The sequence below is a fragment of the Zingiber officinale genome, chromosome 4A, assembly GCF_018446385.1.
Source record: "Zingiber officinale cultivar Zhangliang chromosome 4A, Zo_v1.1, whole genome shotgun sequence".
In the NCBI taxonomy this organism is placed as follows: domain Eukaryota; kingdom Viridiplantae; phylum Streptophyta; class Magnoliopsida; order Zingiberales; family Zingiberaceae; genus Zingiber; species Zingiber officinale.
The window spans coordinates 107,344,687-107,416,775 of NC_055992.1; the positions used below are offsets into that span (position 1 = coordinate 107,344,687).

A 72,089-nucleotide genomic window follows, 5' to 3' on the forward strand; every position below is an offset into this window, starting at 1 on the left:
TTATAACTCATCTTCTAACTCTAATAAGAGAAAAGAACCTTCGGAAATGAACCAAGCATATCTTTGGCATCTAAGGCTTGGTCATATTAACTTAAGTAGGATTCAGAGGCTTATAGCCGATGGACTTTTGAGTTCATTTAAGTTGGAAAATTTTCCAACTTGTGAATCTTGCTTGGAAGGTAAAATGACCAAGAGGCCGTTCAAGGCCAAGGGGTATAGAGCCAAAGAAGTGTTAGAGTTGGTCCACTCTGATTTGTGTGGTCCTATGTCTGTCCAGGCAAGAGGAGGTTTTGAATATTTTGTCTCTTTCATAGACGATTATTCAAGATATGGATACATTTACCTAATGCGCCGCAAGTCCGAGTGCTTTGATAAGTTCAAAGAATACAAGGCTGATGTGGAGAAACGACTAGGTAAAAGTATCAAGACACTACGGTCAGATCGTGGTGGCGAATACCTCTTAGGAGAGTTTAGGAATTACTTATCAGAGGCCGGGATTCAATCCCAATTGTCTGCACCTGGAACACCCCAACAGAATGGTGTGGCCGAATGAAGGAATAGGACTCTTATGGAGATGGTTAGATCAATGATGAGTTATTCAGAATTACCAAATTCATTTTGGGGATATGCTCTGGAAACAGTAGTATACGTTCTGAACTTAGTACCTTCTAAATCAGTTTCTTCTACTCCCATAGAATTGTGGAATGGGCGAAAGCCCAGTCTAAGACATATTCGGATTTGGGGTAGTCCAGCATATGTGCTGAAACCAGATGCTGATAAGTTAGAATCCCGTACAGAAGTTCGCGTATTTGTAGGATATCCCAAAGGAACAAAAGGTGGTTTATTTTATAGTCCTAAAGACCAGAAGGTCATTGTTAGCACCAATGCCCAGTTTTTAGAAGAAGACTATATAATGGATCACAAGCCCAGTAGCAAAGTTGTTTTAGAAGAACTTAGAGAGGACATGTCTACTTCAGTACCAACAGTACAAGATGAAGTACCACAAGAGACTGCAACACGTGTTACACATGATACACAACCACAGACAGTGCCTCGTCATAGTAGGAGGGTTATGAGGCAGCCTGAAAGATTCATGTTTCTTGGAGAGTCTTCGGACATGATCCCGGGTAAACATGAACCTGATCCACGAACATATGACGAAGCACTCCAAGATATAGATGCAGCATCTTGGCAAAAGGCAATGAATTCTGAAATAGAGTCTATGTACTCTAATAAGGTCTGGGAGCTTGTAGAACCACCTGATGGTGTAAAAGCCGTTGGATGCAAGTGGATCTACAAAAGGAAAAGAGGGATAGACGGGAAGGTAGAAACCTTCAAAGCTAGGCTTGTTGCGAAAGGGTACACTCAGAAAGAGGGAATCGATTATGAGGAGACCTTTTCACCAGTGGCCATGCTTAAGTCTATCCGGATACTCTTATCCATTGCTGCTCATATGGATTATGAGATTTGGCAAATGGATGTCAAGACAGCTTTCCTTAATGGAAGTCTTGAAGAGAACATCCATATGAAGCAACCAGAAGGGTTCATTGAAAAGGGCAAAGAGCATCTAGTGTGTAAGCTCAATCGATCCATTTATGGACTGAAGCAAGCTTCAAGATCTTGGAACATCCGGTTTAATGAAGTAATCCAGTCATATGGATTTATTCAGTGTCCGGATGAGTCTTGTGTATACAAGAAGTGTAACAGAAACGTGGTGGTATTTCATGTACTATACGTAGATGATATTTTGTTAATTGGCAACAATGTCAAGGTATTATCAGACGTAAGGGTATGGTTGTCCAAACAATTTGATATGAAGGACTTAGGAGAGTGTGCACACATTCTTGGGATCAAAGTTATAAGGGATCGTAAGAAAAGAATGTTGTGTCTGTCCCAAGCTTCATATATAGATACAATCCTTGCTCGTTTTAGCATGCAAGATTCCAAGAAAGGTTTCCTACCTTTTAGACATGGAGTAGCTCTATCTAAAGAGATGTCTCCAAAGACGTCAAAAGAGATAGAGGACATGAAAGCAGTTCCTTATGCTTCGACTGTAGGAAGCCTAATGTATGCAATGCTATGTACAAGACCTGATATCTGTTTTGCCGTGGGCATGGTCAGCAGATATCAGAGTAACCCTGGACAAGGACATTGGACTGCGGTAAAGCATATATTAAAGTACCTGAGAAGGACAAGAGATTATATGCTAGTTTACCAAGCAGACGATCTGCTCCCTGTGGGTTATACGGATTCAGATTTCCAATCAGATAGGGATAACAGTAAGTCTACATCAGGCTATGTGTTTACTTTAGGAGGTGGAGCCATTTCATGGAGGAGTGTTAGCAAATGCGTTTCGGACTCAACCATGGAAGCTGAGTATGTAGCAGCCTCGAGGCGGCTAAAGCAGTATGGCTCAGGAACTTTCTAATGGACTTAGATGTGATTCCTGGTTTGCCCAAAATTATCACAATTTATTGTGATAATAGCGGTGCAGTTGCAAACTCGAAGGAACCACGAGCTCATAAGGCAAGTAAACATATAGAGCGCAAGTACCACCTGATACGAGATATCGTGAAGCGAGAAGTTGTCATCGCCAAGATTGCATCAGCAGATAACCTGGCAGATCCTTTCACTAAGGCCCTTCCGGCGAAAGCTTTCGATTGGCATGTGGAGGGAATGGGAATCAGATGTATGGTAGAAGATATGGCAGCTTAGTCATTAGTATAAGTGGGAGATTGTTGGAGTGTATACTGAAAGCCTAAGCTTTTGTAAACATTTGTCTTGAATAAAGAATCACATTTGGTCAAATTATCTACATTTGTTTGTAGTTGTTCAATTAATTTATATTGTAGATAACATAACATGTGGTGTCACATGCAGAAGATAATGTTATCAGTACCTTATAAATTATAAACAGTAGCTCACGACCAAAATGGAAAGGAACAAACCATTAGAAGGTCGTAGTGTAATTAGGTATCAGTTTATCTTGACTGTATAATTACACTAGTACACTTAGAGTGTATTGAGTAGGACCATTTGAGGTCGTTTCTTTTATACTGACTTTATAAAGAAACAAAGACCTCGGTTATTATGGAAGTGTGTGCTCTTAATCCTGATATAATAACAAGCACATATATTTGATATTTATTTCTTTAATTTATCAATGGGTGAGATTTAGTTCGATGAATCAATAAGCCCGATAAGTTGGGAAATGGTATTACTTATAGTGTGTGTTGTTGATTATAGAAGGAAACTGTGTCCTAGAGATACTGGGTTGATAATGTCCCCAAGAGGAGCTCATAAGGATTGTCATGTTAAACCCTGCAGGTGGACTTAGTCCGACATGACGATAAGGTTGAGTGGTACTACTCTTGGACTTAGATATTAATTAAATGAGTTGTCAGTAACTCACTTAATTAGTGGACATTCGATATCTTAAACACAGGGAGACTAACACACTCATAATAAGAAGGAGCCCAAAAATGTAATTTGGGATTGGTGCGGTAGTTCAATGATAGTTCTCTAGTGGAATGAATTATCATTGATAAAATTAAGTTGTGTGTTCGGGGCGAACACGGGATGCTTAATTTTATCGGGAGACTAAAACCAATTCCTCCTCTCGGTCCCTATCGTAGCCTCTTAGTTATAGAGTTCTATACCCACCTATACCCACCTTCTATACCCACCCAATAGGGGCCGGCCAAGCTAGCTTGGGAAACAAGCTAGGGCCGGCCTAGGTATAAGATTGGGTGGCCGACCCTAGCTTGAACCCATGCTAGTAGGGCCGGCCAAAATAAATTAAAAAGAATTTTTAATTTTAATTTTTATTATGTGGAAGAAATAATTTATTAAAGAGAATTTAAATTAAAATTATCTCTCTTGTAAAATTTATAAAAGATTAAAGAAAGAGATTTGATCTCTTTCCTTATTTGTAGATTGGTGAGATATTTTATTTTCTCTTTAAAAATTATTCACATATTGTAAAATTAAAATTATGGAAATTTCTTTTTATTAACCATGTAGAGATTTTTAAAGAGAAATTTTATTTTTTAAAATTTCCAGAAACAAATTAGGAAGTTTTAATTGTTGATTAAAACTTGTCCAATTTGTTCTCCAATGATGTGGCCGGCCATAAGATTGTAATTGGGGAAATTTTATTTTATTTTTTCTCAATTAAATCATGACAAGGAAATTGAGGAAATTTTATTGTAATTAAATTTCCTAATTTGCCTAGGCCAAGGAATATAAAAGAAGGGGTGAGGGTGGCTTCATGAGACACAACCTCTATTGTTTTCTCTCCCTCTTTTCCTTGGTGTTGTGGCCGGCCATCATCCTCTCCCTCTCTTCCTCTTGTGGTGGCCGAATACTTCATCCCTCTTGGAGTTCTTGTGGTGGCCGGATACTACTTGGAGAAGAAGAAGAAGAAGGAGAGAAAGCTAGCATCTCTTGGAGCTTAGTTAGTATTTTGGTTTTCTTCTTTGGTGAAGTTCTTCCTTTGTGGCCGAACCTTGCTTGGAGGAGAAGAAGGTGGTTGGTGGTTTCTCATCTCGGTAGATCGTTGCCCACACAACGTCCGAGGTTAGAAGAGGAATACGATAGAAAATCAAGAGGTTTTTTCTACAAGGTATAACTAGTAATTTTTATTTCCGCATCATACTAGTTATTTATGGAAATAATACCAAATACAAGAGGCTTACGTTCTAGTATTTCGAATATGTTTTTCGAAGTTGTGTTCTTTTGTTTTATTTTTTCCTTGTGATTTGATTGTTCTTTTTGGTTAACCTAAAGTTATTTTAGGAAATTAAATATTAGCTTTCTATAAAAGGTTTTGTCTAATCGGTGGTGGTTGCTCCCATATCCAAGAAGGCCATGTGCCTCGTCACGTCAGTACTGGGAACCAATTATGGAAATTAATATTTAATGGAATTAATAACTTAAGGTGATTTGGGTCGAACGTGTTAAGTTCCGCAGGAGACCCAAGTCAAAACCTAAAAGAACGAATAGATTAAGTTTTGGATCAAACGTGTTAAGTTCCGCAAGCGATCCAAAATTTAATTTAAAAGAACACATGGTAGCTAGGAAAAGGTTCAGACCTTTGTACAAAATTTTTGTACAATGGAACCTATAGGTTTTCCGAGTAGCAACCAACAATACGGCGAGAGGTTGCCGAGTTACGAGCTGCCGGGGAGACCCGACACACTGAGCTGATGGCGCTTCTCCGATCCTTGGGATCTGGACCACCCCCTTCATCATCTCAGTAGCTCTAGTTATGACTCACTTCTGTAGCTACACTACCTGTAAAAGATTTTGGATCTATCTAGTGATATTTTAGACCTACATTGATTATGTTCTATCTTGGTAGCCTAGGAATTTTGAATTTCAGAAATATTTTCAAAGATGATTGTTTTTAACTCATAAGTTCAAACATGTGTCAGTTTTTAAAACCTTCCTATTTTAAGATTTTCAAAAACAGTTTTGGCCTTAGACTAGTTTTGAATCCTTAGAAAGCATGTACCCATAGGACTAGTTTTTGAGCATCTCACCAACACCTTAGGTTTACCTTGCTTGTGTTTGACAAACATAGAAAGGGGTGAGATGCATAGGCCAACTGTCTGGACTTAAGATGCTTATTTCAGTGCATCGGCATAAGTCTGGACGTTAAATACAAATCAGACATTAATACAGATTAAGTTCATCAGTCAAGTCAAACACTGACTGCTTATAATCAACTTAATCTGACTAACCAAGTGAAAGCTACTATCTTTTGATAGTTAGTTAGTACCTAATTGGTTAGACAACTGTTTAATTTTAAGTGTCAAGTTCAGGGGGAGAAATCAATTAAAATTTTGTATATTTTTGTACATATATTTTAAAACTAACTTATTTTTGAACACTAGTTTTAAAAAAGTTAAAATTAACTGAGTGTTTGAAAAATTAGAAGTTTAAAAATCCCACCAAATTTTTAAACTTGATTTTAAAGTTGAAAATCATTACAAACTTAAACTTATTCAGTTTTATAACATATGCTTGAAAATTAAACTTTCCAAAACTTAGCCTTAACAAATTTATTTTGGCTAAAACTTTACTTGTTTTTGAAAAATTAAAATTTTTTTTGCTTTGTTTTGGAAAAATCAGATTTGAAAACTAGATTAACTTTAAACTTGATTAACTTTAAACGTATACTTTTTCAACTTAAATTCCCCAAGTCAACTTGACTATCTTTTTAACTTGATTTTAAAATTGTACTTTTATCAGTATCTTTGAATTTTGAAAATTAGCTGTTTCTTAACAGTAACTCTACACTATGCTTGTTTACCCTTGCCTATTTTTGCTGAATGCCAAAGGGGGAGGGTTAGGTGGTTAAGTTAGCTAAACCAAATTGAAAACACTAAAACTAACTTTAAAAACCATGTACCTGTTTTATTTATTTTTTGCGTCTTTTCACTAACTTAACCAGGTTGTCATTCCATCAAAAAGGGGGAGATTATTGGTGCGGGTAGCACTAACGGTCTAACCTAGGTTTTGATGAATGACAAATAGGTTAAGTTAGTTTTGTTGTTGTCTGAAACTTTGATCGAGTGTGCAGGAGAAGTCCAGACAGGTCGACGGGCTGACCAGATGTCTGGCACGAAGTCTAGCTAGGTCGACGGGCTGACCGGATAGCTGGCGAGAAGTCCAAGCGGGTCGACGGGCTGACCGAACGCTTGGCAAGAAGTCCAGCTAGGTCGAAGGGCTGACCGGATAGCTGGCGAAAGGTCCAGACGGGTCGAAGGGCTGACCGGACGTCTGGCAGGTAAGTAAGGTAAGTCACTGGAGGGGAGTGACTGCGAGGACGCGTTCCCGGGAAGGGAACATTAGGCGTCGATCCGGCTTAGATCCATTTCGGAAATCTAAGTCGAGATCGTGACTAGATTCCGGTCTCGGAAAGACGGAATCTAAGTCATGCTTTTTCTGTTAACTCATACTTTATAAATTGTGCTAACAATCTGTGTTGCAGGGTATATCTTGCCTTGGACTAACCTTGTTTTGCAGGAGAAGGAATCTCTGGAAAAAGGTGATCCGGGCGCCCGGAGGGGATCCGGGCGCCCGGACCCGCCCGGAAGGGATCCGGGCGCCTGGAGGCAACTTTTATCCTCTGCGTCGCCTCACCACGTGGAGCATCCTGACTGGACTTGCCACGTCGCACCAGGGCGCCCGGAAGGGATCCAGGCGCTCGGAGCAGCATATAAAAGAAGCCCCAAGGGTGGAGCTTCAAACAGAACTGAGAACTCTTCGACTGCTTGTCCTGCTGCTCTACGCTCCCACGACGCTAACAAAGCTCCGACAAAGTGCTCCTTCTTCTTTGGTTAATTTCCTTGTCGGTATCACTTTGTTTCATTAGCATTTCTTGTACTCCTTTTGTAATCATATTCGAATTGCTAGTGATTGCCCAACGAAAGTGGTCAAGGACCACGGGCCTTCGAGTAGGAGTCGTCACAGGCTCCGAACGAAGTAAAATCAACTGTGTTCATTTACTTTTCCGCTGCATACTTTTACACTCGAGTTTTCGAATCGATATTCACCCCCCCCCCCTCTATCAAACGATCACGGTCCTACAATATAAAGTTATGTAGTTCTTCCTTCTAAAGTTAATTCTGATCCAATAGAAAACTGCCTTTAGTATTTAATGCAACATGCTGGAGATTTAGTTTTTCTATAATTCTTTCTATACCAATTGCCATGTATGCTAGTTTTATTGTTGGAGTTTAGCTCTTTTATAGAAGAAATTCTTTCAGTACCAATTACCATGTTAAGTTAGCTTTATTATTGGAGTTTAGTTCTTTTTACCGATAAACTATCTGTAAAAAGTGATTGTTTGAACAATTTTATAGCATGCATCTTGACAATTAATATAATTTTGAAGATCACTATCAAGGAAGAATGTTCAAAGGAAAGTAAAGGCTAAGGAGAAGAAACCATATACTCCATTCCCTCCTCAGCCACCAAGCAAGGTGAAGTTATTGTTGCAATCTGTGAATATTAAATCTCATATTAGACCTGCACACTTATAGATCATTAGTCCTTTTATTTTCCTTTACTAGTTTGAGAAAAAAGAATTTACTTTTTGTTGTATTGCAATATCTGCAGTGCCGTCTCTTGGATTTGCAGTGCTGCCTCTTCATCGACATCTAAGTAGAAAATCTCATTCATTTCCTCCATTCATTTCCTTCCTCATTTTCTTAATTAAAAATATTTATAATCTACCTTTGATGTAATCACCCTCACATATTCTATGCTTGCAATTAATGTATTTGTTCTTATTTCTAAAGTCCATTTCTTCCTCTTAGGAAAATCATGTGTTGACAAGTAATGGCCCTATTAATATTTCAGTTTATGTACATGGTGATTTAGAAAAGCTTACACTTCTTACTTCTCCAAATCTAGAATTAAATCGTAAGTTAGATTAAATTACAATTACTTTATCATTTCTTAGTTTTTTTTTCTAACTTACATTTCCAATATTTGCATCTCGATTCATTCGATTATGTTCACTTTGTATTCAACATGAAGCTAAAAGGTGTGTTTTGTACATATTAAAGATTCTTTGGTGGTTTTTTTAGTTTCAATCTACTGCTCTTTTTGGCATCTTTATCCTGCTATAATGTTATTCTTTAAGATTATGTTGCATTGATTTCTAAAAGTTGCATGACGTCTCTTTACTCTGCCTTCAAAACTAACGATTTATGCTGTTTCAGGTAATTACTGCAGTCATTCCTACTATAGTTGGTGAAAACCTTAACGTGTTCATGACTTTAAGAGCCACCATATTGTTTCAAGAGGTTACCATTTATGTTACATAGATAACGCTTTTTGCACTTCTGTTAGATGACTAGATCAAATGGTTTTTATGGTTATGTAACATTTATGCAGTGCAATTAGAATCACGCGTACAGTTTAGTTTCTAATTTGTAATATATATCTTTATTCGAATAGGTGTCCTCAAGAGTACTGGGAAGAATGCCGACAAGTCAAAAAAATGGAGAGACTTTAACAAATTAAGGAGCACTAGGAGCTTCAGTCCCTCCTCTTCACCGACATCAAAGTAAAAAATCTCGTGTTATATTGTTCTACCTTTGTTTTAATAGTGTTATCATTTTGTTGGTTGCTTATGAAATTTCTTTAGAATGTTATAGATATTATTTTTGAATGTTAGCAAATTGTATATTAAATTTTATTTTGAAATTTAGTATTTTGAATGATTTATAATATTGGAAAATTGTGTATTAATTTTTTTTTATTTTTTATCTAAAAAAGATAATAATTTTTTACCGTTGTCATAGATAGTTTAAAACTGTTGAAGACTCTGCTATTAAAGGTAGACGCTTAAAGACAACGGTGAAAAACTGTTGTCTTTGAAGGAAAAGACAACAGTTTTTCACTGTTGTAAAAATGTTGTTTTTGCCTTCAAAGACAACGGTTAAAAATTGTTATCTTTGGGAACCCCTTTTAACAACACGACATTTAACAACAGTTCTAAAGAGGTTACGACAACCGTTGTTGTTAGGCTTTTTTCTTGTAGTGTATAAAGCGCCTCAAGAAGGAGTCGACCAAACGGAGGTACAAAAGACGGCAGTGGCGGAACAAAAGAGAAAAGATAAGAAAGCTCTTTTCTTTATTTATAAAGCTCTTGATGAAGCTACTTTTGAGAAAGTAGCCGAAGCTACAACTTCCAAAAAGGCATGGGAGATCCTACAAGGAGCATACAAAGGTGATGAAAGAGCAAAAAGTATTCACCTTCAAATCCTGAGAGGGGAATTTGAATCGTTGGAGATGAAAGAGTCCGAAAATGTATCAGACTACTTTACAAGGGTATTGGTTATTGTCAACCAATTGAGAAGAAATGATGAAAACATTGAAGATAGTCGTGTCATAGAGAAAATTCTACGCTCCTTGGAACCAAGGTACGACTATGTAGTTGTGGCTATAGAAGAATCAAAAGATGTGAAAGAAATGAAGGTGCAAGAATTATTAAGCTCTCTACAAGCTCATGAAGAAAGAATGCAAAGAAGAAGGAGAGAGCCTATGGAGCAGGCTCTACAAACCAAGCTCACCATTATTGACCATAAAGAAGAGTCAAAGACCGAAGGTTCACAAGAGAATGGCGGTGGCCATGGTAACTTTCGTGGACGTGGCCGAGGTAGAGGCCGTGGCAGGGGCTTTGCTCGAGGTCGAGGAAGAAGTAAAGACAACAATCAAGGTAGAGACCAAAGGTATGACAAAAGAAATGTAAGATATTATACTTGCAACAAATTTGGTCATTATGCAACGGAATGCCGCTCTAACAATGTGCAAGGGAATGCTAATTACGTGTCAAAAGAAGACAATGACAATGATGTAGTTTTGCTAGCAAGAAAGGATGGAGATTCCACAAACAAGAAATTGTGGTATTTAGACTCCGGGGCAATCAATCATATGTGCGGGCGTAAAGATATGTTTGTTGAGTTGGATGAAACGGTGAATGGACAAGTTTCATTTGGAGACGCATCCAAAATCCAAGTAAGAGGCGTTGGTAAGATTCTTATCAAACTTAAAGATGGAGCTCACACATACATCACTGATGTTTATTATGTGCCTGACATGAAAACAAATATTATTAGTCTTGGACAATTGCTTGAGAAAGGTTTTAATATGCAATTAAAAGATGGTAGTCTTCATCTAAGAAAGCAAAGCAAACTTATTGCTCATATTCCTATGTAAAAATAGGATGTTTTCTCCTGATATTAAGCATGTTACTGCAAAATGCTTAAGTGCATGCATAAAGGATATTACATGGCTATGGCATATGAGGTACAGGCATGTAAACTTCAGAGCTCTAAAGCTTCTCTCAAGCAACAGAATGGTGAATGGTCTTCCTCATATTAATACTCAAGATGATATATGTGAAGGGTGTATTCTTGGCAAACATCCTAGAGCAAGTTTTCCAAATGAATCACACAATCGAGCTAAGAAGCCTCTTGAACTCATTCATACAGACATATGTGGGCCAATCACTCCGACCTCCTTTGGAGGTCGTCGATATTTCCTAACCTTTATTGATAATTTTAGCAGGAAAACTTGGGTCTATCTTTTGATGAATAAAGACGATGCTTTTGAGAAGTTCAAGGAATTCAAAGGATTGGTAGAAAATCAATCTGGCTATACTATCAAGGCAATGCGGTCAGATCGTGGTGGTGAATTCACCTCAAAAGAATTTGAAAAATTCTGCAAAAATCATGGCATTTGAAGGCCTTTAACAGCACCTTACTCCTCTCAACAAAATGGAGTTGCTGAAAGGAAGAACCGAACTATTCTCGACATGGTTCGAAGTATGCTCAAAACGAAAGAAGTACCCAAAGAATTTTGGGCCGAAGCTATAAACTGTGCGGTGTATTTGCTAAATAGATCTCCTACAAGAAATTTAGAAGGAATTACACCTCAAGAAGCATGGACCGGATACAAGCCATGTGTATCTCATTTGAAGATTTTCGGGTGTATTGCCTATGCACACATTCCAGAACAAAGCTTGATGACAAAAGCTTACCTTGCATTTTCATTGGCTACGATGCAAGATCGAAGGCTTACAGACTCTATAATCCAGTGAACAAAATGATTATCATAAGTAGAGATGTTGAATTTCAAGAAGATGGTGCTTGGAATTGGAGCACTAATATGGTGATGATTCAAGAAGAAGAACAAGTGAAGGAGAAAGAACCAACTCCACCACCATCGCCTATTTCTTCATCACCCTTGGATGAAGAAGATCCTCCACTACAAAAGACAAGAAGTCTTCAAGAATTATATAAGGTGACAACTCCACTTAATCTCATTTGTCTTTATGCTAATGAAGAAATTGTATCTTTTGAAGAAGCTATTAAAGATAGCAAATGGAAGAAAGCTATGGATGCAGAGATGAAAGCAATTGAGAAGAATGAAACTTGGCATCTTACTACTTTGCCCGATGGCCATAAACCCATTGGTGTGAAGTGGGTTTATAAAGTGAAGAAAAATGCTCAAGGAGAAATAGAAAAGTACAAAGCGCGACTTGTGGCAAAAGGTTACAAACAAAAGGCCGGCATTGACTACGAAGAAGTGTTTGCTCCCGTTGCCCAAATGGAGACTATAAGATTGATAATCTCTTTAGCCGCTCAACTAAAATGACAAATATTTCAGCTTGATGTGAAATCGGCATTTCTTAATGGCTACTTAGAAGAAGAAGTCTATATTGAACAACCGGCTGGCTACATCAAGAGGGGGCAAGAAAGAAAGGTGTTGAAGTTGAAGAAAGCTCTCTATGGCTTGAAGCAAGCACCGAGAGCATGGAATTCAAGAATTGATGCATACTTCAAAGAAAATGATTTTATGCAATGCCCTTATGAGCATGCTCTTTATGTAAGAGCAGACAATGATAACATCTTATTGGTATCATTATATGTAGATGATCTAATCATGACAGGAAGTTCGCCACAAATGATAAAATCTTTTAAGGAAGCTATGACAAAAGCATTCTATATGACCGATATGGGACTTATGTCCTACTTTCTTGGCTTCGAGGTGAAACAAGGAGTTGATGGCATATTTATGACTAAAGAACAATATGCAAAGGAGGTCCTCAAGAGATTTAGAATGGATGATTGTAATCCAGTTAACACACCGGTGGACTGCGGAACAAAGCTATCCAAGAGTGACGAAGGAAAGACGGTTGATCCCACATGTTTCAAAAGTTTGGTGGGAAGCTTGCGGTACCTAACTTGCACTCGACCGAATATATTATATGGAGTCGGTCTTGTGAGCAGGTTCATGGAAGAGCCTAAAGAGACTCATTGGAAGGCCGCCAAGCGAATCCTTCATTATGTCCGAGGTACTATGAATCACGGACTATTTTATTCTCATTCTAATAATTCTCAGCTTGTTGGATATTCAGATAGTGATTGGGGTGGAGACTGTGATGACCGGAGAAACACTTCCGGCTTTGCATTTTTCGTTGGAGATACAACATTTTCTTGGATGTAAAAAAAACAACCTATTGTTACTCTTTCCACTTGTGAAGCAAAGTACATTGCGGCATCCTCATGTGTTAGTCATGCTATATGGCTAAGAAACTTGCTAAAGGAGAGAAAATTTGAACAAAGTGAAGCAACTCAAATTTGCATTGACAACAAATCGACAATTGCATTGGGGGAGAATCCAGTATATCATCAAAGAAGTAAACATATTGATATTCACTTTCATTCTATTCGGGAACATGTGAAAAACAAAGAAGTTGAGCTAGTTTATCTGAAGACTAAAGATCAAGTTGCTGACATCTTTACAAAGCCACTCAAATTTGAAGATTTTATCAAGATGCGGAACCTACTTGGAGTCACAAAATTAAGTTTAAGAGGGGGTGTTGGAGATTAAACTTTATTTTGATGTTGATAAAATTTGTGAAGATAAAAGGATGAGGTGGCAAGTTTGACTAAACTTCGTGATAAGATTGTTGAGTTGTCATGTTATGATAAGAGTTTCGTAGAAATAGAATTTTAAAAAAAAAACTTGATTATTAGTGCTTATCCAATAAGCCTATAAATATGTAGCTCTTTTCAATGAATGAAGTAAGTTGTGTGTTTTGTTTTATTCTCCTCCTCTCCACATAGAGATTCTTCACCTCTTCCATATTTTTTCCTTCTATAATCCTTTTATTTCTTTTCCAATAATTCCTTTTTTTCAACAGTGAGCATAGCTTCAGTGGATGCTCGTGCTCGTGCATACTCCCCCAGATGAGCAAATCTGAAGTTACAGATTAAGGTACAAAAACTAGTTAAGGATGTATAGTTTGCAGCAAAATAGAGCAATTAATTAGCCAAGAATATATCAAAAGACTACAGTTGAAGAAATAGCTCATCCATGGCGATTGCGAAGTAGTTTCCGTCCATTACTCCACTTTTTCTTCTGTTTTTTGACCGAATCGTATCCATGAGGAGAGTAGAGAGAGTTTCTGATAAGTTTAGCAAGTCAATGGAGGAAAGGCCAATAATTTTAGTGAGAGTACTACAACTTGCATGAATGGCTGATGTAATGGACCATTGCAATCCAATTTGGACCTTCCAAGAAGCTACATATTATATACAATGAGAGTAAACTTCATATTTCTTGTCTTAGCCGTACCTCTGCTAAAATAAATATTTTGGTCTTGGACCTTCCAAGAAGCTAACTTCATATTTCTTGTCTTATCCGTCTCTGCTAAAATAAGAGTTGCGATTGGAACGGGGCGCTTTTCCAGGAAGCTATGAACAGGGCGACTGATGGCGTGGACGCAACTACTGAAACTCCTTTGGTGGCGTAGTTTATAGGTTGTTAATTGGATGCATGTATATTGTGTGAGGTTGAAATTAATTTTTTTTTTAAAAAACTACAGAATAATTATTCCATAAATACTTCATTAGTTTTGTGTTAATTTATTACACTATGCATTTTCTTGTTAAAAATTTTAGGATGTGTTTGGTTTATGTGTTTTTTATTTTCATTTTTCAAAAAAAACGTGTTTGTATTTTTCATGTCCATTTTCTTAAAAAATAGATCGTATTTTTTGAAAAATAGAAAATATCTAAAAATCATTTTTTAGTTTTTAGAAAATACATATTTTTTAGAAAATAAAAATAGAAAACGTACAAACTAAACACACCCTTACTTTTTATTTTCTAATGTAGGAAAAGAAGATGCGGAGGAAGCAAGAGAGAATCATTCTTATGAAGAAGAAACTAATCAAGAAGAAGATGATGAAACTTAGCTGTGACCATTGTTAAATTGTCTGGTTTGATTTGAACAATGTTATGAGATCTTTTGTCTATCTGATTGATAAACTTTGTTTGGAATTTGTTTGTGTTGTAAGATTAACTTTGTATGTGAAATTTGATTTGCTGTGACCCTACGTATATGATTTCTTAGTTCTGTTTGGAATTTGTTTATGTTGCAAGATTAACTTAATTTGTATGTGAAATTTGTTTGATGTATTGTTTTGTTATGCAATTTGTATGTTAAATTTGTTTGTGTTGGAATTTGTATGTGAAATTTGTTTGATGTTTGGAATTTGTCTGTTTGAAAATATCAGAATTTACTACAAATTTAACAACGAAAATAAATTCGTTGCTAATTGCCAAATTTTATAATTTGCGACAAAATTTTTTTGTGTCACAAATTAGCGACGAAAATTATTTTCATCTTTGAACTGAGATGAATTTTTATTTTTTGTCACAAAATTTTACTATGACATATTTGCGGTGAAAAAATTTTCGTTGCAAACTTTGTCGCAAAATTTGAACGAATTTTTTTTATAAAATTTGTCACAAAACCATTAGGTTTTTTAGAAGTAATATTACATAATAATTAATATTGATTAGAAATAAACAATCTACAATGTAATAGCTCTGATTCTTAGTTGTTATAACAAAATATTAACTAGTGTTGATAAAAAAATATACTATCTATATTGATCCTGTTTGAAAGTTGAAGAGATGACGTGCTAACAACGATGGATTGATGCCAAGAAACCAGGGGATCTTTGGTCAAGGTCCTCCGACACTCAAGTCAGTGCAAATTAAGACCGGGCGAATGAAGAACAGTAAGGAACGTGCGTGCGAGAGTAAGCTTGAGATGTTGAGATTGCGTACTTTGCCAACGGAGAGGATATCCTTTATTTGTGTCTTATGCCCAGACGGGCTTGTAATAGGATGCTCAGAGAAATAGATCTATGTTTTGAGAGGCTCGATTGATACTTTAAGTCGATCGTCTCTATAATGATTCATTGGATAAATAAACCTGAAACCTAAAAGCTTGATCGGGTTTATAAAGAGAGATATCTTTTAGTCGTGCCTATAGGGGACGAGTATGGGGTCATATAAACCCGTCCGACATTATTATTGCCCGGATATAACTCCCCAAGTCTTATTATTGTATGGATATACAGACATAATGTAGTGTGGAAACCTATAGAGATGACCAGTAATAAAGACGACCGAGTGTATACAAAGGGATTTATAAGAATTGGGGAGGTCGACCTTTACGCTGGGCAGACATGTTCGATTCCCAATATAGGAATAAAGTACTAAGTCTCCTATGCACGACCAGCTTAGGTCGGTCGACCTTGGTCCGAGTGACTTATAATCTGGCTTGGCCAAGACTGAGGGCCTTAACGTTAGCTAGTGGGGAACGCTCTTCTCTTTTGGCTTTATCCATCACATCATCTTAATTTTGATCATCACGTCATCTTAATTTTGACCGTCACATCTTCCTAGAGTTTCAAATGCAACTTAACATTAGTTTCAATACATGTTCTCCAAAGCCTTTAAAGAGATAAAGAAGAAGAGCTAAAAGAAGAAAATTTAATAATTTGATCTAAAACGGAGTTTTAAGAGGAGATAAAAAATAGAAGAAGAAAATTTAGATTTAAAATAATAAGGGTACATTTGTAGAAGTAGGTGATGGGTTGGCCATGAAAAGATTTTTTTTTTTATAAAAAAAGTGTTTATTTCTCCATAAAAATATTTTAATTAAATCCGTACTATTCTCGACGTTACATTGACTGGGTCGTCGACTCCATGTTGTTTTCATTTATTTTTCTAATTAATTAGGTGTTGACAATTTGTTGAATATAGTGAGACATTCTCAACTCTCCAATTTGTTATACTGAGGATATGACAAATGAGAATTTAGTCCTTGCTCAACCTTCTATTATATTACAAAAATTTAAAATGATTCTTCCTTATTTTCATTATTATCATTAAAAAAAGCACCTGTCAAAATAATGTATCTCATCTAAATTAGTGTCTTATTTCGATTGTTTTGAAACATAAGAGCTTTACTTTTATATATATATATATATATATATATATATATATATATATATATATATATATATATATATATATATATATATATATATATATATATATATATTTCCTAATATTATAGCCATAGACTAGTAACCTAGTAATTTGACAGTGACTGAATGTTTTTAATTTTCAAACCCGTCGTTGTCAAATTGTTGACTTACATACACATAATTATTTTCAAATAGGCAAGTAAATTGACTAGACTTAATCAAAATTTGAAATTCAAGGCATTAAATTGAGATCTTTTGTTAGGAAGTATAACAACTCTAAAAGATAATACAACAGGTTAGATTGCAGATGAAAGCAACACAGGATCATTAAGAGCTTAAGCTTCCATTGGGAAGATGCAGCTCTTTCTTTCGTGTTTCCTGAAAACAGCAGCAGTAACGTTCTTCATCCTCGGCCAATCTTCATCTTCTGGTATGTTTAAGAAAGAGTTAATCCTAGTCCAGTATTGTGGATTTTATTAATTTATTTTAATAATCTATCAAATTTAATTTTACTAAATATTAGTAAAAAAATCAGCTTATTTTGGAAAACTTCACCAAATATGCATCCCTTTAGTTTCTAAAATCCTCTCTTTCACTCGACTTGCTTCATTTCATCCATTATTGTTGTTTAAATCGGCAGTGGAATAGAAAGGTTCAAAATAATTAGTTTGTCTCAGTAGTGTAAAGTTCAAAATAAAAGAAAATAAATTTAAAATACAATAATATTTATTTGATATAAATTTAGAATTTTGAAGATTGTAAAATAGGGTAGTGTTTTTGAATCAATTTTCAACTAGTCAACGGGTTTGATGAACAAAAACTAGAACAAAGATATGGCCGATGGAGATTTAAAAAAAAAAAAGATTGTTATTTGATAAATATGTCTTTAGATATTTATTTATGACGTTGGTACAGGAGATACAATGATCGAGAACAGCTCACTTATCAATGGACAGACCTTGACATCGACGGGAGACATTTTTCAACTGGGCTTCTTCAGACTGGATGGTAATAGTTCAGCGAAGGGATACTTAGGAATCTGGTACTGCAATTTCACACCGCAAGAAGGCATTGTAGTATGGATCGCCAATCGGAACATGTCTGTCAGCACATCCATGGCATCCTTCAACTTCACTTCCGATGGAAATCTAATCTTGTTTGAGGAGGACAAAATCGTTTGGTCGACGGGAACGAGATCCACTGAACTCAATTCTGCACGCTTGCAGCTTTTAGATTCTGGAAACCTCGTGTTGAACGACAACAACTCGATTCTATGGCAGAGCTTTGAGGACTCGAACGACAGCGCCACGTATCTCCCTGGCATGAAGCTCGGATTTGACAACCGGACCAACACTTCATGGCGGGAAGTGTCATGGAAAACCCCCACGGATCCTTCTCCGGGAGACTACATCCAAATGATTCGTGATCTACCTATTCCGGATTTGGTCTTTTTTAACGGATCCGCCAAATACCATCGCGGCGGCCTATGGAACGGAAATTGGTTCGTGGGACATCCATTGATGGCGAGCAGCCAGCTGGCCAACTCAATAAATGTCACGTTTGTGTCCAACGAGAATGAGAGCTATATTATGAATAATTACACAGCCTCGCCGACGCCAGTGCTGACACGGTCAGTGATGTGGGCCAATGGAACCTTCCAGCGCTGGTCTCTTGACAGCGGTGGCAAGAGAGAGTGGCAACTTTTGTGGTCGATTCCGGCGGACGAGTGCGATACGTACAATCACTGCGGCCGCAACAGAGTGTGCACCAATAAATACTTTGCTGTCGAGTGCCAATGCTTGGACGGGTTCGTAAATATTACGGAGAATGGAAGAGAGGCCGGATGCGAGAGGAAGAAACCTTTGAATTGCTCGTCGAACCAATTTTCCAAGGTGCAGAACGTGAAGGTGCCCGACACTGAGAACGCTACACCGCGAGGAAACATGAGTCTCGATGACTGCAAGAATTTGTGCTTGAATGATTGCTCCTGCGTGGCGTATGCGGTGATCAGTGGGTCTTATGGATGCATAACTTGGCTTGGTGATCTGTTGGATCTCAGAACTTTTGTCGATGAAGGAGATGATTTATACGTTCGGCTTACAGGTAATCTAATTATACAGTTTGGCCTCCATGCATATGTTCGGACGGATATAAATCCGACCGAGTTTAAGGACATTTAGTCTTATTTTATCTATAACATGTAATCGGCCGAGCAAAGGCTGATTGAATGAGGGGCTCTATGCATATGCCCTGACGAATATAAATCTGGCCAAGCTCAAGGGCATTTAGCCCTATTTGGCCTGTAAGATGCATGGAATCGGTCGAATGAAGGTTGATTGAATGAAGGGCTCCATGCATATGCTCGGGCGGATACAAATCAGGTCGGGTTCAAGGGCATTTAGCCCTATTTGGTCTATAACATGTAATTGATTGGGCGAAAGCTGACTGAATGAAGGGCTCCATATATATACCCGGACGGATATAAATCCGGTTGGGCTAAAGGGCATTTAGCCCTATTTAGTCTGTAACATGTAATCGACCAAGTGAAGGTTGATCGAATGAAGGACTCCATGCATATGATCGGACGAATATGAATCTGGCCGGACCTAAAGAGCATTTAGCCTTATTCAGTATTACACGAATGGACGGACAAGGATCGACCGAACACGAGATACTAGGTCTAATGTATTAGTTCGGTCAGCAAAGGTCTGTCTGGCCTAAATAGACTTAACTTGGGCAGGATTCTAAAATATCATTTGCAAGATAACTAAACATGATTATTCTTTATATGTACATATACTCAGGTAGGTGAAGACTCATCGGAATACTTCCGAAAAGGTATTCTCAATATATGACTGGCCAGAGTACTTCATAAAATATACTCTCAATATATGATCGGCCGGGATATTCCATCAAAGGTATTCTCTATACATGATTGGCCGGGATATTTCATAAAAGGTATTTTCAATATATGTCCGGCTGGAATATTTTATAAAAGGTGTTCTCAATATATGACCAGCCGAAATACTCCATAAAAGGTGTTCTCTGTTGGCCTAGAATCGGATGGAGAGCACACCCAAAGCACACAACACACAAGAAGAAACAAGAAGAATAGGACAAATAGGAACTTCACTTATGAAAGGAAACCTTACACCGAGATATTTTCATCTACATGCCTCTACGACCCTTTATATAGCATCACAAAGGAGAAGAGTATGAACCACGAGATCCATAAAAATAGGATCTAGATGAGATCCATAAAAATAGGATCTAGATCCATAAAAATAGGTAGACTGAGTAATAACCAATTATCAAGATAATAAAAAATTTTAAAAAAACTAATGACGTAGAAGGATTATTTTCTCACATTACTCCCCCTAATCCTGACATGGTTCTAAGTCACGGAGCCGAGTAGTTGTCGCATGGCACCACGAGCTGTCCATCTTTGTTCTCTGGTATTAACGAAATCAACCACAATTTGTCCACCTTTGGCACCATGGGCAGTCCATCTGTTTGCACCACGAACAAGTCCATCTGTCTGTATTATCCATGACTTCGCTTCTTTGGCCCCGCGCCAAAGTCTATTTGCACACCAAGTGCTTGGCCCACAACTCGATCTCTTCGGCACCACGAACAAGTCTCGTCTGTTAGTTCTCTTGGCAACACGAGCAAGTCCATTTGCTCGCAAAACGGACAAGTCCATCTGTTCGCCTTTGCTTCTTGGCATATGTTGCATACCTGCCACGCTCGCTTTGCTGCCAAGTTCTCCTCCTGCAAACTTGGGCTTGGAACGTGCCCAACGCACTGCCAATCCTCTGCTTGGTATGGCTTGCGCCCATGCCACACTTGTTGGGTTGCCAAGTCTTCCTCCTGTAAAACTTGGGCTTGGGCAGCCCTGCACTGCCGCTCTGCTTGGCATGCCTTGTGCACGTGCCCGACTCGGATGTATGCCAAGTCTGCCTCTTGCAGACTTGCACATGGACAGTGTCCCGCGCACTGCTGGTTCGTTGCTTTTCATGTGCCCTAGCCAGGTTGGGTCTTCTAGTCTTGCTAGGAGACAGGCTTGCTTGAATATTTTCAAGGTTATCTTGTACAAGCGATTTTGTGTTCGCTTTATCAGCATCAAGAGCTTCCTGCTCCTATCAATCACCTTCATGGTATCTCCTTTCATATGCACTTCATTCCCAGCTTCTGTCAATTGACCAAGACTTATGATATTACTACAAAGTTTCGGAATGTAGTATACCTCGTGGAGAGCCTTCCGATCACCATTCTTGCATTCGAACACAACTGTCCCCTTGCCCATGATCTCAATGGTTGATCCATCGCCAAACCTCACCCTCCCGGTGATGGTTTCATCTAGTTCTTGAAACTTCTCACGATGACCAGTCATGTGGTTGTTGGCACTGTTGTCAAGGTACCAGACGTCTTTATCTTCTCCTTTCTCAACGTTGCGATACATCTCCGGTAGGAACTTATCTTCACTGAGTAGAATGATATCCTGCCGCTCACGCCTAGTGTGAGACTCCTCGTGGGACACGGTCATCATCAGTGTTGGCTCTTCATCGGTGGCGTAACTGAGGTGAGCCTCATCATCACGACGCTTGTTGTAGCACTCGGACGCATAATGCCCCATTTTCTCATAATTGAAACACTTTATATGACTCTTGTCATGAGTGTCTCTGCCGTTGCTGCTAGTGCCTCCTGCACTATCTTGGCTCGGCATACCACGACCACGACCGCGCCCTCGCTCTCGTCCACGCCATTTGCCACGACTAGGGCTGTTGGACCCACGCCCCTTTCCTCCTGACGAAGTGTCCACGTTGCTCCCCTTCTGTCACATTTGCCATTTGGCATGAGTTAGTAGGAGCTCACCTTCAGTGCTGTTGGTGTTGCTGCGTAATCGTAGTGTTCGTTCCTCGTACGCCTTCAGTCGCCCAATAGTCTCCTCAAATTGTATCATCTCAAGATCGTGAAACTGCTCAATACCGGCAACAATAGGGAAGAACTTATCAGGGACAGAATCGAGTAACTTCTTTACCAAAGATGGATCTTCAAGCGTGGCACCAAGAGCGGAGAACTTGCTGCTCATAGCGCTGAGTTTGCCAGCAAACTCATCAATCGTGTCGGTCTCCTTCATCCGGAGGGCGTCAAACTCGCTCTTCAACGTTTGTATGCGTGCCTTCTTCACTCGATCACTTCCAAGGTAGCTCGTCTTGAGGCTGTCCCAGACTTCCTTCGCCGTCTTCTTTGTTGCGATCTGGAGAAGTATGTCTTCGGGGACACACTGCAAGATGTATGCACGTGCCTTTTTATCCTTCTTTGCATCCACCTGGGCTTCTTCCACCGGCTCCACCGCCTCCCAGACTCCCTGGGCATCAAGGATCGCCTCTGTCTTTATTGCCCACACAGTGTAATTGTGAGGGCTTAGCATCGGATAGGGAAATGACACTCCGCCATTCTCCATCGCAGCAACTTGTGGGATGCCAGACATTTTTGTGGAATTGTGGATTCTTGGGTGTTCTATACTACCAAAGCTCTGATACCAGATGTTGACCTAGAATCGGATGGATAGCACACCCAAAGCACACAACACACAAGAAGAAACAAGAAGAATAGGACAAATAGGAACTTCACTTATGAAAGGAAACCTTACACCGAGATATTTTCATCTACATGCCTCTACGACGCTTTATATAGCATCACAAAGGAGAAGAGTACGAACCACGAGATCCATAAAAATAGGATCTAGATGAGATCCATAAAAATAGGATCTAGATGAGATCCATAAAAATAGGATCTAGATCCATAAAAATAGGTAGACCGAGTAATAACCAATTATCAAGATAATAAAAAATTAAAAAAAACTAATGACGTAGAAGGATTATTTTCTCACAATTGTTGGGGTTGCAAGATTGCAAACATAGTCCCATATTGGAAACACATGGAAAAGATCATGAGTTTATAAGAGAAAAGATATCTCCATTGGCATGAGGTCTTTTGGGGAGAGCCCAAGAGAAAAACCATGAGGGTTTAGGCCAAAAGTGGACAATATTATGCAATTGTGGAGATATCTAAATTCTTTTCGATCCTACAATTGGTATCAGAGCCCGGACTGCCAGAAGTTTTAACCACCGACTGTGCACAAGAGCTATGGTCTGATTGAGCCATGTGGGTACAATATTGACCTCGAACAAACAAAGTGGGGGCTCCTATGTTCGGATCAAGAGGACCAGACACCAGGCAGGAAGTCCTAGTTGCGACTAGGCAAGGAAGTCCTAGTAGGTCGGGTGGACCGAAGGGCAGGAAGACCTGGTGGGTCGAGGATCGGATGTGGGAAGCCTATGGTCCTTTGTTTGGGGGGGGGGATTGTTGGGGTTGCAAGGTTGCAAATATAGTCCCATATTGGAAACACATGGAAAAGATCATGGGTTTATAAGAGAAAAGATATCTCCATTGGTATGAGGCCTTTTGGGGAGAGCGCAAGAGCAAAACCATGAGGGCTTAGGCCCAAAGTGGACAATATCATGCAATTGTGGAGATATCTAAATTCTTTTCGATCCTACATTCTCAATATATGACCGGCCGGGATATTCCATAAAAGGTACTCTCAATATATGACTGGCCGAGATATTCTATAAAAGGTATTCTCTATACATGATTAGCCAAGATACTCCATAAAAGGTATTCTTAATACATGATTATCCAAGATACTCCATAAAAGAGATTCTCAATATATGACAGGTCGGGAAACTCCATAAAAGGTATTCTCTATACATGACTGGCCAGGACACTCCACAGAAGGTATTCTCAATATATGCAGCAGACAAATAGCCGACAATATTAAGCCAACTTGACAAGTTTGTCGGTGAATATTCCCTTAAAGTATCTTTATTAAATACTTATAGTGACACATTCTGAAGGATGCTTCATGAGAAACTCAACTCATAAATGACAAAAGAGGTACATCTGGAGTAAAAAAAAAATTCATTGGAGAATTATTGCACGATACTCAGGCTGTACTTTTCTCATCTTCTAACAAAATTTGACACACCGGAGACCATCTCATGACTACTGAGGTTAAGTGAGGTGGTATAAAGGGGGAATCCTCTCCATTGGCAAGGTACGCAAACTTAATTTATGACATCGAAGCCATATTTTCACTACTATTCTTCTTCCACCTTGGAGAGAGAAAACTAACTTGAGCGTCGAAGGGTCTAGGCAGGGATTCCCACCCCGGTCTTAGGTCACTAACACTTTGTTGGCTTGTCTGAGTGTGCGCAAGATCATCAAGGAGTTCTTCCAGATCTCTAGTGACGCATCATCCTTCGATCAACCACCTACCAACGCCAGCGTACCATCTCTCAACTTTCAGATAGGATCAAATTTGGATCTTATGGATGCATAACTTGGTATGGTGATCTGTTGGATCTTAGAACTTTGGTCAATGAAGGAGATGATTTACACGTTCGGCTTCCAGGAGAATTGGATCACCCTGTTAGGGTCGAAATATGCTAAGGGGGGTGAATATATCTTCACGTGCTCGTTGATGTGCTTCTTCAATGATGTGTAGCGGAATAAACAACAAGAAACACACTCACAATGCTAACACTAGGATTTACTTGATATCCACCTCAAGAAGAGATGACTAATGCAAGAATCCGGCCCTCACTCACTAGTCCACTATGAAAATACTCCTTTACGGTAACTATCGAAGGAGGAGAAGCCTTGTATAAGCTCACCCACAAAGATATACAAGAAGAACAAAATACAAGCTAATACAATATCAAATCTTACAAGATTTACACGGCAGAAACCCTAGCTTGTTTTTCTTCTTGCATGAATACACCTCTTGACTTGCTTGGAAGTGCAATAACACTTCTCTCTAAGCCTCTAAGATCTGGTGTGTGTCAGTGAGCTCAGTGGAGAACAGATCATGAAGATCGGGGAAGAAGCGCCCGAAGCCGTGTCGAAGAAATTGCCCGCAACAACTTTAAACCTGCGCAATGGTCGGATCTCAATCGATTGAATACCTTGAGGAGGTTTTGAATTGATCGGTCGATCAATTCAGAGAGCCTCTGTGCTCTCTGGAAATGGCTGAATCGATCGACCAATCGATCCAGCCTTTCTCACATTTGTGCGCGAGAAATCCAATCTCTAATCGATCGGCCGATCAATTGGAGATGCTCAATCGATCAACAGATCGATTAGGAAAGGTTCTGTGCTCGCGACAATTGCTCCCAATTGATCGACAAATCGATTGGGCCAAAATTTCATTGTGGCACACATCCAATCGATCAACTGATCAATTGGACTATGGTTCAATCGATCGGTTGATCGATTGACCCATCTTTGACTTGCCTAAATCAAGTCCAAGGTTCCCAAACCCAACATTCGATCAACCGTGACCTGTTGGAACCTCATGTCTAGCATTTGGTCAACCTTGACCTGCTAGGTCCCCTTCACCAAGTGTCCGGTAAATCCCTTTGACCCACTTAGACTTTTCTTCTCGTGCCAAGTGTCCGGTCAACGTTGACCCACTTAGACTTCCACCAGATGTCCAGTCACCCTTGACCCATCTGGATTTCCTCGTGCTAAGTATCCAGTCAATCCTTTGACCTACTTGGACTTCCACCAGATATCCGGTTACCATTGACCCATCTGGATTTCCTCGTGCATGGCTTCAATCACCAGGACTTTCCATCTGCCTAGCTTCACTCACTAGGACTTCCCATCTACCTGACTTCATTCACCAGGACTTCCCATCTGCCTAGATTCACTCATCAGGACTTTCTATCTGCCAGGTTTCACTCACTAGGACTTTCACCTAACTTCACTTACTAGGGTTTTCACCTGGCTTCACTCACCAGGATTTTCCTACTACCCGGCTTCACTCACCGGGACTTTCACCTACCTAGCTTCACTTACCAGGACTTTCAACTGCCTAACCTCCAGTTAGGACTTTCCCAGTTAAGTATCTGGTCAACCGTTTGCCCTACTTAACTCTTCTTCACATCTATCTGGTCAACCGTGACCAGAGGGGAATTGTATCAATAATCTCTCCAATCGGACAATTTGTATCCGCAATCTCTATGTATTGTCAAACATCGAAATCCAAAACATTAAAACTCAGGCTTGAGCCAACTCAAGCCTAATCAACTTGGTCAACCTTGACCCAGGGGATATTGCACCAACAATCTCCCCCTTTTTGATGTTTGATAATACCTTTAAGTTAGGCTAATCCATAGCCTCAACTTCTTCCTCATGCCAAAGCACGAATGAGGGTTTCCTTTATTCTCTCCCTTTCCTAGAGGGCATACTCCCTCTTAAGGTAATGAAGACATAGTATAGACCCTACATTCTCCCCCTAACTTTCCTAGAGGGGCAAAATCCTAACTTAAATCCTACATTCTCCCCCTATTGACACACATAAAAAACTCTCCTCCTGAAGAATTACTCACCATTGTTTACAACTTCACTCGTTGTTCACAACACCACAATGAAGGTCCTATACCCTTCATTATCTCCAATGCTCACCCTTGAGCATTAACCAATCCCAAAATGAAGGTCTCATACCATTCATTATCTTCAATGTCCACCCTTGAGCATTACACAACTAAACAATGGAGCTATCCATTCACCATTGTGTGTAAATGATCAACCTTGAGCATTTATGCTAAGGAAGGTTAACCACCCTCCAAGGTGTATGAAAAAAATTAATTTTCATGTCCTTAAAGAGTAACTCCTCCTAAAGACATGGTAGTAACTTCTGTCATTGCACCAACAATGACTTGGAATCCCTAAACCTTTAGGAAATCCAAAATTTGAAGTTTTGAAGTTCAAGATTCAATATTGAAGACAAACCTCAACCCAAACTTCTACATAGTTTTCTTTAACCAATCCATGTTTTCAACATGAAAACTCCCCCTAAATGTATACAAATGTGTTTCATGGGGTTAGGAATGGTTACCTAGACTAAAAATGGTTTAAAATGCTAAAATCAAGCTTTCGCAACTAGAATCAACATTCCCAATCGATTGAAGTTGGGTCTCAATTGATTGAAACCAATTCAATCGATCGCCTGATCAATTTCGTGAGCTTCTATTCACGAAAATTACCTCTGAATCGATCCACTGATCAATCCAGAAAGATTGAATCGATTAGCTGATCGATCCAACGAGGCTCTGCTCACGAAGAAACACATCTCAATCGATCGGCTGATCGATTGAGGATTCCCAATCGATCAGCTGATCGATTGAGTTTCTGAAATTCTGAAATCTAATTTTAGCCAAATTTCAAAAATGTCCTAAAATTTTTACAAAATTATAAAAATCATGAAAACTCTTGTAGACACTATTTAGGATATATACTATCATGGAAAAATAGCTTTCTAATAAAATACATCTCATTTTCAAAGATTTACACAAAATTGAAAACTTGTAAAAACTTTAATGTTTCTTCCAAGTTTGTGTTTAACTTTTCAATGATGATTACTATCAAAAGATAGTCTTCACCAAGGTTTTCCAAAGTATATTTAAAATATTTTTTAAAACTAATTTCCAACCATGTTCCTTGGGCTCAATGCACATGACTTATACATTAAATTTTCCAATGATTGGAGTACACATAACTATGTGTTTTGATGAACCTAAAACTCAAAAAGAATGTACTACATCAACATCTTTGAGTTTTGTTCATCATCCTAATACCTCACTTGTATTTAGTGTGTACTAAAACATATACAAGTCACCTTATGGTTCTTTGTGAGATGTAAAGTTTGGTTTTTCCCTAAACTAGGAATCATGCATATCTATCTAGGCATTTTAGAAATTTTGAACATCCACCTAGGATGTCACTTGTTAGTAAATGTCATTTGTCCTTAATTGCAACTAGGATGTCACTTGTTAGTAAATGTCATTTGTCCTTAATTGCAAGGAAAGTAAAATAAAGCATGATGATATATGGCACATATCAAAATGAATATTTTTTAAAAGAAAATCTGCTATAACTACATGATGTATGTATGACATGACATGATATTTTTGTATTTTTCATAATAAGCATGAATGCAAAATATGATGTGATGACATATAATGGGCAAACAATCATGATAAGTTTTAGCATAAATAAAATATATTTAGATTATCTATCTAAGTATCTTTAATCCTTAGCCAAATCTAAAATTTTTCTAGATTGCCCCCATTTTCTTCAAGAAAATGCCAAAACTTTATGCCAATGAAAATTAAATTTATTTTCTCAATTTATGGCACACTTTACTCTTCCAAAGAGTTAAGGCCTAACTTGCCCTTAACTCCTTAAGAAAATACCAAACTTCTAACTTGGCATTTCTTTTACTCTTGATTTGTTGTGCCAATTAAAATTACATCAAATTTCTTAATTTATGGCACACTTTACTCTTACACAGAGTAAATTAATAATTCATTTCATTTTCAAAGGTTAACAATAACCTTGAAAATATTCTCCAAGTATCAACTTCATCAAGGTTGGGTTAACTACCCTTCCAATTTGAGTCGACACTCTCTAACCCATCTAAGGGGTAGAGAAGATGCTCCTAGGAACCCAACATCTATTGGTGCTCCTTGGATTTTATAGGTATTCACTAGGGATAACTTCTCTTGATACCTTCCAAATGACCTTTCTAGGCTTCTTAGAAGCCTTAGTCATTTCTTCTAGGTCAACTCTAGGGATAATTTCCCTTGTAACATTCTTAGTGACTTTCTTAGACTTCTTAGAGGTCTTAGCCATATTTTTTGTTGCAAATATACTCCTAGGGATAACTTTCCTTGTATCCTTGACTTGACTTTTAAAACTAGGGTTGGTCCGATAGCTGTATGGAACCCTATGATAAGAAGGGACACCCTTCTTGGCTTTGGGTTTGTATCCCAACCCTCTATGACCATAAGATGACTTTTGTGTTCCTATCCCTAGGTTATGATCATTTTGCCCCTTAAGAATATTTTCCATTCCTTTTAGGGTCTTTTCAATTTTATCAATCCTTGATCTCAAGGCTTGATTTTCCAACCTTAAGTCCTTAGATTTTGTTTTTTCTTTAAATCCTTGAGCATTTCTATTTTTGGGCTTGTATCTACTATCCTTAGTGTTTTTGCCCAAGTAGTCATCTACCTTCCTCACCTTAGGTAAGGTAGTTTTAGCATGAAGAGTTACATATTTTTTCTTAATGCTATCATGCTTTCTATTTTTATGGTAAATGACATTAAAATGATATAAATTAGAATTAGCATGCTCTTTACCATTTCTAAGAGGAATTGCATCAATAAATGTTACCTTGGGTTTGCTCTTAAGAGCTCCCCCTTGACTTGTGCTTCCTCTTTTGGGCTTGACCGACTTCTTCCCCTTTGGACATTGGCTTCGATAATGTCCTTTTTGATGATACAATAAATACACAATGTGTTCCTTGCTCTTCTTTGTTGTGGGGGTGGTCTCCTTGGGCTTCTCCTTGCCCTTTAGTGCCGGTTGACTCTTTTTCTTGATCAACTTAGGACATTTGCTTTTTTAATGCCCATGTTCCCTACACTCAAAACATATAATATGATTTTTATTTTTAATCGGGCTAGTTATACCTTCACGTGTAAGAATGACACTTGATCCTCCATTTGATTTTGCTTGTGTTGTGGAGGTTGCCCCATCTTCTTCTTCTCTTGATCTGGAAGTAGAAGCTTCTCCTTCTTCTTGATCCGGTGTCAACGAAGGTCGCTCCCCCTCAATCCTTGAGGCGGAGACTTCTTCATCTTGATCTTGTACATGGAACAAAGAGTATGCTCCCTTTTTTCCCTTTTCGTTGCATTCCTTTGAAGATGAAGCTTCTTGGACTTCTTCTTCGGATGTTGAGCATCTCTCAAACTTTGAATCCTCCTTCCCTTGGTCTTGCTCCAATGAGTTTTCCTCTTTGGATTTCTCTTGAGTTGGTACAGTGGAGGGTTCTTCATGAAGCTTGGTCAATTTACTCCAAAGTTCATTTGCATCCTTGTATTCTCCAATTTTGCAAATGATTGTGCTTAGCAATAGACTAACTAATAACTTAGTTACCTTGTCATTTGCCTTACACATTTGAATTTGCTCCTTGCTCCATTTACTTTTCTTGAGAATTTTACCTTTTGAATCTTTTGGAGCTTCAAAGCCTTCCATGAGAGCAAACCATTGCTCTATCTCCATCATCAAGAAATTTTTGATTCTTGATTTCCAAGAATTGAAGCTCGTCATTGTGAATGGTGGAGGCACCCTTGTGTCGAATCCGAGTCCATCTCAGAATTCCATCTTGAAGTTGAGCTTTTGATGAAGTCTTCAACTTGATGAAATTGCTTCAACTTCTTCACCCTCTAGATTCTTGCCCCTTCCGAAGATGATTCTGGTGAAGAGCAACCTCGCTCTGATACCACTTGTTAGGGTCGAAATATGCTAGAGGAGGGGGTGAATAGCTCTTCGCGTGCTCATTGATGTGCTTCTTTGATGATGTGCAGTAGAATAAACAACAAGAAACACACTCACAATGCTAACACTAGGATTTACTTGTTATCCACCTCAAGAAGAGGTGACTAATGTTGGCACAATTGTCCTAGGTTTGATCGGTACGATCATGATTTTGATGTGTGTGTCAAAGAGTTTAGGTTAGGTTTTCATATCTATTTGATATGTGTTTGAGTCTTGCATGATTTGGTGAAACACACATGAGGAGTTTGGTGTGGCTAAGCTTGGGAAGCTCATCCTATGGCTCAGGTCCATGAGATCGGTGAAGGATGGTGCATCATAGGGACCGCAGACGTGGAGCAACAGAGTGAAACCAAAGAAAGCAGACTTCAAGGCAACGTGAAGGATGGCACAGAGAGGAGCCGCGGGCTCGGGTGCATCTGAGGGACGAAGGCTGAGGAAGAGGGCTTCAAAGGGGACTCCAGAGAGGATGAGTGTGAGTGAATGTAAGGTACCAGTCAATTGGTACTTGAACTAGTCGACTGGTCCAAATTCATGAAGAGCACATAATGCTTTTGTGCTTGTCGGCTATGGGGATCAGTCGACTGGTCTCGGGACTAGTCGACTGGTACATAGCCGTTGGCAGGATCATGGATTCTGCATTGTACCGTTGGCTGTGTCCAACGGTCACACCAATCAACTGATGCATGGATTAGTCGACTGGTGTCGGGTTGAGTTGATTTGTTGATCAAGTCTCTCCACTAATAAAAGAAGAGCTTTGGGGCATAAAGGATGTTACTGATTATTGTTGAATCACTCCTTTGTTATTGTTCAAAGCTTCCAAGACCACTCTTCCTCTCCAAACCTAAGTTCCATCTTGTAAGAGGAAGAGAGCTTTGTGAGACGTTGTACTCCACCGAGAAGGAGTAAGATCTAGCCGAAGATTATCGGGGACTGATCCACCGAAGGATCAAGGGTTCGTCCACCTCAAGGACATGTCGTGGAGTAGGAGCAAGCAATCTCCGAACCACGTAAAGGACTTGTGTTGGCATTTGTATTCTCTCTTGTTTGCTCTTATTGTTTTAGTTTTTGTATTTCTGCTACACACTAATCTTTTTTAGAGAAGAAATCAAAGTTGGGGGTGACCTAGCTATCCAACCCCCCTTTTAACCGGCCACTGATCCCCTACAAGTGGTATCAGAGCGAGAACATCCTTCAACAGACTAATCGCCAAGAAGAGCAACATCATCAAATGACAGGCTCAAGCATTCATCCACCCAAATTCGAAGGAGAATTCTCTTGGTGGGAAAAGAGAATGGAGGTACTTTTTGAAACCGGTTTTGATATTATGCTAATCATGGAAAATGGTTTCGAAATGCTTAGGGATCAAAATAATGAGATATTATAGAAAATAAGATGGAACAAGAAGCAAAGGGAAGAGCATCTAGCAAACTCAAAGGCCTTACATCATCTGCTAAATGCCCTTCCCCAATAAGAAGTAACAAGGGTTGGGAACTACTCAAGCGCCAAGGAGTTATGGGAAAAACTAGTAGAACTTTATGAGGGGACATCAGAAGTAAAAATAGCAAGAAGGGATCTTCTCCTAACTCAACTCAACAATATCAAACTCAAAAAAGGAGAAAAGGTATCAATACTTCACGCTAGGATTAAAGAAATTTTGAATGGACTAACAAGTGTAGGTGAGAAACTCTCAAACTGAGATATCTTGATGAAAGCTATCAATGCTTTCCCAAGAACCACAACTTGGAGCTCCATTGTAGATTTATTCTACATTTCAAATGATCTAGAGAAGAGCTCTCTAGATGAATTCTTTTCAACCATGGAGCTTCATGAGACTCGAGTTAAAGGATTAGATGGAGAAGCCAATAGATCAAGAGGAGTAGCCCTTGTGGCAAACAAGGGAAAGGGTAAGAAGAAGAAGTCTTCATCCCTACCATCCTCTGACTCCGAATAATCAAGTGCCTCAATGGATAGCGATCAAGAGGCGTATTTGGTAAGGAAAATAAGAAGGGCATTTAAAAGGTTTTCAACTAACAAATCTCATGCTATGAAAATCTCAAGAAGCAAAAGTAGAACAAGGAGGGTTATTTACTACAATTGCCAAGGAGAATGGCACATGAGGGATGAATGCTATCTCTTGAAGAAGAAAGAAGAAAGGAAGAAGGAAGAGAAGAGGAAGTCAAAAGAAAAGGGGAAGAATGTTAAAAACCTAAAAGCAACATGGGATGATCCATCGTCATCGGAGGAAGAAGAGCACCATGTGTCCCATTTTACTCTAATGGGAATTGACAATGTAGCCTCCACCTCATCCGAACAAGAAGGAGGAAGGAACTCAAGTGAAGATGAAGAAGGGAGCTCAAGTAAAGGGGGAGGTCAAACATCGGATTCAGACGTCTCGGTAAGTGAGGTACATTATCTTCCTCCCCATGTTTTAATTAAAATTATTGAAAGTATAAATGATGATTTGTTTAAGGCTAAAAAGAAAAATAAATCCTAGAAATATGATATTTGCATGCTTAAGGAAAAATTAGAATCCATGCCTATTAGGGATAATGATATGCATGCTTCTTCTACAAATTCAAATGATTCATGTTTAGAAGAAGAAAATAAGGCTTTAAGGGAAAAGGTAACATACCTTACTAATGCCCTTAGAAAATTTAAAATTGAATCCAAAACTCTAAACATGATAATTGGGAGCCAAAGTGCAAGTTTCAACAAAAAAGGTTTAGGGTATAAGGAATCCAATAATGAAAAAGTCTATCATTGTCTAATTGCTAGGGGACAACTCAAGACAAAGACCATAGATAGGAAATGGATTCCTAAGGAGTATTTGGTAAACCCAATTAAGAAGAACATCTATTGCGTACCAAAATCAATCCTCAAGGGTTAGAGGATTTTAGGTCAAGTCAACCATGAAAATCATAATTCCAATTTTTTATGGTTGACTTGAGACCTTAAGGGGGAGCACTTAGCCTTGATAGAAATTCATGATAAAGAAGGATAAGTAGATGTTACCTTTATTATATCTCATAATGAATTACATTCTATTTCTAAATATAAATATGAGATGATAGGATGATACTAATAATTCACTTATGCTTATGACATTTTGATGAGTTATAAAATGTATCAAACTTTTGAGTAATCATAGACCAACTATGAGAAAAGCAAATGTTTAATTAATGAGCATCTTGCCCATAGATCATATTTAGACATTTCAAATATTTTGAAAATAATTCTATGTTTCATTTATAGTGAATAGTTATTTTGAAATATATGATTGCAAAATTGGTTTTAAAATTGATACATAATTGCATATTTTTGAGATTTGGCCAACATTTCAAAAATACTTTGAATTTTCATGAAAACATATTTTTCCTAGTTAAAAGACATTTCAAGAAATATGTTATCTAAATTTCATGATTTTTTGAATTTTTTGAAATTTTTTATGCATTTCTGAAGTTATTACAGAAGGCTAAAATTAGATTTCAGAATGTACCAGTCGACTGTGTCAGCTACCAGTTGACTGGTACCAGCTTTTCAGCATACTGTTTCTTTCTAAAATCAAATTTTTTGATCAAAATTTGGTCAGACTTGATGCTATAGAATGTATGATTGTTTGGTATAATTTTTTTTTATGGTGTCAAAGGGGGAGAAATGGATAGGTTTTAGTTAGAAACCTTTATTTCCATACTTGTGTGCAAAACTTAAAAATTAAGGTTGAGAGCATACGTTTAGAGGGAGCTTGGTTTTATGCTTCATGTTTACATATTGCTTATAATTTTCATGTTGTTATTTATGCCTAACTTAAACATATTACCACACATCAAAAAGGGAGAGATTGTTGGTGCAATCGACCTAGGTTTGATCGGTATGATCATGATTTTGATGTGTGTGTCAAAGAGTTTAAGTTAGACTTTCATATGTATTTGATATGTGTTTGAGTCTTGCAGGACTTGGTGAAAGACACATGAGGAGCTTGGTGCGGCTAAGATTGGGAAGCTCATCCTATAGCTTGGGTCCTTGAGATCAGTGAAGGATGGTGCATCCGAGGGATTGCGGATGAGGAGCAACGGAGTGAAATCAAAGGAAGTGGACTTTAAGGCAACGTGAAGGATGACATGGAGAGGAGCCACAGGCTTGGGTGCATATGAGGGACGAAGGCCGAGGAAGAGGGCTTCAAAGGTGACTCCGCAGAGGATGAGTATGAGTGAATATAAGATACTAGTCGACTGGTACTTGCAACTGGTCCAAATTTATGAAGAGCACAGAATGCTTCTGTGCTTGTCAGCTATGGGGATCAGTTGACTGGTCTCGAGACCAGTCAACTGGAACATAGTCGTTGACAGGATCGCAGATTCTGCGGAGTGCTGTTGGCTGTGTCCAACGGTCACACCAGTCAACTGATGTATGGATCAGTCGACTAGTGTCGGGTTGAGTTGATTTGTTGATCAACTCTCTCCACTTATAAAAGAAGAGCTTTGGGGGCATAAAGGATGTTACTGATTATTGTTGAATTACTCCTTTATTATTGTCCAAAGCTTCCAAAACCACTCTTCCTCTCCAAACCTAAGTTCCATCTTGTAAGAGGAAGAGAGCTTTGTGAGAGGTTGTACTCCACTGAGAAGGAGTAAGATATAGCTGGAAATTGCCGGGGACTGATCCACTGAAGGATCAAGTGTTCATCCAACTCAAGGACATGTCGTGGAGCAGAAGCAAGCAATCTCCGAACCACGTAAAGGAATCGTGTTAGCATTTTTATTCTCTTGTTTGCTCTCATTATTTTAGTTTTCGTATTTCTGCTATGCACTAACCTTTTGTAGAGAAGAAATCGAAGTTGGGGGTGACTTAACTATCCAACCCCCCTTATAGCCGGCCACCGATCCCCTACAACTAATCGAAGGATCCGGCCCTCACTCAATCATCCACTATGAAAACACTCCTTTACGATAACTACCAAAGGCGAAAAAGCCTTATACAAGCTCACACACAAAGATATACAAGAAGAACAAAATACAAGCTAATACAATATCAAATCTTACAAGATTTACACGGTAGAAACCCTAGCTTGCTTTTCTTCTTGCTTGAATACACCTCTTGACTTGCTTGGAAGTGCAACAACACTCCTCTCTAAGCCTCCAAGATCTGGTGTGTGTCGGTGAGCTCAATGGAGAACAGATCATGAAGATCAGGGAAGAAGCGCTCGAAGCCATGTTGAAGAAATCGATCGCAATAGCTTTAAACCTGCGCAACGGTCAGATCCTAATCGATTGAATGATTCTCAATCGATTGGGGAGGCTTTGAATCGATCGGTCGATTGATTTAGAGTACCTCTGTGCTCTCTTGAAATGGTTGAATCAATCAACCAATCGATACAGCCTTTCTCGTGTCTACGCGCGAGAAATCCAACCTCCAATCGATCGGTTGATCTATTAGAGATACCCAATTGATTGACTGATAGATTTGGAATGGTTCTGTGCTCACGGTAATTGTTCTCAATCGATCGACCGATCGATTGGGCCAAACCTTCTTCGCAGCACACATCCATGCGATCAACTGATCAATTGGACTATGGTTCAATCGATCGGTTGATCGATTAACCCACCTTTGACTTGCCTAAATCAAGTCCAAGGTTCTCAAACTCAACATCCAATTAACCGTGATATGTTGGAACCTCATGTCTAGCATCTGGTCAAACCTGATCTGCTAGGTCTCCTTCACAAAGTGTTCGGTCAATCCCTTTGACCCACTTGGACTTTTCTCCTCGTGCCAAGTGTCCGATCAACCTTGACCCACTTGGACTTCCACTAGATTTCCGGTCACCCTTGACCCATTTGGATTTCCTCGTGCCATGTATCCGGCCAATCCTTTGACCTACTTGGACTTCCACCAGATGTCCAGTCACCCTTGACCCATCTAGATTTCCTTGTGCTTGGCTTCAATTACGAGGACTTTCCATCTGCCTAACTTTACTCACTAGGACTTCCCATCTGCCTAACTTCACTTATCAGGACTTTCCATTTGCCTGACTTCACTCACCAAGACTTTCACCTAACTTCACTCACTAGGGTTTTCACTTAGCTTCACTCATCAGGATTTTTCCACTGCCCGACTTCACTCACAGGGACTTTCACCTGCTTGACTTCACTCACCAGGACTTTCAACTATCTAACCTCCAGTTAGGACTTTCCCAGTCAAGTATCCGGTCAACCCTTTGACCTACTTGACTCTTCTTCATATCTAATTGGTCAACCTTGACCAGAGGGGAATTGTATCAACAATATCCCCAATCAGACAATTTGCACCCACAATCTCCATGTATTGTTAAACATCGAAACCCAAAACATCAAGACTCAGGCTTGAGCCAACTCAAGCCTAGTCAATCTAGTCAATCTTGACTCAAGGGATATTGCACCAACACACCCAAGTATGATTAATCAAACATCTGTCTTTTTTTCACTAATTTATCCATTAACTTGTTTATTCACTAACCCTTTAGCACTTTACAGTTAGTTTTTTTTTTCTTTTGGAAGATGATCTAGTCCAAAAATCATGAAGAAGACTGGTCGGGGATGTGGCTTTGGGGTTGACTGCATGTAGACCTTGCTTCACTGTGCAACACAAGAATCATTAGTGCCGGGTCGGGGAAGGAGTCTCCAACGTTGATCCTCTTATGCTCAAGTTAATCACCGAAAAAAATGGAAATGGCTTGCGTAACAATAAGCACAGGCGTGAATAGTGAAAAACACGTACCTTCACCAATGCTTGGACTCCCCTTTATATAGAACTCCTATAGCTCACGTGCTCGCTTCCCAAGGCGGGTATGCTTTCCCAAGATTCTTATGAAAAGACTTGTTCTGAAGGTGCCTTTGAAACTATACCTTAACAGGGAGTGTAAATATCTGATGAGACAGTGGAAGCTTTCATCGTACGATCCGTCTATTGATCATGCTTGGTGTCAGTGGCCCCATCTCCCAAAAGAATATTAGGAGATACAACAATGAGTCTGCTACTCGGTCAAGTGGGGTAGCCGCTCGACTGAGGACTCGCCCACTCGGTCAACTCCAACTGCTCTTCCTTGCGGTAATTGGGTACAGTAGATTGTCTCCTCCTGACTAGAAAAGCGTTCCGGCTTGCTTAATGTTTTGTCGATCTGTATTAAGAGTCTGGAAATTCTTCCATATGGTCCCAACTATTTGTCGATAGGGCATTGCCTTCCTAGTCGGCAATTGTAGCCGACCTCCGTTCGACCACCATGGGTGAGCTCGTTGACTTTCTAGCTTGACCTTCTTGACTTTGACCTCCACGTTAGCAGCTAACCCCACTTTTAATCTGAACTGGGTGGGCCCTCCTTTACCACCGCATCACAAGCCTTCCCCTCAAATCTAGTCGAAGGAGGCTATAAGTTTGATTGACTGGACGTGTAGTGCCTCAGGTGACTTCCGCCGATCGGGCATTCTCTATGCTCTAGTCATCGGTCGGCCCATATCTTCTAATCGCTATTCGGCCTTCTCTTATTAGCTTGAGCTCCAAGCATCGTTCGGCTATAATGAGCATCAAAGTTTAATTGCTGACTCAGAGATCTGATATGCTGATCGACTCTTTCTATGCTAAGCTGACCGAGATGGTTAGTGATAACACTTGGTAAAATTTTCCACATCTCTATGCTTTCTTGGATGAGCACCCAATGATAGTGGCTGACGTCATCTCCATTTTTAGAATATCGTGCAAAGCTTTGATCATTATGACTGAGCACACCGCCCATGTCCCTTAATTAAGGCCCATTAATGCTTTCCTGTAGCAAGCTGCCATGTGTCCCACTTTCTGGCTCCGCACACTCGACGTGACATGCAGATATCCTTTGATGATGTGACAGGTGTCTTTTCAAATTCCACGGTCGGATCTCCTCCTGATTTTTCGTACCCCTTGATCTGAAGGTTTGGGGCGACCGTCCGTGAGGTTTATAACCCCTCGTTTGTGCGCCGTCATCTTCACTCATTCTTTTGCTTTCATTTTCGATCACGTTCTGTGACTCTTCTCCGCCTCATCTTTGCTGGCGACATTTCTTAGTAAGCTTCTCCTTTCTTTCCTTCACTAAATCTGTGCTTCGCTTCTTCTCGATTTCTTTGTTTTCGATGGCCAATTCTCTGCAACCTCTTGTGTCCATCTCCGAGCCCTAGTATACTTTTACTGAGTTGAAGTTCAATGGGGATGAGATAGACCAAATGAGATCCACCTACCATTTTTCCTCTGATTATCATCTTGCCATGTCATCCACTATGACCAGTCCTATAAACCTCTCGTTGGCTTCATACCCTTCTTCAAGGACTAATTCTGTGCCGATCTTCAATTTCCTGTCCATCCTTTCTTTTCTACCATCTACAAATATTTTGACATCTCCTTGCATCAGCTAATGCCAAACTCCTTTAGGTTGCTGTACGGGGTTGTCGTGTTATTTCATTTGCACGACATCCCTTTAGTGCCTCGGGTCTTCTATTATTTTTATTATGCTAAGTTGTCCGAGCTGGGGATCTTTTTCTTCTAAGCCCAAGTGGGCTCAGTCTTTTTTGACAAAATGTCAACCTCCAATAAGCACTGGAAAGAGCACTATTTTTTCATTTGCTTTCCCGCTCGACCAGACTTCCCGACCAGCTGGCAGATGGAAGTGATGACACCTCCGTCGCTGAACAGATATCATAGCTGGTCGGACTATCTCCAAGCAGCCGCCAGTTTGGCCGGTCAGAAGCATCATATCCTCTGTCTATTATTGGAGAGCGTCTTATACATGTTCGGACTAAGCCTGATCCGAATGTGACCGCCGTCCAACCTAAGTATGCTCTTTCTTCTACTCATCGTTGAATCTAACTGATTTTTCTTTCTTTTTTGCATCCCAAATCATGCCGAGGGCGTGCCTGAGCGACAAGAGTAGGCTTGAATACGCAGTGTTCAACGTCGTGGGCACGATCGAGTTAGAGAATCGAGGGTTACAGCCGATTAACCACTCTAATGATCCGTTCGGCGAGGTTGGAGGAACACATGTGCCGACCAGTAGGGTGGAATGAGTCGGACAGCGGTGCCTTCGAAGTCAGCCACCTCCGGTTAGCCTCTAATACGCCGTAAAGGCACCGCAGGGAAGCCTCTTCTCAATCGGCAGCCTCAGCCTTGCAAAGTTTGCGCCCTTCCTCCGAGCGGGGGGAGACTTCATCACCCGCCTTTCTTGAACCAACGGCTGTTGACATCCCCACATCTGTTTCATCCGATCGGACACCATCATTGTCCTAGCTATCGCCAAGGACTATATGCCCACCACCCGTTGCCTTTATACCTCCCCTCTCCTCTTTGTCGGCCACCTAGGTGTCTTCCGTCCAGCCATCATCGATGCCCAAGTCCATCGACAAGGCGATCTCCGAGCCCTTCGGTCTGAGCGGCCATAGGTACATAACGGCCATCATACGCTTGCCCACTAATAAATGGCACCTACTGGAATACACAGATCATTATTCCCCCGAGCATCAAATTCGAATCCAAGGGTCGCTAGCATAGGTGTGGGCGGATGTTAGGGTCAACACGGTGGTCATCTCTCTGGGGGAGTTCGCAGATAACCATACTCGGATGGCTACTAGGGTATGTATGTTGATCTTATGTTCACTTGCAAATTCATGCTTGTCACTTACTAACTTAGTGTCACTATAGTTCTGGATCGATAGTTTGGCCATGTGCCAGAGGTAGCTTTCTTGGAGCATGAAGTCCAACAACTGCGCTAGCGGCCAGTTAGAGGCCTCCTATGTGCATATAGAGGAGTTGACTTCAGAGGTGTCTTGTCTACAGGCCGATCTGGCTAAAACCTTCAAGCATCTGATAGAGTCCAAGCGGGCGCTAAATGCATAGAGAGGCAAGAGTAGCGAGCATGCCTTGTAGATTGATCGACTACTCAAGCAGGCCAGCAGCTTTGAGTCCAAGATCAATAACGCCAACACTAGAAAATTTCAAGGCATCGAAGACTTAGACCTCAAGAACAAAGAGGCTCTAGTCTTGGCCAAAAACTTGAAGGAGGCAAAAGCTAATCGTGTGACTGAACGGACTGTCCAATAGGAAGAGCAAGCAGCTGCTAAACTTCAACTCGACGTCAAAGATGCTGAACTGGCTTCTTTGAAGACCGAATTGGAGGCCTCCCGAACGACCTTCCAGAAATTTCAAGAAGAAGAGTTTGGACGGCTAGAAGTTTTCAAGCATAACTATGTTCGCTCCGATCCCTTTAATGACAAGCTCACCGATCAGGCTCTTCGCCTCTTCAGCTGCACTATTGACGGGGCCCTCCAGTAACTAAAGGATGGTGGCTATCTCTCTCCCATGTTGACCAACAAGATCATCAATAGGATGAAGTTGATCAAGTCACTGCCGGATGACATGCTGGATTATCTCGAGTGACCTCCCGTTCTGCTTCACCTACTTCCTTTTGTACTCCTCCCCTCTGTTATGTATAAGCGTTTGTGTTAATGAATGAACGCCCGTCTAATGCTTTTTTCTTCCTGTCAGATTTCGCAAGTGTTAATGAATGCATCGCTGTTTGACTTAATTGGGGTTGGGCACCACTTAGTGTTTTGTGAAAATTTTCTAAGTATATTTCCCCGCCTTCTAGATCGGCGATGTAAACGGTCACTGAGATGTCTCAGTGACCACCTTAATAGTGTTGAATGGCCACATTTTAGCAAAGAGTTGTTGCTTCTAGCGATAGCTTGACTTCTTGTCAGGTTTAATCGTCATTTTTGTAGCCGTCGCTAGGCTTTATTTGTCATAGACTTGGGTTTATAGCCGTCGCTCAGCTGTTGTTATTGTAGACATGGGTTTATAGTCGCCGCTTGATTGTTGACGTAGACAATGATTTATAGTCGCCGCTCGACTGTTGACATAAACAAAGGTTTATAGTCGTCACTTAACTATTCACGTAGATAAGGGTTTATAGTGGCAGCTCGACTTTTAACTTGGCCGATCAACACAAGAGTCTGGGACACTTGTATTTTTATTTATCCGCCCCTGCACTTACAGGATACACACATATATTTACACAAATGTATCAAAATTGAATCACGCACCTCTCATCCGACCCTAAGGGATGGAGATGGTTTGCGCTCCAGGACCGCTCTAACTTTGTCCCATCTTCGTCCTACAGGTAGTAGGCTCCCGAGTGGAGCTTCTGGATGATTCTGTTAAGCCCTCCCCATGGGGCTTCTAGCTTGGTAACATCGCCGAGTGGCTTCACTCTCTTCCACACAAAGTTGCCGACCTGGAATGATCTTGGGATCACCCTCCAGTTGTAGTTCTACTTCATGCATTACCTGTACACCATGAGCCGGATGTCGACCTTATCCTCTGTTTCATCTACCAAGTTAAGCTCCATGAGTCTCCGTTCGACGTTTCCATCATCGTAGAGCTACACCCGGTTGGACTCTAGTCCGATCTCCACTGGAACTACCACTTCACCCTCGTATACCAGATGGAACGATGTGACGTTGATCACCTCTCTTGGTGTGGTGTAGTGGGCCCACAATACGCTAGGAAGCTCATCAACCCAACTGCCTCCAGTGTGATCGAGTCGAGCCCATAATCCTCTAAGAATTTCCCTGTTGGTGACTTCCAATTAGCTATTGCTCTGCGGGTAGGCCACTGAAGTGAAGGCCTGCGCAATGCCATAGCCTACCCACCACTCCTGAGCCTCCGTCTTGTGAACTGTCTTCCATTATCCGAGATGAGCCGGCGGAGGATGTCAAACCAACATATGATATTTTGGCATATAAATTTGATGACCATATACTCAGTTATCTTGGCTAGCACCTTGGCTTTTACCCATTTTGAAAAATAATCTACTCCAATGAGTAGAAATCTTCGCTAACTGATTGCTATTGGAAATGACCCAACAATGTCCATGCCTCATTGGTCGAACAGACAAGACACCGTAGATCCTTTCATCTCCTCGGTAGGTCAGTGTAGGATGTTATGATATTTTTGACAGGACAAGCAGGTGGCTACTATCCGATCGGCGTCATCTTGTAATGTGGGCCAAAAATATCCCGCCAACAAGATCTTTCGTTCTAGTGATTTGCCACTTGGATGACTTCCGTAAGAGCCCTGATGTACTTCTTGAAGGATGTATTCAATGTCCTCCGATCTGTCACATTTGAGTAGCGGCCTTAAGATAGCTCTTTTATATAGCTGATCCCTGATCAGGGTAAATTACCCGGTTCTCTTTTTCAACAAGTGAGCTTCCTCTTGATCGGCTAGTGCGACGCCTGATCAAAGAAAATCTACCAGTGGCATCCGCCAATCGCTCGGGAAGGTTATTCCTTCCATCCCATCTATATGTGCAACTAGTGAGACTTGTTCGATCGACTGATTTATCACGATCGACAATAATGAACTGGCAAACTTAGCCAGCTCATCTATGACCTGGTTGTCCGATTGAGGGATCTTCTATATAACTACTTCTTGAAAGTTTGACTTCAACTTCTTGAAATCTTTAGCATATAGATTGAGTCGGAAGTTGTTTATCTCGAATGTGCCCAATAGCTGTTGAGCTGCCAGCTAGGAATCTGAGTCGATGAGGACTCTTGTAGCTCCCACATGTCGGGCTGCCTACAAGCCGACTATCAGGGCCTCATATTTAACTTTGTTGTTCGTAGCCCGATAATTCTTCCGTACGAACAACTGCATCCTGTCTTCCCATGGTGAAATTAAGAGAATGTCGATCTACCTCGGCAAATGGATGAACCATCTACATATATTTTCCAAGTAGCATACGTCTTGGTGTTCTAGACTTCGGTGACAAAATCAGCTAAGGCCTGGGCCTTGATCGTCGTTCGTAGTTGATACTGTATGTCAAACTTACTCAGCTCGGTGATCCATTTGATTAACTGTCCGGAGGCTTCTGGGTTAAGGAGGACCCTTCCCAGTGCACTGTTGGTCATCACCACGATCGGATGTGATAAGAAATACGACCGGAGTCGCAAGGATCAAGTCAAAATGGCACAGAAATGCTTCATTAGCAGAAATTCTGGAAATTTTTTCTTTTCTGATCTTCTTTGAATTTCCGGAAAAACATTTAACCTTCAAAAGACTATCTTCTTTATCATCCAATCACCGTTAGTTTGCCCTTCAATTCCTTCCAATTGGAAAGATCATTATGCCCATTTCTGTAATTCTACAAAATTCAGCACAAAATTCACTTTCAGCATTTGTTTTCTTCTTTGCATTATGATATATAACTATAATACCTTTTGATCCTATCCGAAAGTCGAAGAGACGGATGCTGGGGGTGTGGTGCTCTAGCTGACCTCCGGTGTACTTCGCTCCTACTTACAACACAAGCAGCGTTAGTGTCGAGCCAGGAAAGGGGTCCCCGACGATGACCCTCTGACGCTTAAGTCAGTCTTCTGCGAAGCAAGAAGAAGCAAAGAGAACCGTCGCGTAAAAGTAGCAAGCGCGTAAAACATACCTCCACCGATGCCTGGACCCCTTTTATATATGGCTCCTGTCACGTGTGTGCACACTTCTTAAAGCGAGCACGCTACCCTAAGCTTTCCCTGAAGAGGCATGTCAGTAAAGTGCCCTGACACAGTACCTTAATGAGCCGAGCATATCTCTGAAATGACAGTGAAAGCTTCCGGCTACCTCTGAGGAGACAGTGAAAGCGACAGTGAAAGCATATCTCTGAAGAGACATGTCAGTAAGTCTCTTATAAGTCTACTGTAGAAATCTCTATGTCCAAGAAAAGCTCGGACATCCCACCCGCATGCGGTTTAAGATAAAGAAGATATAACACTAACTTTAGAAGGATCTACCTCAATACCTCTCCAAGAGATTATGTGACCTAAAACAATACCATGCTCCACCATGAAATGACATTTTTCAAAATTCAGAACCAACTCAGTCTCAATGCATCTATGTAAAATCCTAGATAAATTTTCTATACAAGCATCAAATGATGAACCATATACAGAAAAATCATCCATGAACACTTCCATGTAATGCTCTAATAAATCACCCAAATAACTTACCATGCATAGCTGAAAAGTCCCTGGAGCATTGCAAAGTTCAAATGGAATGCATCTATATGCAAATGCAATGAAAGGATAAGTGAAAGTGGTCTTCTCCTGATCCTCCGGGTCGATGTAAATATGAAAATAGCCTGCATAGCTATCCTAGAAACAATAATGTGACTTACCCGCTAGCCTCTCTAACATCTGATCAATAAAAGGTAAGGGATAATGATCCTTCCTTCTTGCTTGGTTCAATTTCTTGTAGTCCTCACAAACTCTCCAAGAATTCTTAATTCTAGTGGGCACCAACTCATTGTCTTCATTTTCTACCACTGTCACTCCTGATTTTTTTGGAACCACATGAATGGGACTTACCCATTTACTATCAGAAATAGGGTAGATAATGTCTGCCTGTAGAAGTCTAGTCACCTCTTTCTTTACTACATCAAGGATCAGTGGATTAAGTCTCTTTTGTGACTGTCTCACTGGTTTCACATCCTCCTCTAAATAAATCCTATGCGTACAAATAGAAGGACTAATCCCAGGAATGTCAAAAGGTGTCCATCCAATGCTCTTCTGTGCTGCCTCATAATCTCTAATAATCTCCTCTCCTACTTTGGCTCCAAATCCTGGGCTATAATAGCAGGTAGTTGCTTATCTTCTTCCAAATAAGCATACTTCAAATGTTTAGGCAATGGTTTCAACTCAAGTTGTGCTTGGTCAATAGATAGTGAGCCTAGGGGTAATGTTTCTACTAAGCAATCCCCTACACATAAATCATCCCTCTTGGCGATCCTAGAGGTAGTGCTTCTACTAAACAATCCCCTAAGTCTAAATCATCTCTCTCATCTGAAAATAAACCACAAGAAATGTCCATGATATCTACTCCCATAACCATAGCATCCTCTAAACCTTCAGAATATTCCCCACACTCACCAATATCATAAAAATTTCGAAATGAGTCAACATCAGAAAAGAAATCCATGCTAGTCGGCTCCTTTGAGATATCCATACTATGAATAGAATGATCCTCCTTAGGATGCCTCATAACATCGAAAATGTTGAACTGGACCATTGTGTTTCCTATCTCCATAGAAAGTGTGGCCGCATGAACATCAATTTTTGTCCTTGCAGCCTTCAAGAATGGTCTTCCAAGAATAAGTGGAGATCTATTGGCCAAAAAATCTCCCTCCATATCTAGGATATAAAAATCTATAGGAAAAATGAGTTCTCTCACCTTTATTAATACATCTTCAATAACTCCAACTGGATGAGCTTAACTGCGGTCAGCTAACTAAATTACTACTCCCATAGGCTGTAACGGTCCAATTCCTAGATTCTGAAAAACTGATCATGTTATAACATTAATTGAAGCTCCCAAATCCAACATGACATCCTCAAACAAATTGCTTCCAATCTCACAAGGTACAGCGAAAACTCCAGGATCTTCACATTTCTGAGGAACTGATTGAATAAGTGCTGATACATTCTTTCCTATACTAATCAACTCATTCCCCTTCAACTTCTTCTTATATACACACAGATCCTTCAGAAATTTTGCATACTTTGAAATTTGTTGAATTATAATCAACAAAGGAACATTGACTTCCACATTGCTAAATAGAGTCACAAGATCTTGAAATTCACTGGCCTTCTCCTCTTCCACCTTCTTCTTTGATTGAACCTTGCATTGAGGAAAAGGCAAAGGAATACTAGGCTCGACAACTTGTTGTGCTGGAATTGCTATTGGAACTTTACTACTGGAATTTTCCAAACCAATACCAACCTCCTCTTGATCTTGGTCTCAAGTCATGGGATCAATGTAAATTGGATTTGAGTTGAATTTGGAGAACAATGACCAGTTGGAAAGCTTATAATAGGGTTGTTTGAGCTGGTTGGAGCTGGAACTTGAGTCGCTATAAATTTCCCAGAAAAATCTGCTCCACTTGATTCCACATCTAAAAGTATCTTCCCATTTCTTAGAGTTAATGCACTTGTGAAGGAAATTGACTTGATCCTTGAGCCTGCATCTGGTTAATGCTGGAATCCAATTGCTCAATCTGCCTCTCAATGTTTTGTAAGGCTGAATCTATTCTTTGCTGATGTTGCTACTGCTGTAACATGTTTTGCATGATCTCCTCTAATCTTGATTGTTGTGCATCTATTATAGAAGAGTTATTGAAACTTCCTTGAGTCAAACTTAGTCTCGAGTAAGTTGGCAAAATAGTATGTTGTTGCTGATTCTCTGAATGTTGGAAATTCTGAAAATTCTGCTGGAATGGCTGTTGATGCTGATTTTGCTGGAAATTTTGTTGAGAATGCTAGAAATTCTGCTGGAATGGTTGTTGATACTGATTTTACTAAAAATTTTGTTGAGAATGCTGAAAATTCTAGAAATTTTGCTGGAATGGTTGTTGATACTGATTTTGAGGAAATTTTATTTTGAAGGTGGTTGTTGATAAAATGAATTGCCATACTTCAAATTAAGATGATCCCTCCAACCCGAATTGTATGTAGATGAATATGGGTCATATTTTTGTTGGAATTGAGCTCTAGAAAATGCTGCCAAGGATTCATCTTGATGAAGATTTGGACATAATTTTGAAGTGTGATCTTGACTTGAACAAATACTACAAACTACCCTTGATTGACATGGAAATTGAACATTCAGAAAAGTGGAAGTTTGGCTAGCATTGTTCAATGCCAATTGCTTCACCAAAGAAGTTAACTCCAACAATGAGCTCCTTATTTCCTTTTGCTCATTAGAAACCATTTGAACCTCTCCAACTCCTGTTGTAGTAAGTGATCTACTCCCAAATTGTTATGAGTTTTTTGCCATATTTGAAATAAGCTCTCTAGCTTGTTCTAAAGTCTTGTTCACTAAAGCTCCTCCAACTGCTGCATTTATCATACTTCTATCCATAGGTAACAAACCTTTATAGAAATATTGGACAAGTAACTGCTTACTGATTTTGTGTTGAGGACAACTTGAACACAACTTTTTGAATATCTCCCAATAGTCATAAAGTGTCTCTCCCACCACTTGTTGAATCCCACAGATGCTCTTCCTGATAGTATCAGTCCTTGATGCTGGAAAAAATTTCTCCAAGAAAGCCTTCTTCATATCAATCCAACCAATAATATATCCAGGGGCAAATAATATAACCAATCCTTTCCTACTCCTGATAAAGAAAATGGAAAAGCTCTTAGCTTGATATCCTCTTCTGAAATTTCTTGTGGGTTCATGGTAGAATAAACAACATGGAACTCATGTAAATGTCTATTAGGATCTTCTCTAGATGATCCTTGAAATTTGGATGCCTCATCAAGAGCTGCAAGCTCCTTCATAGTCCTATTGTGCTTTGCCATAGGAGTGTCTATATGTGAAGATCTACTCTCAGAAACTTCTGATGATCCTTCCTAAATTCTCAAAGTCCTGAAAGTTATTTCAATTTCTAAATCAAGTTCAAATAGTTTGTCTCTCAAAGTCCTAATTATAAAAAAACCGAAGTGAGAATATAAGTAGATAGACAATAAAATCAAGAAAGATGCAAAATAAAGAAAATTAAACTATGCACAATCTAGAAACAAACACACTACTAGTTTTAGTTTTTCCGTCAACGACACTAAAATTTGGTGTTGAGTCATATGCATATCACGTGACACTTCAAATTATTATTCATTGAAAACCCTTATCAATTCAAGAGAAAGAGATGTAATATAGGTCCCAAGTCATATTTTTCCAAGGAGAACTAATAAGTGTGTGTAAATTCTAGATTCAAAACTATTTTTGGATTTTCTAATGGAAGTGATTGTGAATAAACTTGAATTATTGATCTATTGGAATTAAAGTTCCAAATTGAAAACAGGAAAAGAAATGTAATTTGTGGATTTCACTGAATTTTAAACTAAGACAAAATAGATTTATTCCAATTGTAAATTCCAAGCTACAGAGTATAGATTGAATGCAAATTTCAACACTCAAATTGTAGCTACTTACAGAACATAAATTGAACTCGAATTTCTTCTACCCAACTGTAGAAATAAAATAGTAAACTGAAACTACAATGAGGGAAGTGTGCAACTTGCAGTACGAAATGCATAAAAAGTTAACCAATCAATCTATTGTAGTAAAAAGAAACTAAACATTCGATTTAACAATTAAATTCTAAATCTAAATGAAGAAAACATTCCACAAACTTAGATCACTGATCTAATTACTTCTCCCTGTCACCACACAGATATGCCTTTGGGAAACGCCCTTCACGCAATCGACGAAGAAGATTTGAACTCCTAGCTAGTAATAGATGACACTCATAGCTCCTCGGAACCACCCTTCAAGCTTGCGAACAACTAAAACTCTTGACGCATGATGAACAGAGGGTTGAAATATGGAATCACTAGTTTTGATCGATTCAGAAGTTGCAGATGGATTCGGAAATGAAATGGAGTCAAAGATACTGAGAAAATGCCACTGGCACCTCTGTTGGATAACAGAAGCTCAGATGGGGGAAACACCCTCTAATCTGTGCAGGTAGTGGAACACAGAAATTAAGATCGTGGGTAGGGAAAACACCTCCTATCACACTATGATCCTTGGACATCGGTTGCTGGTTGCTCAAATTTCACTGTCGATGAAGGCTAGATCTCAGATTTGGAAGTGGAAAGGAGCTTGTGACCACGCCTGGAACAACGATGGCAAAGTGAAGAGTAGCGTAAACCACTGTTCATCCATGATTTATTTGGGTTTTATAGCATGGTTTGAACCAGGAATTGTAGTTGGTTTAGGTCTGGCTAAATGGAGAATTTATGGATTTAATGTAGGGGTTTGACTTGGGTTGAGCACAATGGATTTGCTCCTTTAGACGAGTTGCATCAATTTGATAGAACTTCTTTTGGAATTGGTTTGCTCCCTCTTGACTTGACTTGACTCAATCAAATCATGTATTAATTCAACATCCTACAAGACCAAATTCTAATTATGAGGACTAAATCATGAATTAAGAGATACAAATCATCATAAAGCACATATCGGTCCTTTCTTTGTAAACATGATAAAATTATAATTTAAACCACACAAATGTATAGAGAACACCAAATAACAACCCAAAAATAATATGTCTAATCAGTTCTTATTATCGATCTACCGTTGAAATACTTTGTTCATTAGTCGCTGATAAGTGGCGTTAACGTTCTTTAGTCCGAATGGCATGACATTGTAGCAGTACGTCCCATCGGCTGTGATGAAGCTGACCTTCGCTTGATCTCCCTCGGTGAGCGGCACTTGGTGGTAACCTTGATATACATCGAGCATGTAAATCAGCTCACAACTCACCGTAGAGTCCACCATCTAATCTATCCAGGGTAATGGGTAGAAGTCTTTGTGGCAAGCCTTGTTTAGATCACGGGAGTCGATGCAAAGTCATCACTTGTTGCCCGGCTTGCAAACCAGCACAACATTGGCCAACCTGCTAGGGAACTATACCTCGTAGATGTGGCTTGCTTCTAGTAACTTCGCTATCTCCGGTCGAATGATCAGATTCTGTTCTGAGCTGAAGTCCCTCTTCCGCTGCTTCATCGGTCGAGTGTCCGACCAGACGTGAAGCTCATTTTGAGCCACGCTCGGCGAGATTCTTGGGAGCTCATGTGTCGAACAAGCAAACACATCATGGTTTCGCCCAAGGCAGGCAACCAACTCTGTCTTCTTTTCCTCATCTAGGTCGGTAGCGACAAATGTAGTGGCTTCCGATCATCTAGCGCGGATCCAAACCTCCTCCTTTTCTTTATAGACTAGCGTGGGAGGCTCTTCCATGATGGCGTTCACTTCCATGTGCGGCCCTCGCTTCGGACTTAACTATCTTGACATAGCACCCCCGAGTGGCCAACTGGTCGCCTTTTACTTCACCCACTTCATTGTCCACTGGAAACTTGATCTTCTGGCAGAAAGTGGATATCACCGCTCAGAACTCATTCAGGGCTGGTCAGCTCAATATGACATTGTAGGCGGATGGCGCATCCACCACAATGAAATTTGTAGTTTTTGTTCTATTGAGCGGCTTCTCTCCGAGCGATATGGCCAGCCACGCCTGGCTGATCGGCAATACTTCATTGCCTGTGAACCTATAGAGCGAGGTCGTCATTGGCTACAACTCGCTTCAGTCCATTTGCAGTTGGTCGAATGCCTTCTTGAATATAATATTCATAGAACTACCTATATCAACAAAAGTCTAATGAATAGTTTAATTAGATATCACTACCTGGATGATCAAGGCGTCATCGTATGGGATCTCTACTCCCTCCAAATCTTGGGGCCGAAATTGATTTCAGGTCCCTCTGCGTTCTCCTTGCTGCATCCGACGACATGTATTTTTAGTCGTTGGGTGTGCAACTGTCTTGCTCGGTTGGAATCACCATCGGTCGACCCACCAGCGATCATTCTAATCTCTCCCTGAGCGGCGTTGCTTCTGTTCTCCTCTTCTTGCATCGAGGGTTTTCTCCGTTTAGCAAAAGCTTGGGCGGGACTTGTGTTGTTCCTCCGTTGAGGCTGATGCTATTGTCACTCAGCCGCCTCTCTCTCGTCATCTTGTCTCCCTGCTGACTGGTGCCTCTGATGCCGATTGGGTGATGGTGCCTGATGGTAATATCATTGAGGTGCCGACTGGCTTTCAATTAGTGTCAAATCATAGCAATCGCGCGTGTTGTGCGTTATCGACTGATGGAATGAGAAAAATAATGGCATCCATAACTTGCCCTTCGCAGCCTTAGGGCGATTGGCTACCACATGCTGTATGACATCTATTCTTAGCTCTTGGTGTTGCTGGGCTACTCCCGATCGGGGTCCCTTGGGTGGCTGATGGCTAGCCGGTGGTCACCGCTCAGGCGTTGATGTGGGCTCGGTACGTGCCTCCTTTCTTCTCGCCGCTTGGGCTTCTTTCACGTTTATGTATTTCATGGCCCTCCTGAGCAGGTGGTTGAAGTCCTTTGGCGGGCTCCGAATGAGGGAGCGAAAGAACTCCCCTTTGGTGAGCACTTGGGCAAAGACATTAATCAATATCTCCAAGGAGACCGATGGGATATCCATGACCACCTAGTTGAACCGCTTGATGTAGGCCCTTAGCACCTCCTTGGGCCCTTTCCTCAATGCGAACAGATTGACACTTGTTTTTTTGGTGGCAGTGGCTGCTAGCGAAGTGGTGCAAGAATGCCGCTCAGAAGTCTTTGAAGCTGCGAATTAACCTGATAGGCAACTGTCTGAACCAGCGTTGCGCTGATCCAGAAAGGGTGGTGAGGAAGATCTTGCACTTCACTCTGTAGGTGTACTGGTAGAGTGTGACCACATTATCGAACTTGACCAGGTGGTCGTCTGGGTTGGTTATCCCATTATATTCCCCGATCGTCAATGGTGCGTAATGCCGGGGTAGGAGGTCGTCTAGGATCTCCCAAGAGAACTAGCGGTTGATCTAATCGGGCGAATAATCAAATATTGGTGCTTTTCCTTTTTGAGCATCTCGAACGGCAGCGTCGTTTGAAGAGGATCCTGTCTCTTTGTCCAATCAGCCTCGCTCCTCCGATGGAGTCTAGAACAAAGCTCGATGAAAGGGATAGGCGCATTGGGTGAGTCCGTGTACGTGTCGGTCGGCTTCTAATTCTGTGCCCGAACGGATGTAGGTTCAGCTCGGGCTATGTATCTATCCTGCTGCCCTGCCGATGATGACATGGGCTCATGTACCTGGCGTTCGGCCAACTCCTATTGTTGTTGTTACTCCACTATTTTTGCTGCTCGGACTTCTATCAGCATATCCAGCTCCTCTTTTGTTAAAGTCAAGATGATGAGTCATCCGGCGTCCTCCATCTTTGAGCTTCGGTTACAGGCTACGTTCCCACAGATGGCGCCAATGTGATTCTGTTCAAAAATTGTGAAGAAGGTTGGCCGGGGATGTGACTTCTGGGTTGACTGCACGTAAACCTTGCTCCACTTTGCAACACAAGAATCGTTAGTGCCAGGCCGAGGAAGGGGTCCCTGGCATTGGCCCTTCGACGCTCAAGTCAGTTATCGAAAAAATGAAAATGGCTGGAGCAACAGTGAATAGTGAATAATGCGTACCTCTGCCAGTGTTTGAACCCTCCCTTTTATATAGAACTCTTGTAGCACACGTGCTCGCTTCCCAAGGCTGGCACACTTTCCTAAGTTCCCTATGAAAAGACTTGTTCTGAAGGTGCCTCTGACATCATACTTTAACAGAGCATGTAAATCTTTGATGAGATAGTGGAAGATTCCACCGTACGATCCGTATGTTGACTATGTTTGGTGTCAACGACCCCATCTCCCAAAAGGATATTAGGAGATACAACAATGATTCTGCTACTTGGTCGAGTGGGGTAACCGCTCGGCTGAAGACTCATCCGCTCGGTCAGCTCCGGCTGCTCTTCTTAGCGTAATTGGGTATAGTAGATTGTATCCTCCTGACCGGACAAGCGCTCCGACCTGCTTAATATTCTGTCGATCCGTATTGAGCATCTGACGATCCTGCCATATGGTCCCAACTGTTTGCCGATCAGGCATTGCCTGTCCGGTCGGCAATTGTAGCCGACTTTCGTTCGGCCATCATGGGTGAGTTCGTTGACTCTCTGACGTTGACTATTTGACTTTAACCTCCACGTTAGCAGTTGACCCCGCTTTTGACTCGAATTGGGCGGGCTCCTCTTTACCACTGTATCAGAAGACAAATCAAATAATAAATTTGCTTTATTATCTGCCATTAGCTTGTACCATGTTACAATTTCTCTTTGAGACATCTAATGAAATTTGTATCTATTTTTCATGTTTGCTTAGGTAAAAACAACACTGGGAGAAGAATTCTATTTATTGTCATCTCTATTGCTGCAACACTGTTATTCCTTTGTGCCTTTTTTATTTACCGTCAAAGAATAAAAGCAACAACACAAAGACAGAAACGACATGCAGGTATGGCTACTGAACTATTATTATATGGTGTTTGAACATATATATCTGCTTATTCTTTACTACGAAAAATATCTTTTGAACAGATCATAAAGATCAACATGAAATAAGAGGTGCAGAATCTCTATTGTTTGATCTGGAGGCTATTAGGATAGCTACGGACAACTTCTCTGATAGAAACAAACTAGGAGAAGGAGGATTTGGGCCTGTTTATAAGGTCAATCTTAAGATCTGAGGAATGTTATATATAACTGTGAATGATTCTTCGATTTGATAAATGAGTAATAATTCTGGTGACACTTGACAACAGGGAACACTGGAGAACGGAGAGCATGTAGCAGTAAAAAGACTTTCAAGAAGCTCTGGACAAGGACTAGATGAGTTGAAAAATGAAGTGTTTTTGGTTGCCAAACTTCGACACAGAAACCTTGTGCGGCTGTTGGGCTGTTGCTTAGATTCTGAGGAGAAACTACTTGTTTACAATTACCTTGCTAATACAAGTCTTGACAAATTTTTGTTTGGTATAGTTTCAGTCTTTGTTTTTGCATGACAATATCCTCAATTGATGGTTATCTAAGAGTTTGCTAATCTAATGCCCTATTGTTCAAGTCCATTATCTAATATATGTTCTGAGATTGATTGTGTTATATACAATGGGTTAAGATTACATGAATAGTTTGTCCTTCATTGCACACACCATGATTGTTGAAATTAGTAACCAAATATTACATATGAATGGTGCAGATAATTCAAAGAGAGAACAGTTGGATTGGGCAAGAAGGTTTAAGATCATTGAGGGCATCAGTCGAGGACTTCTTTATCTTCATGAAGATTCGCCGGTGAAGATCATTCATCGGGATTTAAAAGCCAGTAACATATTGTTAGATGCAAATATGGATCCCAAAATTTCAGATTTCGGTCTTGCAAAGCTTTTTGGTGCAGATGAAACCCATGGAATCACTAAAAGAATTGCTGGAACATTGTACGCAAATACTCTATTTATCATTGTTGACCAAATTTAGCACTTCAAATAAACAGAAAGTTTCTTAAAATAGAGAGAGTCTCAATGTGTTTTTGTTGTTAATGACAGTGGATATATATCACCGGAATATGCCACTCATGGGCTATTCTCAGTTAAATCAGATGTGTATAGCTATGGTGTGTTAGTCTTGGAGATCCTAATTGGTCGGAAGAATAGTGGTTACCGAGGATCTGAACATCCAATTGAACTTGTTACTCATGTAAGTATTAATCCTTCCTTTGATTGAGTGATATGAATTTGATACACAATTTATATATTAAAATGAAGTTCTTAACTACACATGCTATCATCTCATTTTAGGTGGTCTGGCGACATTGGACCCAAGGAAGTGCCTTGCAAGTGGTTGATCAAGATCTAGTTGAACAATGTCAAGCTCAACGAATATTAAGGTGCATACATATAGGGTTACTATGCGTGCAAGATGATCCAATTCAAAGACCCACCATGGCCAATGTTGTGCTTATGCTCAACAATCACTTTGTCGGCCTTCCCACACCTTTAGCACCAGCATTTCTCGGTAGCTGTAATACCACCATTGAATCAAATGGCGTTCCAAGGAGAGAGAATTCCAACGGAAGCATGGGAATTCTAATGAAAGATTCTGAAAATAATGTCTCAATCTCTGAGTTGGAGCCTAGATAGTAGGAAAGTTCACTTCATTTATATATATATATATATATATAATAACTGAGTCTTGATTGAATTGCCAAGATTATGTTTCAAGTTTATGCTTATTTATGTAAAGTTTAACTGAATGTTTAGGCTTTAGGTTTATTCTAATATGTATTTGATCTAGTTTATATAGTGATTCGTAGTTAAAAGGCCAAAAGAAACTATTTTGCTTGCTTAAACTAATTGAGGATCAAATGTAAGCATTCAAATGCCTAGATTGCATTAGAATCCAGCACAAGGGCACATCAGGTAGGTAAGGAGTCGACTAAAGATATTCTCAATGTTAAGGAATCAACCAATAAGAAAGATTAACCCTATTTTATACATGATCCCCACCTCAAAGGCAGGTAAGGTTATCTCTGAAGGAGGAGAAGCCACTTTGAAAGGCTATCAGTGAAGTGATCAGCTGCCTTTGAATGAGTAATGCACTTGATTAGTCATGATAAAGAATACTAGTTTTACAGCTTTGACAAGAAATTATCTAATCTATTCTTTGTTTAAAGTTCTAATAACTAGATTGTATATATTGAATGACTCAAACCAAATAAATGAAAATGCCAAGCTAGAAAGATCCTATCATTTTTATAGTTTAATTCTGATTAATTAAGATTTCTTTTAGATACATACCAGATGAAGACTGACGAAGAACAACCCAAGCTGTTGTTGCTATAATTTATAGCAACTGGTAAAGAAAGAGCTGCATCTTGGCCATGAAAATTTAATGATTTGCATTGCTTGCACCTGCAATCTACTACTGCGTTTGTTTGACAAAGTTACTCTAGTTCTATAAATATATTTCAATTTTTAACACCTTTAAGTTTGTTGATAAACCAGGAAGTCTCTAATCCACAGACTTGTCTACATCACTGTGGAAATAGAATTCTTAAGTCAATAGTATATTTTTCGCATAGCGTTGGCTCTAAATAATTATTATCAGATTTAAAAATTGAAATGAAAAGTTCTTGTCAATCCTTTTCAATAATTATGACCATGCGTTCACCTTGTTTAGAGATAGCATAGCAAGATTTAAAACGGTTCAGCATTAACCATTCAAAACTCGAATATACAGTTATGTCGGATTGACCATCTAAAAATAGAACAGAAAAGGCAAATAAAACTAAATCAAATCAAATAAAAGAACTATGAAAAAATTGGTTTCTTTTCTATTTTAGATCGATTTAGGTGTAAAATGCATATATGTCAAAATGGTAAACCAATTAATATATCATTTGATGAGTCTTTTGCATGAAAAATTAAAATACATTTTATTTTCATATTAAGTTTGGTTTTGAAAGCCTAACATTTTTGGTTCAGGTCAACTTGGGTTTGAAATTTTTTACAATGCCAATTCAATTTGGTATAAACTTGTTTAGTAAATAGATAAATGAATCATGTCGACTCAAGTACTATGAATTAAAGTTAATTAAGCGTGTGATACCTAGCGGAAAAAAATTGTTTTTTTCAATCGAGCAAAGTATAACCAAATTTGGATTTGCAATACAATTTAACATTAGTTTCACAGAAGCGAGGAATTGATGCTTTGCGGCAATACGTGTTCTTGTAAACCTTTAAAGAGATACAGAAGAAGAGCTGCAAGAAAATTTAATAATTTGATCTAAAACAGAGTTTTAAGAGGAGATAAAAGAAGAAGAGGAAGAAAATAAGGTACTTTTGCAGAGGTAGGTGAAGGGCTGGCTGATGATAAGACTCTCTCTTTTTTATTTTTTATTTTTTTTTTTTTTAAAAAAGTGTGTTTTTCTTCATAAAAATATTTTAATTAAATCAATTATTCTTGGCGTTACATGAACTGGGCCGTCGACTCCATATTCGTTCTATAATTACGATAATTTACCAATGGGTATATATAGAGATTTAAATTTATCAAAAGACGTACACTACTTTGGTACTAAAGAATACACTTTTTAAATGCATTTCCTATTTTACCCTCCTGATAATTTGACTTTTTCTACCTTTTTTCTTTTCCACTATATTTCTCTCTTTTTTTTTTATATCGACATACAAAACATATGAATAACATTAATCTATTTTTTAATAACATTTTAATACATTTGAAGAAGCAAAAATAAATAATGAATAACATATTTGAACTCCTTGCAATTTCAGAAATCCACTAGAACTAAAATAAGTGTAATCAGAGCTCTCTAGGTTGATCAATGAGTTTCGATCAAAACCTAATAATGGACCTAGAGAGCTCCGATTGCACCCATTTTAGTTTCTATGGATTTTTGAAATTGCAAAGAGTTCACATATTGTGTCCATTATTTATTTTGACTTTTTATAATGTTAACATGCAAAATGAAAGAATCGTCAAAAACACCAACGTTGGACCTGATATGGAATCATATAAAGCCTAACGTGGGTCTGATATGGAATCATATCAGGCCCAACGTGAACCTGATATGAAATCATATTAAGCCTAACTTGGAAAGCCAAGTTATGGTACATTGGTACAAAGCATACTTTGAACTGTATATTGGATCAGTCATTGTGGAAGCCGAAAAAGATGATGGGCGCACGGTATGGACTGCCAAGTAGTGCTGAGCAAAAGACCAAGTAGTGCTGAGCGGGAGATCGAAGAAATGCCGACCGAGCACTCAGGAGAATGCCTGAGTGAATGGAAAGATGATGGGCGCACGGTATGGACTGCATGACCGAGAAAATGTCGATCGAGCCACAATAAACCGTAACCTGACGACCAAAAAATGTCTACTAGGTGATCAGAGAATGCGACCAAGCGACCCAAAAATGTCGACCAGGCAATAGGGAGAATGTCAAGCGGGCGACAAGACGATGGGCGAGCGGTGTCGAGTGATCGAGAAAACGTTAAGAATGGACAGCCAAGCGATACTGATCGGTTGACTAAGAGAAGGCTAACCGTGCAATGCCGAGCGGGTGGCAAGACGATGGGCAAGCGGTGTCGAACAAGCGACCGAGAAAACGTCAAGCGGTGCAAAGCGAACGACCGAACGAACGACCAAGTGATACTGATCGGTCGTCTAAGAGAAGGCTGACCGGGCAATGCCTAGCGGGCGCGAAGCTTGTGTGCCAGATAGACATGGAGCCTATGAGACCAAATGAGAATGGGAGCAGAGCCCGTGGATTGAGCGCGAATGGGAGAAAAGGCTCTGTGAGCCGAGTCGAGCAAGGATCCTAAGAGTCTGAAAGCGACCGAGAGTAGAGCCTTTGGATCGGGCATGAATGTGAGCAGAGTGATCAGGCGGTTATGCGAATGCCAAACAAGGAGGACAGTGGGTATCGGCCGAGCAGCAAATGCGGGGCAAAGAAATGAGTGAGACGCGAGATCCGGGCAAAGAGGCAAGTGAGGCAAGAATGGTGAGTGCCGGGCAGAGCGACAATTAAGGCAAGCCCTGAGTGCTGGGCAGAGTGGCAAGTAAGATGAGAGCAGTGAGTGTTGGGCAGAGCGACGCATGGGGAGAGCAATGAGTGTTGGGCAGAGCAGTGAGTAAGATGAGAGCAGTGAGTGTCAGGCAAAGGAGCAAACCCGACCGACTAGTCATGCTCGACTGAGAGGTTGTTGGTCGCAAGAGCATGCTCGCTTATAACTCACACTGGGGCGAGAGTCTCGAGCCTAACCAAGAGGTCGTTGGTCGTGAGAGCATGCTCATTTATAACTCGCACTTGGGCGAGAGTCTGGAGGCGTGAGTATATCTCACTTATAACTTGTACTGGGGCGAGAGTCTGGAGGCGTGAGTATATCTCACTTATAACTTGCACTGGGGCGAGAGTCTGAAAGCGTGAGAGCATGCTCAGTTATAACTCGCGCTGGGGCAAGAGTCTGGAGCCCGACCTGGAGGTCGTTGGTCATGAGAGTATGCTCGCTTCTAACTCGTATTGGTGCGAGAGTTGGGAGCCCGACCGGGAGGTTGTTGGTCGTGAGAGTATGCTCGCTTATAACTCGCACTGGGGCGAGAGTCTGGAGCCCGATCGAGAGGTCGTTGGTCGCGAGAGCATACATGCTTATAACTCACGTTGGGGAGAGAGTCTGGAGCCTGACCAAGAGGTCGTTGGTCATGAGAGCATCCTCACTTATAACTCGTGTTGGGGCGAGAGTCTGGAGTCCGACCGGTAGGTCGTTGGTCGCGAGAGCATGCTCGCTTATAACTCGTGCTTGGGTGAGAGTCTGGAGCCAAACCGAGAGGTCGTTGGTCGTGAGAGCATGCTCGCTTATAACTCACACAGGGGCGAGAGTCTGGAGCTCGATTGGGAGGTCGTTGGTTGCGAGAGCATGCTCGCTTATAACTCACGCGGGGGCGAGAGTCTGGAGCCCGACCGATAGGTTGTTAGTCGTGAGAGCATACTCACTTATAACTCACACTCGGGCCGAAGTCTGTTGGCGTGAAAGCATGCTCACTTATAACTCGCACTAGGGCGAGAGTCTGGAAGCGTGAGAGCATACTCACTTATAACTCGCGCTGGGGCGAGAGTTTGGAGCCCGATCGGGAGGTCGTTGGTTGCGAGAGCATGCTCGCTTCTAACTCACACTGGGGCAAGGGTCTGGAGCCCGACCGGGAGGTCGTTAGTCACAAGAGCATGCTCGCTTATAACTCGCGCTGGGTTGAGAGTCTAAAGCCTGACTGGGAGGTTATTGGTCGCGAGAGCATGCTCGCTTATAACTCGCACTAGGGCGAGAGTCTGGAGCCAGACTAGCAGGTCGTTGGTCAAGAGAGCATGCTCACTTATAACTCGCACTGGGGTGAGAGTTTGGAGGCGTGAGAGTATGCTCACTTATAACTTGTGCTGGGGAGAGAGTCTGGAGGTGTGAGAGCATGATCACTTATAACTCACGTTGGGGTGAGAGCATGCTCACTTATAACTCATGCTGGGGCCAGAGTCTGGAGGCGTGAGAGCATGCTCACTTATAACTCACGTTGGGGCCAGAGTCTGGAGGTGTGAGAGCATGCTCACTTATAACTCGCGTTGGGGCAAGAGTCTGGAGGCGTGAGAGCATGCTCACTTATAACTCTGCTGGAGTGAGAGTCTGGAGCTTAACCGGGATGTCGTTGGTCGTGAAAGCATGCTCACTTATAACTCGCACTGGGGTGAGAGTCTGGAAGGCCTGACCGAGAGGTCGTTGGCGATAATCTCGTCTGAGACCAATGACGATATTCTAGTCAAAGACCAGTGGCGATACTCTGGTCCAAGATCGGTGGCGATACTCTGGTCTGAGACCAGTGGCGATACTCCAGTTCGAGACCGATGGTGATACTCTAGTCCGAGACCAGTGACGACAACTCAACTCTGAACGGGAGAGATAAGAGATCCGATAAGCTAGTATGAGACCAGTGAACATCGCTCGACCCCGAATGAGGTAGATAAGCCCTGATGTCCGTAGAAGTAGAGCCCGTAGCAATATTAGGGAGCAAAGCCTTTATCATACTTGATCATGGAGTGGTGTCGACCGACTGAGGATCTGTCTAAGTCCCTCAACTCCTGAATACCCATGGAGCGAGGAGAGAAGATAATAATCTGAGTCTTGACCGTTAAAGGGAGTGAAGCCCAGGGCAATATAAGATAGCAGATTCCATAGCAATAGAAGGAAGAAGAGAACTGTGGGTGAAGGGAGAAGAGCCTGTAGACGTAAGAGGATGCAAAATAGGTGGAGGATACAGAGCATATAGTAGTAATAGAGTGTAGCACCAAAAGCAGTAAGAGGATGCATAGCCCCATGGTCAAGGGTGCAGAGCCTGTAGCAGTAAGAGGATGTAGAGCCCCATAGTGAAGGTGCATAGCCTATAGTAGTAAGAGAATGCAGAGCCCCATAGTGAAGGGTGCATAGCCTATAGTAGTAAGAGGATGCAGAGCCCTATGGTGAAAGGTGCAGAGCCTATAACACACCTGACTGGGGAGATAGGCCCCTAGTCCCTGATCGGAGAGTAAGACCCCTAGCTTGTAATTAAAGAATAAGGCCCCTAGATCCTGATTGGGAAGCTATACTATGAGTCACTGATCGGGAAGCTGTGTCCCTAGTATCTGATCGGGGAGCTGTGCCCCTAATATCTGATCGGGGAGCTAGGCCCTTAGTGTCCGATCAAAATTCGAAGGCTCTAGTCTTTGATCAAGAAACTAGGATCTTACTCTCTTATCAGGGAGTTATAGCAGATCCTATAACTATAAAAAGGGAGCAGAGCCCGTAACATACTTGATCAAGGAGCCATGTCAACCGGCTGAAGGTTTGTCTCGGTCCCGAATACCCGTGGAGTCAGGGAAAAAATATAATGGAAAAGCTAACATGTCGGCCAACTAACACTCCAACTCAATCCCTTGACTCCTGAATACCCGTGGAGTGAGGGTAGAAGATAATATGTTTGTTAGGATCCTCAGAAACTATGATAATGGCAGAGAACCTCCCGACATCATCCATCTTCATGTTCCAGAACAAGTGGAGAAGATTCCCACAGATGATGCCAAATTATCCTGTTCAGAATCTGAGTCAGACGGACCGCCAGATGAGGTGAATGAAATGTTGACCGAATCGCGATGTTCTAGAGTGGGTGGGGTATGCTAAGATGACTTTTATGTTGACTAAGTCATCAGAAGTCCTCTGGTCAACGCTACCTATAGCTAGCGATTGGGTTGCCCCGATCCCTGATGGATCGAAAGCGCTAGAGGGGGGGGGGGTGAATAGCGCTCGTGGCTATTTCATTTTTCGAAATATCGGAATCGTAAAATTAAGTAACGTAGCGGAAAAAGTAAAGCAAGCACAGAACGACGCAGATGTTTTACTTCGTTCGGAGCCTATGACGACTCCTACTCGAAGGCCCGCGGTCCTTGATCGCTTTCGGTGGGCAACAACTATAATATCGGAAAGATTACAATTTGAATTACAATTAATGCAATAAGTAAACTGATACTGACAACAAAAGATCGAAGAGTCTGAGCTTCGAGTCGTCGACGTCAAGTAGTAGCACTTCAAGGTCGTCTCGTTGGCAGCACTTCACAGAAGAAAGCTTAGAATTTGTTGTTCTTTGGCTGCACCCTCGACCCTCTTTTTATATGACATTCCGGGCGCCTGGATCCCTTCCGGGCGCCTGGAGTGTGACGTGGCCAACCAGCCAGGATGCTCCACGTGGCGAAGTCGCGGCAGGGATAAAACTTGGTCCCGGGCGCCCGGATCTCCGGGCGCCCGGATCCATCCCGGGCGCCCGAACCACCTTTTTCCAGCAGGTTCCTCTCCTGCAAAACAAGGTTAGTCCGAGCAAATACCCTGCAAGACAGTGTTTGAATATGATAAAACATAGTAAAGAAGAACTGACAGTCTTCGGACTGTCCGAGTCTGACTTCGGATTCCCAACCGGAAACCCTAGGTCGACCCGACACCTACTGTTCCCTCTACGGGGAACGCGTCCTCACCTACTCCCCTCAGGAGAGATTACTTGATGCCAGTCCGGTCCTCCAGACCAACTGGACTTTCCGCCTAGGGTTACCACCCTCTAAGACCTAGGGTTACCGCCCCTAGGGGTTTTCTCCACCTAGGGTTGCCACCCCCTAGGACCTAAGGTTGCCGCCCCTTAGGGTTTTCCTTCACCTAGGGTTACCGCCCCCTAGGACCTAAGGTTGCCGCCCCTTAGGGTTTTCCCTCACCTAGGGTTACCGCCCCCTAGGACCTAAGGTTGCTGCCCCTTAGGGTTTTCCCTCACCTAGGGTTACCGCCCCCTAGGACCTAAGGTTACCACCCCTTAGGATTTTCCCTTTGCCTAACCGCAGCTAGGACTTTCCTGAAACACTATTCAACATGTTAGATCACCACAAACCTTAACTTTGAATCCTTTGCCATTATCAAAACTTAGGTTCGATCGTCGGATGCTTCCCGCACCAACAATCTCCCCCTTTTTGATTATGGCAATCGAAATTCAAAGTTAAGTAATAATATGCAGTAAGATATAAGTACAAGGAAAAAAATAGCATTACAAACTCCCCCTTAATATAACCTCCCCTTTGGATTTTTGTTCTCTTTGAATTTCTCTACTCTCCCCCTTTGCCATATATAAAAAATATGCTAGTTTTGAAAAAACTTAACTTTTCAAGACAAAACTTAGCAGAATTTGTTTAAAAATCTTAACTTAGGCAAGAGGCAAATAAAGGTAAGTGAAAAGCAACATTGTAGAATTGGTTTTAATAGCAACATTTTTGAAAGAAAATTTTGCTAAGGAAAATAGTTTAAGTGCAAAAAGAACTTTAAACCATTGAGTTTGCTAGAGGTGATTTTTCTTTATGATATATTCAGCTCTTTTTAACTTAGTGAATTTTCTAACAGAATTAAAAAAAATTTTAACTAGAAGAGACTTGTAAGTCTTAAATTTGTAAAAGTTTTGAAAAGCTGTTTAAGATAAATGAATTTCAAAGATACTTAAGGTAAAGGGGAAGCGTTAACCTTAGTGTTTAATAGTTTACAAGTTTTGTTTTAGTAAGGTATTAGAGCCCTAAGGTCCAAGCATGAGTTAAGATTTGTTTTGATCGTATCGGATCCCTTAAGTACAAGCATGCTTAAAGTTATTATTTCCTTCACCAACTGTCTAACCTTTAGCTACTTGCTGATTGCCTATACAGCAACAGTGTTCACTTGGTTAGTCAAGTCAAGTCAATTGATCCAGTTAGATTTGACTAGGGCTGGAAGACTTGATTTGATTACTGTTAATAAAGTATTTAACGCCCAGACTCATATTGATGCACAGAAATAAGCATTTTTGAGTCCAGGCTTTACCCTATGCATCTCACACCGTTCTATGTTTTACAAACACAATCAAGGTAAACCTAGGTGTTTGTGAGATGCTCTGGCTGAGTCCTGGGGGAACATGATTTCTAGGGGAAAAGCCTAGGCTAAGTCCAAATTTAGAAATCTAGTAAAGTGGGGATTTTGAAAAATTTTGCCTAGAATTTTAGAAATGTAATGTTAAACCAAAAAACATTAGGAGAACTGATTTGAAGATACCTATTCTTCCCTGATCTATTAAGGCAAAATCAATCAAGTCTGAAGTAATAATCAACATAGATAAAAGGTGCTGCTACATGCTGTCATAATAGAGCTACAGTCGAGCTACTGAGTGATGAGGGAGGTGGTCCGGAACCCAGCGACCGAAGTAGTGTCAGGAGCTCAGTGTGACGAGCCCGATCATCCTCTCGTAGATCTCGGCGCAGGTCGGAGATCTCCTGCCGTACGTCTCGTCATAAGTCGGAGACCTCCGTCGTACCTCTCGTCGTAGATCGGAGACCTCTCGCCGTATGTCTCGATGAAACTCGGAGCTCTCGTGCTGGAGGCTCGACATAGCCCTCTCTAGTCCAGATACTCGCTCGGCTAGAGTGCGGGGAGCTGGGCGTGGTGCTCGAGCTGGTGGTGGGACAGGAGCGGCGTCCTCGTGAAATAGTGCCAACATGAACTCATCCTGCTCGCCTCCTCCTCCTGCTGGTGCTGTGCCCCCTTCTGCCAGACATGGTACCCTCATCGTCTATATGGATACTAGCTAGGAGAAGTTCCTGGCTCCTATAATGTCAAACTCGGTCATGTAGCGGGTGTCACCTCGTGACATCAATGTGCAAGGAGGACATGTAAGCTGTCCGAATGTGACAAGAGGGCATATGTATCCGTCCACTGGTCACGTATCCAGCTGCGTAGATAATGGTTGAAAAGATGTGTAGGCTGATGTCTATGTCTAACCTATGACACAGGGCATAAAGAAGAAAGGAGTGGAATGGACACATCACCGCAACGTCGCGGGTGGTTAGCGGTAGAATGCAACACACTAGGATCCTATAAAGGGCGTAGTCCTGAATTCTAAGGGTAACTGACCTAAACTGGGTCACAGTGGGATCACGGTGGTCCTCAAAAAAATACGAATAGATTGTATTAAGGGTAATATGTGAGTAGGGATCTCCAAAAGGTAGCTCCTTGGGAGGATAGCACAAAAAGGTGCAGGGTGACTCTCGTAAACCTAGAAACTCACGAATGGTAGTGGGGGATAGTGGGATATCCGTCCCAGCTGCCCTAGTGGTATAGGTAAAGTCGTCTATTTTTACTAGGTTGTTGTAAAATTCGGCACACAAACTTATGTTTACCGAGCTGGTACACTCAACAAGGTTCCGCAACCTATAGTGGTTTATAGCCTCGACGACTGGAACACAAGAGCGTAGAAAGAACGGTCTATCTATACATTTGGTTCTAATGGCCATGTAAATCGTTGACTCAAACTTAAGCCTAAGTTCGTCGGTGGGAAACCTAGGGTCAATGCTAGTTGTAGAGGGCCCAGCACCAGATTTAGAACGCTTCCTAAATTTCAAACTAATATTATACTAAGAAATAAACAAGCATTATAAGTTTTGGAATAAAATTTAAGAAGGGATAGAAATTTTACCGAGGAGCCATCGTAAGAAATTTTAGAACTGACGACCTCGGTTGAGTTGCGACTCCGTATCAACCGCGAAAAATTTTAATTTTGAAAGTTTTCGCAGTGAAGCTGAAAAGCTTAAGGAAAACTTGGAGGTGCAAGGGTAGGGGCACCCTTGCTTCCTATTTATAAGGGCGTCCGGGCGCCCGGACCTGTTCCGGGCGCCCGGGGTCGTGTTAAGCCGGGCGCCCGGGTCCTCTGCGGGCGCTCTGGTCCGTATACCGGGGGCGCCCACCCCTGGTTTTTGACCCCTGTTTTGTTCGGTTTTTTTTTTTTTTAAAAAAAATTAAGAATAAATTTTCTAAGTTACTTAAATTTGAAAAATAATTAAGTTCATTAATTTGGAAAAATATTTAAATTTTAATTTGCTTAGTCATCTCACCCGATGTGTGTTTTCAATCAGGGGATCCTATCATTTTGTGAGATGAATTAGTTCAATTTTTAGGGTTTAGTTTAACTTTATGTTAGATTTGGGTTTAGCTTTGGGTTCAACAAGTAATCATTCTTTAGATAAACTTCTGGGCTATGGTGAGTCACAAGGAGCTCATTAAAGTAATCATGCCTTTGAGGTTTTCCAAATAGTCCTACCCATTGAACTTAATACTGAACCTTGGTCTAACTAGTTAGGATCCATTTAAGGGTAGCATCGGTTAGTTTCACTTGGCCAAATGCACCAGGTCGAAGCCATATATTCCTAGACATGCGATGCCCAAGCTTCCCCAACGTACTATCATCCAAAAACTTCACCAGTACTGTGTTTCAAGTTAAATGTAACCCTTTTAATCTATCCTTATTTACCCTGTCGGGTAATCTATTCTTATTTACCCATTTCGGGTAGATTAAGTTCGGTTACCCAGTCGGGTAAATAGGTTTCGGAGAGGCCAGCTATTCTGGACCCTCCTTCTATTTTGATTTTTGGATTTTTGAATTAATTTCGAATTTTTGAAATTGAATTTTAATAATTGATTTCGAATTTTGAATTTTGAATAATTAATTTCGAATTTGAATTTTGAATTTTAATAATTAATTTCGAATTTGAATTTTGAATTTTAATAATTAATTACGAATTTGAATTTTGAATTTTAATAATTAATTATGAATTTTAATTTGAATAATTAATAATTAATTTCGAATTTGAATTTTGAATTTTGAATTTTAATAATTAATTACGAATTTTTATTGTTTTAGCTCCCCCTGGATCATAGCCTCGATAAGGTCTATTGAGGTAATGTATTTGATCCTTAGGGACCCAATACTGTCCAAGTCCAACTTGATTGATCAGGTTGGACTTGCCAACCCATGCTTGGACCATTTTTCTATTTGTTCTTTGTATGAGAGATAGGTATGACCTATATTTGTTTTTCGTTTTGTATCCTAGTCCAGTTCGATTGTAGATTGCCCTTTGTGTTCCAAGAATCAAGTTAAGATTCTTGGATCCCAAGGAAAATCGTTCTATGGTTGTCTTCAAATCCTTGACTTGACTTTTCAGGTTGAATTCTCTTCCTCAAGTTTTGAACTTGAGTTGAGGTTCCAGTCTGGATCAGTCAAGGATTCGTTATTAGTCGTCTCTTTAAGGAGTGTTACCTCCTTTAGAAGCGACTTGATTCGAATTTTGGACTTAGCTACTTTATGCATTAAATAATTAATTATGCAATATAACCTATTTTGACTTACAGAGGGGTTTGGTCCTTCGGAAACGGATGCGGATCCATGGCTTCTCTCGGACTTGGCTTCCGATTCGTCCTCGCTTCCTGATTCGTTGGTGTAGTCCCGGGCTGTCAATGCGAGAAAGTTAGTCTGCTCTAGTTCTTCATCGTCGGATTCCTCGGAGGAAGACTCGTCCCATGTTGCCTTCAATGCCTTCTTTCTCTTTGGTTTCTTTGGATCCTTCTGGTTCGGGCAATTAGCCTTGATGTGCCCTTTCTGATTGCACCCGTAGCAGGTCACTTCGAATTTAACCTTCGAGCTTGGTTGGGCTTCTTTAGACTGGATGGCCTTTCTGACATCCTTTTTGATGAAGCCCTTCTTTTTGCAGAGCTTCTTTACCAAGTTGACTATTTCGGTTGTAAGTTCATCGTCGTCTTCCGATTCTGGTTCTTCTTCTGACTCAGGTTCGGTTCTGCGCTTGATTTTTGATTCGCGCGTTCTCCCTGTTCCTGCAACCAAAGCCAACCGTTTCTAGGTCGGGCGTGCATTAGTCTGTTCGTGAAGTTCAAATTCTGCAAAAAGTTCATCTAACTTAATGGTAGACAAGTCCTTGGAGACCTTGTAGGCATCTACCATGGATGCCCACAAGGAGTTTCTTGGAAAAGCATTTAAATAATACCTTATGATGTCCCGATTATCTACCTTCTGTCCAATTGCATGAAGACTATTGAGCAGATCTTGAATCCGAGCATGGAGTTGGGCAGCTGATTCACCTTCCTGCAATTTGATGTTAAATAATTTATTGAAAATTAAGTCTCTTTTACTTACTTTGGTGTCGGATGTCCCTTCGTGAAGTTCAATGAGCTTCTCCCACAACTCTTTGGCACTGTTGAAGGGGCCGACGCGGTTGAGTTCTTCTTTTGATAGGCCGCACTGGAGGGTGCAGGTTGCCTTGGCATTAGCTTCCACCTTTTTAATCAGAGATGCGTCCCAATCCTCGTATGGTAGTGGTTTGCCGACGTTATCAGTTGGTAGTTGGAGTCCGGTTTTGACAATCATCCAGACTTCAAAGTGAGTCTGGAGATATGCCTCCATCCGACCCTTCCAGTACCCAAAGTCGTCTCCGTGAATAGCGGAGGGCGGGCTGTACTGTAGCCTTCTTGAAGGGCCATTTCGGATCAACCTAAAAAGAAAACAACGACAAAATGTTCCGGGACTTGGTCCTGGCTTAGTAGTGTGGAAGGAAGAAAATGGATCACGAACTCGGTGGTGCCGCACAAATTCCGAGCGAAAGCCGATTTGAAAAAAATAGAATCTAGCTATGAAGCTAAATTATAATTGACTCCAAAAATCTGAAAATACCACGAAAAGTATTTTGAATGGTGGTTGCACCGATTCAAAATGACCCCGCTCTGATACCAATTGATGGATCGAAAGCGCTAGAGGGGGGGTGAATAGCGCTCGTGGCTATTTCGTTTTTCGAAATATCGGAATCGTAAAATTAAGTAACGCAGCGGAAAAAGTAAAGCAAGCACGGAACCACGCAGATGTTTTACTTCGCTCGGAGCCTATGACAACTTCTACTCGAAGGCCCGCGGTCCTTGACCGCTTTCGGTGGGCAACAACTATAATATCGGAAATATTACAATTTGAATTACAATTAATGCAATAAGTAAACCGATACCGACAACAAAAGATCAAGAGTCTGAGCTTCGGTCATCGACGCCAAGTAGTAGCACTTCAAGGTCGTCTCGTTGGCAGCACTTCACGTAAGAAAGCTTAGAATTTGTTGTTCTCTTTGGCTGCACCCTCCTTTATCCTTTCCGGCGCCTGGAGTGTGACGTGGCCAACCAGCCAGATGCTCCACGGGCGGTCGCGGCAGGATAAAACTTGGTCCCGGCGCCGGACTGCTCCGGCGCTTGAACTCCGCGCCGACTGCCCGGCGCCGAACTGCTCCGGCGCTCGACCTCCGGCGCCGGATCCATCCGCTCCCGACCACCTTTTTCCAGCAGTTCCTCTCCGCAAAACAAGGTTAGTCCGAGCAAATACCGAGCAATGTTTGAATCTGATAAAACATAGTAAAGAAGAACTGACAGCCTGACTTCGGATTCCCAACCGAAACCCTAGGTCGACCTGACGCCACTGTTCCTACGGGAACACGCCCTCACCTACTCCCCTCGGAGAGATTACCTGATGGTCCTCCGACAAACCGACTTTCCGCCTAGGGTTACCACCCCCTAGGACCTAGGGTTACCGCCCCCTAGGGTTTTTCTCCACCTAGGGTTGCCACCCCCTAGGACCTAAGGTTGCCGCCCCTTAGGGTTTTCCCTCACCTAGGGTTACCGCCCCCTAGGACCTAAGGTTACCGCCCCTTAAAATTTTTCCTTTGCCTAACCGCAGCTAGGACTTTCCTGAAACACTTATTCAACATGTTAGATCACCACAAATCTTAACTTTGAATCCTTTGTCATTATCAAAACTTAGATTCGATCGTCGGATGTTTCCCGCACCAACAATCCCTGGTACCTCGATGCTCGAAGCAGATCCAACGAATATATAAGTAATAGACTAAGACATAAAATAATGAAATGCGTATAGAATATGAACGAAGAACTTACTCTGGCCCAGGGGGCACCCTCGGATGGATCGGTGAGCTGGTCGGGACGCTGTTCGAGTTGTCGTTATTTGGAAGAGTAGGTGACTCTGAGCAAGATGAAGAGCTGGATTTGACGACGTGGAGCCAGACGCGGTGGCACGAAATCGGATGCGACCTCAGTACGCAGACCGAGATATAACATCGGCATGTAGGATGGGATAAGACATCGGCACGCAGGCCGGGAGATGATAGCGGCACGTAGGTCAGGCTGTGACAACGATACGCAGGCCGGAACATGACACGCAAATCAAATCAATGCGAAGATTAGGACATAGCACACACAAATTGGTGCGAAGACCGGAACACAATAGAAGTGGAACACCATTAGATTGGCCACAATAGAGCTCTTTTCCACGGGTGAACAATGCCCTAAAAGGGATGCTATAGTGCAATGACCAAAATGCTCTCTTCCCCTTCCTAATTCCTCCTCTACTCTTAAGCCATATTTGTATCACATGAATTTCAGTACATGAAACTGAGAAATTGTGACGTTGCGATTTCCACGATCTCGCAAGAATCGGCAATCCTATCAACATCCTAAAGTCACGATTTACCACCTGGCTTCATGAAAATCTCATAGTTTACGGCGACATAGAGTTACGATAGAGGAGCGCCGATTGTCTTATTTAAAATACAGGTGAATGTCGGCTGTGACAAATGCAATAAATCGCAATAAAGAAGATGAACAAGAATATGTCAAACCGTATTTTGAGAAATTTTTTTATTTTATTAAATAAAAAGGAAAAGGAAATTCCTTTCGCAAAACACGTGTAAGTAAAAAAAACAAACAAAATAAAACAGGTATATAATGTCTGTGCTTCCCAGCATGAAAACAAAATAAAATTTTAATTTTTTTTTTAAAATTTATATTTGTTTTTCTTTGCTTGGATTTACATGTATTGGTCCAATTCACCCGTTTGAGTTCAAACTATTAATTAGTTTAAATAAACTAGTTTAATCCAAACCAAATCAATTTAGGTTGATTATTGGGCTTAGTCCAAATATGATCAAAGGACCAAATTAATTCTAATATGTTAGATTTGATAAAAAAAAAAAATAAATTTGTTTTAATGGGTCAGACTTAATCCAATGGACATTGGATTAATCAAATGAACCTGAGTTTGATCGATAAATCTGAGATTGATTTAAATGGGCTTGATTAAACAATAACAAAACATAAATAGCACATCCCTGTCCAAATTAGATTAGTTCTAGCAACGACAATGGACTAAACTTAGAATCTGGATTCCTGATCAATCGATCCCATGTGTCAGTCAAATGAGACTCCCCACATAAAGAAAATTTATTTTTCTTATTTGTTTATCTATTCTGTATATATTTGTTCTATGCATATGTGGGAATTGAATTTGACCAAATTTTGTTACCGGTTTGTCGGTGATCCTGTTCGAAAGTCGATGGGACAAAAAGCTGTGGATGTGGCACTCCAGCTAACTGCACGTAGACTCCATTCCGCCCTGCAAAACAGATGACGTCAGTGTTGGCCAGGGAAGGGGTCCCCGGCGTTGGTCCGCTGACGCTCAAGTCAGTCACCGGCGATGATGTAGAAGACAGAGCAACAAGAATGAAGACTAGCACCAATAGCGTATATTGCGTATCTCCGCCGATACTTGGACCCCCCCTCCTTTATATAGAGTTCTTGTAGAGCGCATGCACGCTTCCCTAAGCACGCTTCTCGAAGTTTTTCCTAAAAAGACTTGTCAGTAAAGTGTCCCTAACACAATACCTTAACAAATCGAGCATATCTCTGATGTGGCAGTGAAAGCTTCCGTCGTACGATCTTCCAGTCGACCATGCTTGATGTCAGTGACACTAACTCCCAAAATGATGTTGAGAAACAACAGTGGATCTGCCGCTAGGCCGAGCGGGTTAGCCGCTCGGCCAGACCTTTGTTGTGCCTATGTCCCATTCACTCGGGTGCAATTTCGTTGCGACTGTGGTGCGTCTGATCGGTCGGAACTCTACTATGCCTGCTAAGCCATGTTGCCAGGCCGATCGGGGTAGTTGCTTGGCCAGGATTCCATCTATGGTCTTCTCCTCCATTTGGCGTCCAACAATAAATTTGAGCTGTTTGACATATCTCCCCAAGTCAAAGGTGGGGTCAGACCGAACACCTCCTCCTCCCGGTCGGGGACGTGCCCGCCCGACCGACCAATACAATTATCATTCGTGTGGCCATCTGATACCTGAGTGTTGACTACCTTGACTTTGACCTCCACCGTGATAACTGACCTACGCCCAGGTGGGCCCCTCCTTATCACTGCATCACATGCCTCCCCTTCAAGTCTAGTAGAA

At 40.9% G+C, this 72,089-nt stretch overlaps 2 protein-coding genes and 1 long non-coding RNA gene across 3 annotated transcripts; all 3 read left to right on the plus strand.

The window, feature by feature from the left end:
- The first annotated feature begins 9,810 nt into the window (after nt 1-9,810).
- LOC121972594 lies at nt 9,811-10,737 on the plus strand. Its single transcript, XM_042524247.1, has one exon. The coding sequence runs from the start codon at nt 9,811-9,813 to the stop codon at nt 10,735-10,737; it is 927 nt and encodes a 308-aa protein (XP_042380181.1).
- A 2,895-nt stretch (nt 10,738-13,632) lies between these two features.
- On the plus strand, nt 13,633-14,349 carry LOC121970483. The gene is made up of 2 exons (XR_006108934.1): nt 13,633-13,803; nt 14,249-14,349. It is a non-coding gene; the product is annotated as an uncharacterized LOC121970483 (long non-coding RNA).
- Nucleotides 14,350-17,154: 2,805 nt separating this feature from the next.
- Nucleotides 17,155-55,104, plus strand: LOC121970482 (G-type lectin S-receptor-like serine/threonine-protein kinase RKS1). Its single transcript, XM_042521242.1, has 8 exons — nt 17,155-17,306; nt 17,792-18,979; nt 53,210-53,341; nt 53,425-53,555; nt 53,649-53,859; nt 54,083-54,320; nt 54,429-54,579; nt 54,681-55,104. Exons 1-8 carry the CDS (start codon nt 17,231-17,233, stop codon nt 55,020-55,022), a joined length of 2,469 nt encoding a protein of 822 aa, XP_042377176.1. The 5' UTR covers nt 17,155-17,230; the 3' UTR covers nt 55,023-55,104.
- The last annotated feature ends 16,985 nt before the right edge of the window (nt 55,105-72,089 follow it).

Bases quoted from the DNA above. Each gene is read 5' to 3' on its own strand.
- LOC121970482 (XM_042521242.1), top strand. From the start codon at position 17,231: ATGCAGCTCTTTCTTTCGTGTTTCCTGAAAACAGCAGCAGTAACGTTC. The intron at 53,342-53,424 runs GTATGGCTACTG...TCTTTTGAACAG, and splicing joins AAGACAGAAACGACATGCAG to ATCATAAAGATCAACATGAA. The intron at 54,580-54,680 runs GTAAGTATTAAT...ATCTCATTTTAG, and splicing joins CAATTGAACTTGTTACTCAT to GTGGTCTGGCGACATTGGAC.
- LOC121972594 (XM_042524247.1), top strand. From the start codon at position 9,811: ATGAAAGAGTCCGAAAATGTATCAGACTACTTTACAAGGGTATTGGTT.